We start from the raw sequence: 72,089 nt of genomic DNA, 5'->3' as shown, positions 1-72,089 counted from the left end.
CCTTCTGGAGTTTTCTAGAATCTGAAAGCGAGAATTGTTCTTAAGAAAATGTTTACTTTCATTAATAACTACATCTATATTTATATTTCGTGGACGGCTTCTTTTTGTATAAGTCAAGATAGTGGGGAAGGCTAACACGAACACATCAAATTCAGTCCCGTAATTTCAGAAATTTTGTCAACTAATCATATTAGTTCCTACTTTTTATAGCTTTGTGAAAATAGACCTTAACACCTAACAAGACTAGTCAAGTCATTTGCATAACTAGTACTAGTGTATTGATGGATTGATTATTATTTAGACTCTCTGTCATGGAGAAAAGAAAAAGGTGTTATGAGCCTAGTCAGCCTCCCATGGAGCTGTTGAACCACAACACTCTACGATGATGGCGCCCAACACCATTTTGCCCTCTAGCGTCATTCCCATGGTGGCGCTATCCAATCTTGATAGGTGGAATCCACTTCAAACTTACCAATTATATTCACACACATACACACACACGTTTATTTAATTTTAATTATGTTTTTCTTTTTTTTTAAATATTAGTTAAACAAAGTTAACCGACAACACACTAGTTAAGAGTTAAAACTCCATTATCGACGTGATAACTAACTCTTGCTAGTTATCCCACAACACACAACCTTAGTATTCGAGAGCTGATAAAATTCGGGAATATACAAACCTTCACATCAACTTTTCGAAAACTATCTCACAAACTACTCATGAACCTTCTCTTTTTTTTCTTTCATTCCCCTTTTATAAAATCTGCAAGCGTCTCTCGCTGACCATTCATGGTAACATATGATGTCTGCTCTTTCCGGAGCCTTCTTCCCTTCACGTGTGTGTCCAAGAGATCGACGGACTCGTTTCAAGATGTTCTAATTTGGTGGTTATTCATGGGAAAAACATGGCAATTGTTTTTCTTTCTTTCGTGACTTATAACTTTGATATTACAACATTTATTGTTTTAGAAATATAAATAAAAGCAATTAGGAATTATAATAAGCATATGGCACCACAAAGTGTCAACTCATCAATTTTAAACAGTAAAGTTCATCCTTATTATTTCTATCGCCATTTTTTCACAAGTTTAATGATGTTTTTAAGCAAAAAGTATATATGCTGACCAATATTGATACTTTAGGAAAAAGTACACTAATGAAACCGAGTAAATGTTATTGCATTCTTATACTCCACAGTCCACATGCTAGTTTTAAATATTACTTTAGTAAAATAAGACACCGTATATAAAATGGTACTACACATTTATGAGATATTTTACAATGTTGATGTTTTGATGGAACATCTCATTAACAAGTCATAAGGTTTACCGGTTACAATGTTTCATGTGGATAGTGATGTTTGATGTCAACAACACTTTATCTAAACTTTTTACCCAAGTGAAAATTTTGAAGTGTTTTAAGCATACGATGAGGGAGAATCTAATATCCTAAGCAAGTGAGAGCCATTGAAGTCATTAAGAAAACAATAGCATTCTGAAAACCAAATCAAACTCGTTAAAACAAGAATCAAAACCAAATCAAACTCGTTAAATCAAGAATCCACTATGTTACTAGATCAAAGCACTTAACTATCAATTAAAAACTCAAATTGTTTTAGCCAACGAGTAAGCATGATTAGTTTATTTCCTTTTGTTTGAGGTTCAATAATTTAGGAGCCCGCTAGGAATGTGAACCTTTGAGGTTCATATAAACAACTTGACTGTGTGTTTTGGGAAGCGCAATGGCTGGCGCCAAAGCCACCTAAGTCATTAACGTCCCTCGAAACCACAACACCCCAATCAACTATGCAGCGCCAACTTCTTTCACACCCCTCCCTTTCCTTCCCATATGCGGCATCCGGTTAACGTTCAAGATCACAAGATGCTTAAAAGTTAGGGCCCACCTCACTAATAACCAATCACATCTTTTTTTAATATCTAGTTAAACGTAGTTTACCCACACCACATTTATGCTAATAACGCAAGCCAAAAGGCAAAAAAGTGATTTTATCATGTCAAAAGTTGTTTAAAACATTATAAACCTTTATTTATAGGCTGTTGTAATACTCCAAACACTAAAATATATAACTTTTATTTATATTCAATTATTGAAATTTATTAAGCAATTCCTAACAAAATACACCATCCCTAAATACCCCTCACCTACTTAACAGTTAACTCACGCCGCCTTAACGTCCTACCGTTAAAACTCCGTGAACGATACATTATATCCACAGTCATCTCTTGACGGAGATTCCAACACTAACGGCGGCTGCCTAAGATTCTCAAAATACTCCGTTACGGTCAAACAACTAACTTTAGACGTTGACTCAACGTCCTCCCTTGACGGAATAAACGGAGGCCGTACAACTTCCGTTAACAGGTCCCACTGCAATCCAGTGAAAAACGGGTGCTGCTTGATCTCACACGCGCCACCACCATACCCTAGCCGGCGCGTGGGATCTCTATCCAGTAGCTTCGTGATTAAGTCCGTCAACGGCGTTGGTTTTCCGGTGAACTTCAACGGCATCGTGAGTATTCTGTTAAACGTATCTTTACGATTTTTCCCGCGAAACGGAGTTGTACCGTACAACATTTCGTATGATAGTATCCCTAACGCCCACCAGTCCACGGCGAACTCGTGTCCGTCGCCACGGACGACCTCCGGCGCCACGTACTCGTCCGTTCCTACGAACGAGTTCGACCGTTCGCCGGAGTAAAAACTCGCAGTCCGACGTATCATCGGAGACACGCGTGACGTGTTCAGTTTCTTCAGTTTAGCAAACGGTGTAAACTTCCGGTGATTATTATTATTATTATTATTAATCTCCGACTCCGATGACGTAATCAAAGACTTTGGAGTAAGGGCACGTGAGAGGTCAAAGTCGGTGAGAGTCACGTGACCGGAATTTTGGATTAAAATGTTTTCAGGTTTTAGATCACGGCACACGATCCCCATGGTATGAAGGTATTCTAATGCACACATGATTTCCGCCAAGTAAAACCGGATAACCGATGGAGAGAATACGCCGTCGTTTTGCTTGTGACGTAGGACGTTTAGGTCACCACCGGGGCAAAACGGGATAGCCCATGCCATTATTTCGTCGCTCTCAAACGACCCGATTACCTGTTAAAACACGACGTTGTTAGATAAACGTTAGAGGTAGTATTATGTAAATATGAGTTAAGTATATAATATTAGGATAAATATTTAGTAACGAGTATAGGTACGGTTCCCATACTAGTGCCCATAGTGTATAGGCACCATGCTGAAATGATAGATTTGGTACTAGGATTTTTGGTACCGTTGCATATTGATAGTGTTGTAAAAATCGTTAGTTGCTAGTCGGACGACAGGTTAAGGATTAGCGATTAATCGGATCAAACTTTAATGTATAATTTCAGTTTTATATATACACGCACACATTTTTATATGTATTTTTTCAGTTTTATACATACAAAAACACATTTTGGTCAGAAATTGACTAAAATTTTGCTGGAACCGCTGATTTTTGCTCAAATTTCGCTGAAAACCGTTGATATTAAACGGAATCTTGTTGGAAACCGTCAACTTTGGCCATAACCTCATCAGAAAAAGCCTATTAAGTCCGATTAATCGTAATTGTTGTCAGATTTGGCCATTGACCGATAAAATGGCTGATGAACCCAAAATTAATCAGTGAAGTGATTAATCGGCGCCTAGTCGGGATTTTTACAACACTTCATATTGGGTAATGGTACTCGTACCATATAGACATGACTATTATGGAACCAGTATCAGTATCGGTACCAGATTTTACAGAATGACACAATTGACCATTGTTTAAACTTTAACACACACTTAACACACACTTAAGAGTTTAAACTTTACCGAGGGAAGAAACGGGTGGGGTTTCTGGTTCAACCGTTCGAGGACGGAAACTTCCCACCGGGCGCGGCGGTCAGCGTCGGACTTTTCGTGAAGGGAGCGTTTTTGGACGACTTTGAGGGCGAATTTGGAGTGAGCAGATGGATCGGTTAGGTGATCATGAACAAGGAAGACTGTGCCCATGGCTCCATTGCCTAAGAGTTTAATTGGTCTGAGATTTTGGAAGTGTAAGTACTCTGGTGAGGATGCCATTAATGGAATGGAGGTTGAGAGAGTAGAGGTGTGGTGTGAGGATGAGGAAGTTGGTGTGCCACCCTATATAATTATACTTTGATATATATTACACAAATTTATGCTTACAAAACAATTAAAGTTATTATTTTCCTCATGTTATAAAATATTCCAAGGATATAGTTGTGAAAATTGTGATCACATTTACACGATGTGATTGATCGTGAGCTGATTCAAGAGTTAGCATACTTGTTTATGGATTAGTTTGATAGAGATAAGTAGAAACGTTTGTTTAAATTTTAAAAAGACATAACTTAGGCTACAGATGAAAAAAAAGATCTTGCATATTTGGACTTGTGGCAAATGGTTGTAGACTGTTTCGTCCGGTTGTCAAGCTCAAAATCAATCATTTATGCCTCCAGTTTCATCCAAGGCATACTACTCAAGATTCGCAATATTCAAACTTTTTCTTAATTGGTTAGACACGTTCTTTAGCTATCAAAAGCAATTTAGGTCCTTATTTAAGGGATATTGGTTTTTAATATTCCCAACTTTCACTTGTTGAATGATATCACTCCCAACTTTCGATTTGTTATCCACCACTCCCAACTTTCACTCTATTTGTTTTTGTCACTTCCTCGTTAACTAATGACTATTGTCGTTAATGGTCATGCTGATGTGGACGTTTTATGGGTGAGTTGGGATGCCTACATGGAAAATACAATTTAAAAAAAAAAATCCAATAATAAGAATAACATGAGTGGGTCCCACCCTTCCATTCTTCTTCCCTTATCTTCATCATCCACCTGCAACCACCACCAACCATCTCGCTATTCTTCTTCATTTCCCATTCTAGATTATCAAATAAAATGGTCAGAAGAGTTGTTTTTTAAAACATTTTATATCTAGGTTCTGTCGATGATTTCAAATCCCCAATCTCAAAATTCAAAACCCTACTCTCAAATCCATTCCAAAACCGTTCAATTCCACTATTAAACTAAATCTTTGTAATCTCTGTGTCACTCAAAGCTTAACAACCACCAAGGTGATCGAAAACCGCCCGCCATTGCAATCCACCACAACTGACAACATCCAACCCTTCAAATCGACCAAAATCGGTGAAGAAAACTACCAGGAGAAAACTCAACTCGAACACATCATCCTCCGTCCCGACATCTATACCGGCTTCGTTAGTTGTAGGTTTGTATAAGTGAATGAAAAAGGAGGGGAAGGTCGGAGGTGGGCGGTGGGGGTAGCATAAAAATAAGAAGATGGTGGGGTGGGACCCACTTAGGTTATTATTATTATTGTTATTAAAGGGTGGTTAGATTAAATTAAGATTTTTTAAATGGTAGTTTCCACGTAGGCATGCCAACTCATCCATAAAACGTCCACATAAGCATCTCCACTAACGACGCTGGTGGCCTGTTAACAAGGGAGTGACAAAAACAAATATGATGATAGTTGAGAGTGGTGGGTAACAAATCGAAAGTTGGGAGTGATATCATCCGACTAGTGAAAGTTGTAAGTATTAAAAACCAATATCCCCTTATTTAATATTTTAATTTCATTTCATTTGATGTTTGTAATTTTAAAATTTTGGCATACCTGCCAAAGTTAGAAAAATCCACGTATAAAGAATTCTTTTGTAATCTTTCTCTCATTCAAAAATCCAACAAAAAATTGTTCTTCTTGATAATTACTTTTTTTTCCCATTCAATCATAGCATTTTTTTAAATCAGGGATATTGTGCCACCATTTTTATTTGTTTAAAAAAACAATTAAAGTAAATATTTTACTCATGTTATAAAATATTCCAAATATAGTTGTGAATTGTGATAACATATACGTTATAGTATTTGATTGTGAGCTGATTCAAGAGTTAGCCTGTGAATGAATAAGTTTGATAGGGATAAGTAAATGTGTTTGTTCAAATTTAAAAAAAAAGACATATCTTGGGCTACATATAAAATTACGAGACCCATTACAAATCAACGAAAAGATCTTGCCTAGTCGGACATGTGGCAAATGGTTGTAGGCGTTTTGGCCCAGCTGTCAAGCTCAAAATCAATCATTTAGGCCTCCAGTTTCACCCAGACATGCTACTCACGATTCAAAACATTCAAACTTTTTAATAATTGATTAGACGCGTTCTTTAGCTATAAAAACAACTAAGATCCCCAATTAGCTTGTGATGGAGTGGTAAGGAAAAGATTTGGTGTTTCTTGTGACTCATGTTCGATTACTGCTCCATCATTTAGTTTCAACAGTATCAGCTGATGATGGGAGACTAGGTGAGTAGGTTGTGTTTACTAGTTGGATTCTTGAAATAAATAAGTTTATCTCACCGCAATGAGCCTTCGAGAGAGCGTTCACGGGCGTTGGCCTGCCCTGGTGAGGGTTTCCTTATATCGGAAGGGGAGTGTATCCCGATGTTGTAAATTTAGTCAGTAGCCATTTGAAGGATTCGTTAGCCGTTAAAAAAACTTATATAATATTTTAGTTTCAATTTTCATTTGATGTTTGTAATTTCAAAATTTTGACACGCTGTCAAAGTTAGAAAATCCATGTATATGCAATTCTTTTGTAATCTTTTTATCATTCAAAATTTCAACAAAAAATGTTATTTTTAAGATTTTTTTTCTTTACTTATCGCTTCCACTCGAATTCAATATTACCTTATGAACATTATGCACATGTGTGATGTGTGGCACTCAATGTATTTGTATTTCTATACCTGGTACCAAGCATATAATATGCATATACTTAGCAGGGGCATATCTACCCTTTGAGACGGGGGTCGGCCGACCCTTGTAAGAAATATTTTTAGTGATATATATGTATGTTAAAATCTTAACCGACCCCTGTAGAATTCGAGAACGACAAAAGACCATATGAAAATGTTTGCTCACCAACTTCATTTGTATTGGCTTATTGTTTATTGAGGCTAGCTCTCGTATTACCTGTCCCAACTGCAAACGATGAAAATACTTTTATGTGAAGTCTGATTTGAGTAATCAAATGGGTAATGAGAATTTAAACGATAGTTGTATTTGTATTGAAAAAGACATGCTATTATATGATGTTTTTGTTAAGTTTCAAAAGATGAAAACTCGTAAAGAACAAATTAGACATATGACATTTTATTTATGTATTTCTAATGAAGTTTCACGTTTTTTTGTTTGGTTATCTTTTTTCTATATTACTCAAGCCTGCCCGATTCTAGCCGATCGGAGGGGGTCCAGCCGGACAAAAAAAATTATATAACAATTAGTTGACACGACCGGCCGAACCCTATTAGAAAAAAATTATGTAGCTATGGTCAACTATATGCCAACTAAAAAGTTTTCTTGCCCCTGTGAAAATTTCACGGATCCTTCAGTGTACTTAAGTACCAAACGTAATATGATAGTCTCGTACAATAATAAGGTATACAAACAAAACGACTTAACGAGACATGATATTCACTTTCATTAGCATTGTGGATTTTCAATAATAGATAGCCGTGCATTTTCCATTATTATTACGGAGTATTATTTATTTGTTATCACCTAAAAATAAAACAAAAATAGAGTACACGTGTACAAGGTTAGAAACAGGCGTTGCGAGAGACAAATGATCACGAGGGTACCCTAATTGAAAAGATTGTCCTCAATTTTGAGGGCCTTTTGGAATGTTGCTAGATGCTAATTTATTTCTTTTTCAATAATTTAATCATATATTAAGTTGTTTAATATTCTGTATTTATTAATAACAAGATAACAAAAGTTATGTATTAATATCTGAAAATTAAATTTTAATAAATCAAACTATTATTTATTAGCTGATAACAATTCATTCTTAAAGTTAATGACAAATCTAACTGTCACTTTTGTTATCAAAAGCAATCCGTTAACATTATTAGCATAGATTTAATACTTGATAATCACTTGATTTATCTCACAATAGTGATTATGAAAGAAGTGGAGAAACATTCAAGCGAAACTGAGTATAAATGAAACGTAAATTGAGTAATCTGATAGCATAATCATCATAGAATTCGCCACTATCAGTCGGAGAAAGAAATCACTACCACCACCACCTCTGGCTTCATCTCCTTCGTCTTAAATGAAGAAAGAAATCGAAGGGAGAGAGACGCAAGGCAGAGAGCATTAGTGTTTCAAGGATTGTTCATTTCGCTTTCTTTAAATGTCTACTAAAGAAAGGTGGAGTGAATGAAAAGAAGAGTTCGGGAAACGTATGATGGATATAACACTTGCACCGTACGCTTAAAAATATGTAAAGCTTTTTAGTAATTTTTTCTTTCAAAGGATAATAAATTACACTAAATTTACATAATGTTCTCTTAAAAATTACAATAAGAAACCCTCGCCTTTAGTTAAATATACAATTTTTCACTTGTTTTTTTTAACCAATCAATATTGTAACAAGTGTTACACTTTTTCGCTTATAACTTTTATATATGATTATTATAAAACTCCGTATATACAGTTGTGGCGTGTTTTGTTTTTATCTACATAGGTATATATTATATAAAAAAAATAAGCAGCTATATATACAATATATTGATAATTTAATTCTCCAAATTAAATTTGAATCTTTGATAATTAGAATCTCCAAATACAGATAATTAGAGGAGAAAATGCGTATCTTGGAGCTTTGAATCTTTGATACACTTGAAGTAATTTGAAGTTTGAATCATACCATAGTAAAAGTATCTCATACTTATGAGAAGAAAAACATAAAGATAGGATAAAGCTTAAATGATACTTTATTAGATGCTGTATATAATTTGAGGCAAATATTATAACATAAATAGTGAACTTATAATTCTCAATAACATAGAAATTGTTCAAAGATCTCATAGTTAGGTTTACTTTGATTGATTATATTGGAGTGGGGAAATTTAGCTTTTAGAAAGTTGTTGATTGATTATTGAACACTAAACAATTCACATACTGATTCATTATTTTATCATATCTTGTGTCTATTGTTCCACTTTCTTGTAACATTGGTTAATTATATATTTCAAGTTCATTTTTAAATAATATATAAGCTAATTAAGTGCTAAACACATGTCAGATCCCGTTAACGATTATCTTAAATTCAAGACATATTCTTTGATACAATAAATTTGAAGAACTTAAACATAGTTATTTTTGATAATTTGAAAACTAACTAAAAAAAAGTTATACTTAGTTTAATTAGGACCTAAGAAAATAAAAAATACAAATTTTAAGTCAACTAAGTTTGACCTGAGTCAACCCAACATCTACTCACGCTATGCAAGACTACTTCTTCACCCTTGCCCGCAATGTCAAATATCTAGATACCTTGTTGATGACTTTGTCGGGCAAGGGAAACCACCAAAGCATGGGAAGCTCAGTTTTGAAGCTACTCGTCCAACCTTCGCACTCACTCAACATCTTTTGGCCTCATAAACGCTCTCTCTAGTAAATCCGATTTTCAAGAGTCATATGTTGCTGTCAGCCACCAACACGTAATAACTTCAAAGTCTAACTAAAGCTATGTCACTTTTATCTACCATAATGCTTAAGTATTTGTTTATTCTATATTACCCGAGCATGCTCAATAAAACAATAGGAAGCTCCACTTTTTTGAGTGTTCAACACAAGCTTTGACGTTTATACTTTCTCATAAAACTTTTATGTGACAACATTTGTTTTAACGCTAACTTTGACACTTCAAAGTCCAATCTAACACAACATATGTTTTCCAGAGTTTGGTATAGTAATGACAAAACCAAAAAGTTAAAACTATTTACATCCCATATTTTCCCCATATCCCAGTGAGACCTTCCCTACAAATTAGAGTGCCTTCATCATACATTCAATTTAGAGATTATGGCTGATAAATTGTAGGACGCCATTTACCGATAGCACGTACTCAAGCTAAGTTACGGCCACTTTTATCAAAACCAACTGATGTACCGATTCGACCGAGAGCTAATTATTTGATTTATCCGATTAAATTAGGAACCGGTTATTTATTTAAACTGCCTTAGTCCATTCAGCTTGATCTGTTATGTTGAAATTTAAATCAATGAACCTAACTGGTGGTTTGACAAAATTTCAGTTTTTTTCTTTTTCTTTTCTACTTTAGGCTTCTTTTCTAAGCATTTTATTAACATTAGAAATTCACATTCACATCTAAAAGTTAAGTAGTTTCGTATTTTGTTTTCTACGAATCATGCATACATACATAAATATTCAGCTTTACATTATTCATGGCATCATACACATGTTGCAACCGGTCCAACCAATGGACTTGTAAGGCCAAAAAAAAGTTATTGAACATTATATATATTAACTAGAATTTTACCCCGCACGTTGCGCCGGGGCATGTCGGTGAAATCTAGATGGTGGTAAAACTCAAACGTTGTTGGTCTCGGGCGTTGCGACAGTAAGTCGACGCGAATTCAGCCGGTTTCATTATGGTACCGGAACCAAAACAAAATTGGCAGTTGGTCGGTTTTCGTTATGGTGGTACTGGAACTAAAACAAAGCACAGTGGCTGTAAGCGAATTTGGTCGGTTTCCTACACGTTCGTTACGGTACCAGAACTAAAACAAAAACAAAATTGGTATCCGGTCGGTTTTCATTACGTTCGTTATGGTACGTAACTAAAACAAAAAAAACAGATGACGTTGTCAGTCCCAGACGCTGACGCAGTGAGTTTACGCGAATTCAGTTGGTTTCCGTCATGTAAAAAAAATTGACGTTCGATCGGTTTTCGTTATGCTACCAATACTAAAACCGAAAGTCGAAATGGTGCTGACAAGGCCCAATAAGGGCTTAGCGACACATCAAAAATAAAACTTAAAAAAGTGCAATATCTTACTATAGTGTACCAGTTTCGAACTTGAGTCCACACAACCAAAATAACAAACTCTAATCTAATTAGCTTTATTTGGCTACTCCATCAAAAGAGTTTCGTTACATGAGTTTCTTACCTTCGAAAATATATACAAGAAACTATCATTAAAATATCCAAAAAAATATAACGGCGTCAAAGGTCAAATCACAAGAAAGCAAAAAAGACAATAAAAAACAAAAATTCATCTTGTGACACCACTCTCTCCTTTACTTCTATTAGATAATCGATAATTAGTAAAATGCTTTCAAGTCATATAAATCACTATTTATTTTGATGTTGGTTTAGGGTTGCACCCTAAGCTTTGTCATTTGTACCATATCTCCTAATTTTGATTTTCTTTCACTAAACTAAAGCTTTTCATACACTTTATTAGCTTTTCATTTTCTTCCTTTTAAGTATTAATAACCTTTACTTTTCTTCCCTTATTAGTAACATACCATATACTTTTAAGTTTGTTTGATTATCATTATCAACCCATCGCAATACATGTGTGTGGTTTAATATTTTGCGTGTACTTCTTGTTCGGTTTAACAATCTCGTCACATCGCGTGGAGTTCTAAAAGCTAGTTTGTTTTTATTACTCTTTGAATTCGAATTTATCGTGATTTCTTGCTTCTTCGTCTACGTTTTTATATAAATGTTGTTCGAAATTGGCCAGCCTTGAAGTGTTAATAATTATTCACCAGGTAATCCCAAATGAAATAATGCTTTTCTTATTTTAAATATGATATTGCTATATTTTGACTTCAAGTGATATTGCTATATTTACACTTATAGATTACACTCATTTTTTCTCATTTCACCTTTGAATATAAGATAATAACAATTACTATATATTCCAAACTCTGGAGTCCAGACAGTGAAGCTGACATGTAAAAGACTTACACTTTGGGGCCATTTTTGGCAAATAATAAAAAACATTAAGGTAACACAAGATCTTTTAGACTAATTCCTTTTATGATACCTTTTGAGCCTATGTTTGACATAATACCCCCACGATGGACTTAAAATAAACCATCAAACTACTTTTCGTGTTTCATAAATGCGTTCTTGTCTGCCACCTTCTTGTGGGGACTATACCAATATCACATTATTACACATTATTTATATGCATTTATAAGCACTTTCAATTTATAGAAACGAGTAACTTTAGTATTTTACGTTGGATCTTGACGATGTAAGTGCAAATTACAACAAAAATAAGAAATAAATGAGTTAAACGGATTTACCCATGAACCTGTCATGTTCACCCTTCACATGCCTTGTTTAGCTAGACATGTTTGCGAGTTTGATCCATAACTAATTCGAACCATTTAAACCAAACCGAGACCAATCATGAACTTTGGTGTTATGCATATGCCATGTTAGAAATTCATAATGACAAATTCCTGTAAATATGTATAAATTGATAATAAAAGTGGTCCACGAATTGGAAGAAAAGTGAAGAGAATTGAATGAATTGTTAAAGGTAAAAGTTACTAACACTTTGATGATGCCATGTCGGCCATCATTTCACCACTTCATTTAACAACCAATCTTCTTCACCATTCCTGGTCGTATTTTATTTTCACATTTAATAGTGGGACATGCTAATCTAGTTGTTTCATACCTTATCATATAACTTTTATGTACCACGGACCTTCTGGATTAGTGGTAGTCTGGTTGCTTTTACTAGAAAAGATCGCCGGTTCGAGCTCCGGCATCTGTGTTAGGGGGTGATTTTACCTGGTTGTTAGGGTTTCCACCTATGGATCAGAGTTTTCTAGTCGGGCTTGAAGCTCAAACAATTAGAGACAGATTGAAATTTCGTCACAAATAGATTCAGAAAAAACACTCTTAAAAATCTCATCTTTTTATGTAAAACTTTACACACTCTCTCTTTTTCTCTCACACACATAATAGAAATACTTTGATAAAATAAAAATTATAAAATAAACACACCAAAGTAACAAGTTTAAAGAGGATAAAAGAAAAGTTTAAAACCATCAACAAAGCTTCCAGCAAAGGGAAAATTCTTAAAATGGCTCATATATAGAATGTGTTTCCAAGTTTATCTTCACTAATTCAAGTTTCCAACTTTGTCCATTTAGTATCTCGTCGCCGACGACATGATAGCGAACACCGACGATGCGTTACTGAAACAAATAGGATAACGACATGTGATGCGTGTAACATAGGGTCGACGATGCGTTATATTGCTAACGTAGGGTAGCAGCGATGCGTTATGTTGCTAACGTAGGGTAGCAGTGATGCATTATCACTAACGCATCGTGGAACGACCACATGTCGTTATCCTATTTGTTTCAGTAACGCATCGTCGGTGTTCACTATCATATCGTCGTCGACGAGATACCAAAGGGACAAAGTTAAAAACTTGAATTAGTGAGGATAAACTTGGAAACATATTCAATAAATGAGCCATTATGAGAATTTTCCCTCTAGCAAATGGCCCAACTTGGCTTGTTGGAAGTGTGCCAAACCTAGTCATTTTAAGAAGGATTGTATGGTGAGTGAGAAAAACAATGGAGCAGGCACTAGTGGGTCGGGATAAGTGTACAAGGAAGAATCAACACTCTGAATTTTCTTAGAAAACCACTTCATGTATTATTTGATTATAGATTTCGTGTATATATTTTTACCGTGATGTTGCAATTGGTGGTGTATATAAATATATAATATCAAAATACCGGGTTAGGGTCGAATACAATTAATGATAGAAAATAATAAAAAAGAATTGCATACCTTCGACTCTTCGAGGTGGACCAAGGCGTGAGATGTCATAGTGCACATTTTGTAAGTTTTTAGTTATATAAACCGGTGTCATGTCATCAAATAACTAGTTTCGGGCCACTTAATATATTGAGTGAGAGTTTTTAAAAGTTCATTATACAATTAGGATAATATGCTAAATTTATTTGAACACTTTTAACCCAAAAGAAAAAAGAAATACAAAAGTGCTTGTTATAATGAATTTTATATGATGGTGATTTGAAATATACGTGTGGCATCATTACATATATAAGTTTTATTTTCACAACTATATATGGGATCGATCACAGTTTTTGTAATTATTATTATTATTATTATTTGTGGGGTATTTGGTGCATCACACATTTTTCCTTTTATTTCATTTTCTTTTCTAGAATACAATATAAATGACTTAAATTAGTCTGTTGGGTATTATCAACTTGTTAAATTGCTAATTTGTTTTTATTATTTGGTAAATTAATAATATATAAAATTTTAAAAAAATAAGTTTATAGAAGATGCTTTTAAAGTTGTTTGTATGACACACAAAAGCTAAGAGATTGTACTTTATACCTTTGTAACATTGCACGCTTACACTATTGAAAGCTGCATAAAGACGAAAAGCATTATTGTTTTTCCATTTCCCTCGTAAGTTAATCTCATATTTACATATTTGGAGGTAATATACTTTGCTTTTACTACCCAATCCCTTTATTGATCATCATTGTTCGTTTTGTCCAACAAAATTAAGGTCACGGTTTTGATTTTGGTACTTAAGTGACGACCTCCTCAAAAGCTCACTTACCGTGGTACTACTCACATTTAAGCACGATTTATCGTAAAGCTATCTCATTGCTTATAGGCGACACAATTAAAATGTGTTTGGGATTTAACATCCGATCTCATAAAACTAAGATTGTTCATTTTGCCCACGAGAGATTATGATTTTTTTTGCCTGAGTGGAAACTTCTCAATAGGTCACGAATCATAGATTTGCTCTTAATCAAGCATGTCGAACTGTGAAGTTCGCATCTTAACCAATACATTCAACACACATTTGTGATATTTGAGACATGACATTCCATTTGGTCCGGTATATCTCTATGGACATAGCACAATGAAATGGTTTAGGATTTGTCCAAGGTGTCACGTCAATGTTAGAGGCTAAACATTTCTTATGAACACAAAATCTATCATGTATACATTTGAAATGGGATTCTATAAAATGTTAGAATCATTCTCTTAAGGACTCATCGATTGCGCTTCAACATGCTTGCTTCACCTCCACGACTAATGTTGGGATTTACCTATGTGTTATACTCACACTTGTTAAGGACTTATTATCCTGGATGACTTTGATTTTATTTAGAGTACTCAAATTGTCATACCAACCAATGTTGTTTAGTATTTCACCTGTCGAGAAGTTATGTTTGTTTTTTTGTTGCCTAGAGTGAATCCTTTTCAAAACTTTGCGCATCATGTTACCGCCTCTTAAATAAACGTTAATACATGTTGAGCATTCGTCTCGTTCATGACGCTAAAAAACAGACATGTTATTTGTAAAAACGGTATACGAGCTATTAACCATACATGATCTAATTGAGACAAAATTGATGATAATCGAGCTAAAACGTGTTCTCATTGGCGTATAACCGAATGATTACAATCATACATCAACACATACACACTCGGTTAAGCTCGAGCCGCCTAGATGTGCATCTCTAGGCAGCTTATCATCATAGAGAGAATTTGATAGCATAACGGTACAAAGTGCTGAAGAAATGGCCATAATTCTGATCCATACACATGAGTTTAGCCTATTTATAGGCCTTTATGCGCACGGATATTCCCATGCGCATGGGCTATGCATATGAACTCCATACCGGTGGCGAAGCTTGGACTAAGACACCCGGGGGGGCGGATTCATAATGTATACAAAATTTCACAAACGAAGATGGCCGGGCTCAAATTCTCGGCCAAAAAGGGCTAAGTTTACAATACGTATAAAAAATTTCGGCCAAAAACGGCTAAACTTTACACTACGTATAAGAAATTTCGGCCGAAAGCGGCTAAATTTTACACTACGTATAAGAAATTTTGGCCGAAAACGACTAAATTTTACACCACGTATAAAAAAATTTGGGCCGAAAACGGCTAAATTTACACTACGTATAAAATATTCCGGACGAAAACGGGTAAATTTACACTATTGCGTAAAAAAACAGGGGGGGTCCACCCCTGGCCCTAAGCAATCTTCGCCAGTGCTCCATACGCATACGCTCTATGTGTATGTGGGTACTAATCTAGGTGTATGAGGCATCATAAGCATACATCTCATGCGCATGGGCTTATACTTTGACATATATTTAGCCCTAGACGACTCTTAGTCTATTCTAACAACTATGGACACAATAAATGCGTTAACAACATTTATCGGTAGAGACTTTTCTTTAAAGTTAGCAACTCTCATATACATGGTAAAAAAACATGTAACATTCAATATATGAACAAATAGCATCCCTACGACAATGTTTTTCTTCTTATCAACTTTTTCATTTGATGTTTTGTTCTTATAAATTACACGACAATATACAAACTTTCAGAAGGAGTTACACACACACACACTTCTTGCGGTTTTCAAGATTGTTAATTACTTAAACTTGGTTTTATGTTGATCAGTCAATGTATAATGTATATACATGTAATTGCTATGAGTGGTTTATGAACGAGCAGTGGAAAATGATTGCAAGCATTTGTAATAAAAAATAGTATACGTGGTGTTATTATTGTGAGAATGATAAAAGCAATGGGTCCATTTTAATGGTGTGACAAAACTATAAAATTATCATTCATCTGTAACCTTGATTAACTCATTTTAATATTCAACTATATTTCGTTATTGTTTGATACGTTAAATATTTTGATAACTTATTATTAATAATTTTACACAATAAAGGCTAAATATCATTAGCACTGTATATAAATTAATGGGCTACCCATTACTTCACTCCTTATTAGACATATCACATAACTATTCAATAAAAACATACTTAATGAACAAAACATATCGTTAGTGAGCTTTAGCTCAACTGGTATGAGAAAGAAAGTAAAGATTTGTACCGAAGACCGCAAAGTCTTATTAGACATAGCTAATAAGCTAATGAGCTTGAAAACCAGGTAGTACCCAACCCGATTAACCGGTTAGTTGAAGGTTGACCACTAATCAGTTATTAAATTAACCGGTTAACCGATTTGTGCATGTTCTCACCGGTTAAAACCTAATTCTCAATGGTTCCAACTTCCAAGCTTGAATTTCAATAGCCTGCTAAATTCGGCCGAACATAAATAACTACACCCATTTCTATTAGGCCTGCGACTTCCTTTTTTATGTCATTGTAAAGGACTTCATTTGCTCGTTAACATCAAACTATGAATCTATATAGCAGCCCATTTAGGAAGTCCATAATTCTTTCGTTAAGTCAAAAGTTGTATCTCACTTAATGGCCCATTCACCAACCCCAACTACCGATTAAAATCGACCCGCATACACCTGAAACTAATTAACTGAACCTAAAATGGGTCTGTATTCGGTTATAAACTTATAATTAAAACCTTACAACGCATGGAATCCAATCCAAGAAACCCGAAACTTGATTAAATAACCCAAACGACTGTCCTAGAATGTTACAATTTTTTTTTTGTCACGTGGTCGAAGTGCATAATTATATTCCGTATAAGATACTGATTAAAACACATGCAAAAGTTGTTTATAATACAAAAAACAAAATAAATAACTTATTTTTAATACAACTCCATCTTCAATAAAAGTTAGTACTATTGATAAAAAGCAAAACAAAACTGTGTATTTACAACGTTATAATAATAAATATAGGCTCGTTTATGCCTAGGAACCAACACGAGCTAGATAAACGAAGCTCGAGCTCGAGCTCGTTTAGCTTAGCTTGATCAAGTTTTTCATGAGCCGATTTTAAATAGCTCGCAAACTGTTTGACTTGTTCGCATCGCTATACACCAACAAGGGTAAGTTTTTTAGTTTAGTTCCCTAACATTTAATCAATTTTTCTTTTACCTTTTTAATTGCCTTTTTGTTGTATGCCTTTGTTGACTAAAATGTGTTAAAACTCAACTTCTTTTATTTTATATATCTTTTTACTTATTAGATCGGTTCAATTTAAAATGAGATGTCACATTTCTTATGTTATAATATGTAGTTTAAAAGCCCAAAAAAGACCCGTCGACGTGTCTTTCAATTCCATCGATACACCAACATGGCCACATGCACATCGATACATCAACCCTGGTTTGTGTTTGGATTCCGAGATTTAAATTCCTACCGTAAAACTATAAGATTTTATATAAGGTTTGGTTTTCTTTTATATTATATACTAACAGTTTTTGAACTCGTATATTATACGGGATTTATTCAATAATAAAAATAAATAAGGTCCGTTATTTGGAAAAAATGAACAAAATTAAAGGTAAAAAGTAATAAAATATATAGTATAAACAATAAGACTTTAAAATCTCAAATTTACACATTCAAAAAAATCTCTTTATATACAACATTTTCTATAATTGTTTTGGCTCACTACCCATGCATATTGTCACACCCCGACTTAGGGCCTAGGCGTGTGACCGCAAGTTGGTACCTGTTTTGTAAATATATCAGAGTGTATGGGTAAATTTTAGCGGAAGACTTTAAGTTGAATATAATATTAATTTACATTGAAAATTTACTCGGGAATTTAATACCCGAGTATTGGGTTACAAAAGATATGTTTTTTTTATATTACAAGGATTTTATATAAAAAACGGAGCCATCTTGTACGCGCTTCTATCTTCATTAAGACTCCAATCCTTGTTAATGCTACTTATGCTTAATTACCTGCAATGGGTTGGAAAAATACGTCAGCTATATGCTGGTGAACACGTATGACTCAATAAAACATTTGAATGACAATATAATACAAATATAGTTTTCTCTACAAGCTCAGCAGAAGCATTTCTACTTCTGGTCTATGTACCACTGCCCTACACACACAATTGTTCCCGAGCCACGTAGCCCTTTTCCGGGAGACTAGTTATGACCATTAGCCCGCGGCCACGTAGCCTTAGAATGATTAGGCTGAACGGTTATGTTTGGATCCAGACACATGTGTATTCGGTCTGAGTTGACTTTATTTTCTATCTTGTATTATAAAGTTTTAGAGATTACTCGATCTCATGTAGACATTGATTGACTCGTTAAGACAAACACCCGTTCGTCTCATTGAGTATAAATATATTTTGACTGATCAAAAAGGTTTGAACGTATTCACCTGTACCGTCGGTGTTGTAAACCTTGACTGATTGATTGATTGACTGTGAATGATATTAACCTATACATAAATAGGTTCGTATGAATGTTCTGAATGATGTTAAGCTATGATTGTAAGCTTAACCTTGAAATCGTTTATCTTTGATTGTGAATGAAAACACTTAGTTTTATGTGACGTTTGATATAGCATGCTTTGCCCTAATAGGTTCTATCACGTTAGTAAGTTTATCCAGGTAAGTAAACGGGTCCCTCGGTTGATTGGGATTTATGCGAATTACTTTTCCTTATGCAAGAAACTTACTACTAATGATATCCCCCTTCCAGTTACTACATGCCCGTCAAAATATATCTTTTGTTTAACATTACTTTATCATGAAGTAACGCTTTATGAAAACATGATTGTTAATGAATGTTTGTAAAATACGATCAAGGTTAAAGGCCATAGCCTCGATTGTTAGTCAAAGCTATAATTCAAATAACTTAAACATAACTCATACCTTAATTCGGATGCTTAGATTGATAACACGATAAGGCAGGACTTGATCTACTCGCTTATGTGATTGCTAGCTTAATTCCAACTTCGTTTCTTGCATGTATTACGAGAAAATGGCACGTCGGCTCGTCACGGCTATTGGGCACGCCTCCCTAGGTTAACTATGTGAAAATGAAGGTGAGTTTGGGATGAATGGGGTTCATACTCGTCCTCCCCTTTTATATCCGTTTTTGAACCCTATCGCGATACGCGATAGGTCCCTTGTGGCCCGTCGCGTATCGCGACGCCGCCATTTTACACCGCCTTATACGGTGATGACACGTAGCCTGTCATATTGCGCCATGTGTCAACACGGTGTTCAACACGTGTCCGGTGACTCACCAAGCCCATCGCGCTACGCGATGGGTTGATTGTTATCCCGTCGCGTATCGCGATGGGAACAAATTTTCAGAATTTGCACTTTTGGTCCCTGTACTTCCTAAGTTATTACTTTTAAGCTTAAATTAAAGAGGGTAAAAGATGCGGTGTTACACATATAAGTATGATAAAAGAAATAAGAGGTTTTTTTTGTTTATATTAAAACTCATATGAACAAAAGGATCCAATTACAATATAGATGTGAGTAAGCGGGTAACAAGCTGCGCCGCCATCCACTTTTAGAGAATTATAATTAGAAAGAAAATTATAACCAATTTGCCAAAAATTAAAATTGTTTTGATACATAACCCATTGATAGGTAAGATACATTAGATGAGAAATTAAAGAATGAGAAAAGAAATTATAACTCATTTGCCAAAATTATTTTGAGTCATCAAACCCATGAATAACCAGGATGAATAAGATAGGAAATTAGAGAATTAGACGAAAGATTAGGTAGGATAGGTAGGATGAATGAGATGAAAGATTAGGTTAAAAATGATGTTAGATTGACACGTCATCTTAATTATTTTCCTTTATTAGTATACTTAGATTAGATAGTTGAATTAGATTTTGAGATGGTACAATTCATGTATAATTCATGGAAATACAATGTTTAATATATAATGATTATAATCGATATTAGGGATGAGATCGGTACCATACCGATACCGAAAATCCTGACCCCAAAAATCACAAATTCTTGGTTTGGTACCCGTGTTTAAGGTAAAATTTTGGAAATATCGGTACCGTACCGATACCAAAATTCAAAACTTTGGTACCGATTCGTTACTGACGGTATCAAGTAGGTATTGAATCTGCTCATACCCGGCCAATCGACATGCAATAACTTTATCAAACGTTGTTAGTACACAATCGTTGTACAATAACGATTACAACAATTTTAAAATAAACAATACCCTATTAGATAGGGGGTGTGGTGTGGTTTTAGGCTAAAACCAAACCGAAAACCAAAACTTTGGTTTTTGAATTTTTGAAACCGTTCGTTTTGGGTTTTCGTTTTGTTTTGGTTTTTACAATTTGAGCTTGAAAATTTTAGGATGAAAAAAAAGTTAGGTAAAAATAATAAATTTATGTATAAATAATTTTGTTAATTTTTAACATATAGACTATTATACATTCGATAAAAAAATATTTGAGTAACATATTTATTAATTTTTTTATAAATTACCTAAAAACTAAAAAATTCAGGAATTCGATTCGGTTTTTTCGGTTTTTATTACATTCGAAACCAAAACCGAACCGTTAGTTCGGTTTTTACAAATACATAAAATCAAACCGTCGGTTTTGTTTCGGTTCGAATTTTTTTGATTTTTTTGGTTTCGGGTCGGTTTCTTGCACGCCCCTACTATTAGACTACCATTGGTTTAATTAGATATTCAAAAACCAGACTGTGAGCAATGAAAGTTAAAGAATTTTTATAAGACACTATATAATCTATATATATCCTTTTTACCTATAAAGCTCTATTTAATTAGAATTATTATCGGTAAACTCGTATAAGAGATACGGAACAATATTATGATATATATAACAAAATTTGTTGATCATTAACGTATATTCGGTTGATATGAGTTATGATTGTTACGATACCTGTAAGGCCCCGTTCCCGGAAGCCCTACTTTATCGTCGGATTTACTCATAAACACAGTTCTACAAATCAGGGTTTATTAAAACTTTCGCGGAATGTTAACTTTAATCATTTGATACAAAACATTTGATCTTTTCGTTAAAACATAATATTCAACATCTTATTTAAATCATCGTTTATCTTCCATCTTCAGATGCCAGCCATTCAATCCATGCCATGTGCCATCCGTGCGCCATAACAATAAACATATTCACCTGCGTGCATTCTAAAAGTCAGCTACGCTGAGTGAGTTCTAGTTAATCATACATCATACAATACATACATTTATTTTCATATACGTATGCCTCCGAAGATACATACTATATTCTTAATCCGCTTATCTTTCTTTCATACATACTCACGTACTTTTATATTATATCATACTGTACATACTTCTACGTTTTAAAGAGCATCACGCCCTACTACCTCGAGTATTATTAGGGCTCGGTCCCTTTTCTGCCTCGAGTATTATTAGGGCTCGGTCCCTTTTCTGCTTTGAGTATTATTAGGGCTCAGTGCCTTGAGTATTATTAGGGCTCAGTCCCTTTCTGCCTTGGGTATTATTAGGGCTCAGTCCCTTTCTGCCTGGACCTAACTATCCCTTATACTTACTCATATTATACACATATCATCCATACATTATACTATACATATCTGTAATCAGAACTCAAAAGTACATGCAATATCCGAAGATCGTTCATGTACATATCATACATACATCATTCCTATAGAAATCATATCTTTAACTATCACCTGGCGGTACATGCAATATCCGAAGATCATACACGCACCGTCAAGCAGTCATCATACATGTATCATACTAAGCATACACTTACCACTTAAGGTAAGTGTATTTACTATCACATCGAATATGCACACAGCCCCGAAAACATAACAGGTTTAATTCCTTCTTGAGCTATGTACGGCTAACTGTATAATGATTACATGTATCAATTAACTATCACTACTCATCGTATTTCTAGTTTAATTATAACCCTCAACGGACGAGGGTCCGGGGGCAGCGCCCCTGGCAGCGGGGTCTAGGGGCGGCAGCCCCTAGCAGGGTCCAAGGGGCAGAGCCCCTGGCTGGGGTCGAGGCGTTTGGAAGAAAATACTTCCTAAGAAACTTGGATTGCAAGTCAGCCCATGTTGCGATCGAGGCGTTTGGAAGAGAGTCAAACCATGTAGCAGCACGACCAGAATGGGAGAATGGGAATAACTTAAGATGAATGACGTCAGAAGAGATATTATTAATATTAAAAGTTTCGCAGATCCGCACGAATCGGGACAGGTGTCCCGGAGCATCTTCGTCATCCAAGCCGTGGAACTGAGCAGAATTAGTGATAGAATTCATGACGTGAGATGGAATTTGCCAGTTTTGGTTATTAGTCGCAGCAGGTCTGACAATTGCGGATCGGGCTCCCATGATGCCATCGCTGGCTCTAACATGAACGGTCTGTCTCGGCGGTGGAACGGCGTCGCCCATATCTATTCTAGGAGTAGAGACGCTAACCTGGATGTCGGGTGAATCGCTCTCGCTGTCTGTAGTCTCCTTAAGTCGCTCTTGAAACTCTCTCTCAGGCTCTTTTGATGCAATGAATAAAGGTGGGCCTTGAGAACGGGTATTATGCATAAACTGAAATAAAGATTATTTTATTATTTTTTTTTATTTTTATTATTATTTATTTTTTAAGGAAAAACTAAACCTAAAGGCACAAATAGCAAGTAAAGGAACCTAAAGGAAAAATAATAACTAAATAAAAAAAAACAAATAAACAGATTAGATGATCAACTCGGTTTAAACAAAATAAATTTGCCAGTGTCCCCGGCAACGTCGCCAAAAACTTGATGTGTGAAAAACGTATATAATATTAAAAACCAAGTTTTACCGAATTCACCTAAAAAACACACACAATCGGCAAGTGTACCGGTCGCAATGTAGTTAGCAAGTAAGAACGGATATCGAACCTAGGACACTATGGGTAAACTCTAATTCTTAAACCTAAAAGATTACTAATCTAGACTTTCTTTTGATTTTTATATAATTTTTTATATTAATTAAACTAATAAAACTTAACTAATTAAAAATTAAACTAAAAATAAAACTTTATAAAAATTGGGTTTAAAACAGATATGAGAAACGACTACCTAGGTAATGGAATCCTACTAGTTAAACTTAATAGCTAACGAACTTGACTTGGTTGAAAAACAATATCTTAAAAATATGACACTAGAGACCACTAAAAATGCGCTAGATCGCCGCCCGGCCTCACCAACAACACCATAGAACTCTAATGACATGTGGATCTCAATTGTTAAAGGGTTGGATCACCTCCCAGTCTCACCTTACCTAATAATACTATGGTACCCCAAAACCCAAATCACCTCCCGGCCTCTTTGGATACAATATATATTAATATAAAGGGTGTATTTTTAATTAACTTGAACACAACTTGTATCACAATAATCTAAGAGACCTAGGATAACTCACTCCCATGCAATTATTACCCAAACTCGCAAAAGACAAAGATGACACAACATTAAATTGCCTCCCGGCCTCTCTAGTGAAAGAATAATAAAAATCTAGTAAACTTTTATGAATAATTCATACGGTTATTTCGACCATAAACCGCAAACAAGTTGAAAACACAAAGTAGACAACCTAATCAAGCGCCTAACAATCTCCAAAAAACTATTAAACACAAGTGGAATAAATATTAAAGCAATAAACTAGATCCAATTACTCAACCATATTATGACCAAATCAATTAAAAACCTTTCCTATAATATTAAATCAACCAACGCCAAATAATAGTTCGTCAAACCATCAAATCTAACATAGTACTCAACCAAAACTTAGGGAGTATAAAATATTTAGCTACTCATAATAAAGTATAAAACAAAAATAAATAAGATATTAAAGTTCATTGAAAAGAAATAAAAAATAATAATTTTACTAATTCGATTTGTGCTTCTGCCGTGGACTTTGAGTTGACCAACCAATCTCCTTGCTTCCTTGGTCTTCTTGCGAATTGTTCTCTGATTTATGCACAATAGCCACCAACCAATGCCTCCAATAATATGTAACAGGGGCAGCTCAAATAATTACGTGACCTCTGCTCCCAATCGCCACCAACAATCCCCTTATTATATATATTCTTCTGTGTCCTAATATAATAATATTTTTCCTTCTTGTTTTGCCGACACAAATTCATCGTTAATAACCTAAAGTGACCAGCCCAAAAGCACTTTGTTTTGTTTCTTCGAAGCCCATAAATTCCTAGGCTGCTCATGTCCTTCTTTTTCAATTAATTTCAGCCCACCACTTGCACTAAATCAAAATAACCTGTACATGAATCAACAAAACAATCAGATTTCATTTTCCTATTTTTTTCTTTTTATTCACATTACAAACCCGCAATTCGATTTAATTAGTAATACTTTAAGAACCAATTCAAATGATCTCAACAGTTACTTTATGTCATTCTTTTAAATAGGAGTATAAGAATAATATATAAAATGGATTCACTGCTTACTCATTGCCGAAAGATAACTTAGTAAAAGTACCCTCATATAACTCGTCGTCTCTTGAAAAATATAAAATTTAAATATAACAAATTAAGCCAATTATTTAATTAAAACACTCCAAAAGTTACTCAAAAGTGTAGGAAATAGTTATAATAAATAGATATAATTAAGCTCATATCAACGGTTCATCCCGAAACCTCCATAATCATCTTAGTTTTATCGTTAAATTCTTGGTTATGATTTAAACCAACCCGCGATCATTCCTTTGGTCATTTTTAATAAGATTCGGCCTGAAAACGCATAAAGGTTGGACCTTTAAGCTAAAACGTTCAATAATAGGTCTTGGGTTTATTTTAAACGAGTCATACGCAGCCGCGAGTTCGTTAAGTTCGCTTCTAACATCAAGTTTACAACTTTACGTTCTATTTACACCCGATCTAATATCGTTCTAAGTTTCAAGGTTAAACGTTTATAAAAACGTAAACTTTAGGATCAAAACATACCTTTTTCGGGTTTGTTGGCTTAGCTATGAGCTTTAGATCTTTTATTTATCTTGTGTAACGAGGATTCAACGTTTGTTTGGCTCGGATCTTACTCTCCTATCTCGGCCGTATTTAGGGTGGTGTGTGGTATGTGTGTTTTGAGTGTGTAGAGAATAAGATGGAAAGTGTGAGGATTTAGGGTTTTAGGATGGTTTAGGGGATATTTATATCCCGTAAAGCCCATGGACCTAAGGCCCATTCCCCTTAATCCATCTTAATTACCCAAGTCCATACTTCTTTCTATATTTAATATTAATTAAATATTAACGCTCGTTTTTTTTAAATCATGGACTTCCTTTATTTATTAATATAAAATTCGGGATGTTACAAGTTTTCCCTCCTTAAAGAGGTTTCGTCCCCGAAACCTAGCTCATCCCAGGCAAAAGGAGCTATTCTAATACTCACACACTTGTCGAATCGTCTTTGTTTTTTGGGTTAACCTTCTTTCTCCTGACCTTGTAGTCGTCGAGAGCTGTTCATATGATTTAACTATTCAAGGTAGCTTGTCTATGAGGCCCTCGACGTCTCACGTCTCGTCTCGTCCTTCCCAGGGACCCCGTTTCATACTAATTAACACTATTGTCTAAAATGACATCTTATCATGACACAACAATCATTCAAAACCAAAATCAATTCATAACGCGTCATAAACAAACATAAGTTTTAAACCTTAACACCAAACAAGTTCTTAGGCAATTATAATTAAAACAAAATAAAACTATTGCATAAGCAATTATTCCTTCATTGAGTGCTTCTTCCTGCAGTTTTTCCAGGTCTTTACCCTTTCGTACCTACCGCCTCTGACTCTTTGCAATCCCTAACAAAGTGACCCGTCTTACCGCACTTGTAACATGCGGGTCCTGCAGTACAAGCTGGAGCGTAATGTCCCACCTTTCCGCACTTGTAACAAGCGTTCGTACCAGCCTTGCATTCACCAGCATGACTCTTTCCACGCTTACGACAAACGTCTGAATCTTTTCTCCATCTACACTCACCACCGTGTATCTTGCCACAATTCTTACACAACTTCTTCTCCCACACTTTCTGTTCCTTGTCCTTCTGGTTCCATAACTGAGTACCGGGTCGCTTAGCATGATTGGCCCGCTCCTTATCCTTTCCCTCGTCCACCACCACAATATCATCCGTAGCCAAGTCATCATAAACTAGCTCAGCGAGCTAGTTTAAGACATCAAGCTTCATTATTTATTTTATATATATAAAATACTACAAATTTATTTTTTAATATATTTATTTTTAATATATATTGAAAGTGGTTGTGAGTGGAGGATAGAGAAAAGATAATGATAAAGATGTAAAAAATTATTATTTAATTGTATATGAAAGAGAAAATGTAGTATTTTTTAGTGTAATTTAAGACATCAAGCTTCATTATTTATTATATATATATAAAATACTACAAATTATTAATTTTTCCTACTTTGTATACATATACATACATAGGGTTTGAATTAAATAAAACTTAAATTTACGTGCTAATTTTGTGAATTAAGTAGTGTAATTAATATACAACATAATGTAATTACAGCGTAGTGTATTTACACTACGACGTAATTACATAATTACACTACGATGTAATTCTAAATTACACTACATAATTCACACAATTAGCACATTAATTTAATTTATACGTTAATTTTCCTCTATATGAACATGCAGTTTTTAATGCTTGCAGAGGTGATAATAATTTCCAAGTATACATATAAGCATTTAATACTGAAAACATGTATGTTCGAAACCGCATTGTCTCCGCTTACCAACGCGATTAAACTCCTACAAACGCCTCTCCCTTACCCAAAAATGTTGACACTTGTTGAATAAGGCCAATCGGTAAACTTCAACCCCCCTCACGCGTGAGGGGATTTAATTTGATGTGGTGTCCTACGTAGAAAGGGGTCATGTGTGTGACACCCTTGGAACATCGCCCCTCCCTTTTGTTGGTCACACATGACGTGAGGATGGTGATCGTGGTCACTCCCGTCACACACTCTCCCTTTCCTTTTTTGTATTAAATAAAAAAATAAAAAATTGAGAATGAGAAAATGGTGTATACTCGTATGTTAAAGGATGATATTAAATGATGGGGAAACAAACGTGACGAGTAAAGGGGACGGTGTTGTGGGGTGTATACCCCCTAGCCTAAGTTTCGTTCATGTCCCTTGACGTGGAGCATTGCGACACTTATAGGAGTATGTTTATTTTCTTTAACCAATATTCGATATTAACATCAAAATATAATGAACTTATTTCAGATTTCCACTTATATGTCATGCTAGTTATGAGGACGAGTTGTCAAAATGAAATAATATGAGAGTTCTCAACCCTTAAGGTAATAGGGACACCATTCGGGTTCCCCATTTGTTTCATCTCCAACATCTTTAAATGTGCCATTAGCAAATCGACAAAGAACACCTCCAAAAGAAATTGGTTTCATGAAGATGAATGAATGATTGTGTGTGATTAATTTCATCTCCAAAAGCACACCAATTTGGTTTTATGTACTTTGATAAAAATTGTGGTGTTCTCATTTTATTGGATGATTAGAATTTAATACTTTGGGTAATTATGTATCCTTTTCCTTAAACCACAACCTAAATTTCTTTTATAAACTACCAACAAAAACAACCCTATAGTAATTCTAATCCTAGTAGGAAGCAATAGCACACAAACACATACACTCACACAATTTTTTTTTGAACGGCCATTTGATCACTAATGACAGACTATCGCTCCACCTGATCATCTTCATTTCAACCTCAGGTGGAAACCCATCATTTGCGGGGAAATTATCTGGCCCAAGCTCCCTATATTTATCACGGGTGAGACTCGAACACACGTATATATTTTTTATGAGTGTGTATATATAATTAATAAATTATCATCACTTTGACTCGTTTCGAGGCGACACGAGCTCTTCCCCGCGTTCCCTTCCATGGTCCACCATCCTCCTCTTGGAAAACTATCAAACTTTCCCTCTAGATTTTCGTGTGATTTTCTACCAAAAATGCCCTTTATTGCCAAAAAAAACTTGATTAATCTACAAGCATGCCAAACTTTCTTTTCTTTACTCCAACCTATCTATAAAAGATTTAGTTTGGCAAACGAAGATTACATTTGTATCAAGTTGTTTATCTAACTTTTCACTAGGCGTGACTGATAGCACCATTAATGTTAATAGATCGTAAATTGTTATTTGGTGGACAAAATCAGTCGTAAGTAGTTTCTTCAATGGTTAGTTTTGCGACAGGTATACGTACATATGACGCATATTATCGATGATATCCTCAAAGTGACACTTCTAGCGTTTGAGACCATCTCTACTAATAGAAACCTCATAAATTTTTACTGAAATTTGCAACACAGTAAAATGTGTTGCAAGTTGTCACACATTTGCGACACATTTCTCACTAACAAAAAACATACCTAAATTTGATACAAAATAGCAAACTTCATGCAGTAATTTCTATTATTGGTTGGATAGTGCCTTTTGCTAAGTGTCGCCTGTGTGACATATTTGTAACGCACTACGTCACAACTGATTTATTCTATGAAATGCTAATTTTATGATGGAATCCCTAGGAGTCATCGTTAAATTGTTCGGTAGGATTTTAATATATATTTATGTTGTTTTCATAGTCATTCACAAATATAATCTACAATCTTATGAATATATACAGATATCTAATGCTTCAAAATCTTTTTTCATTATATAGAAACATAAATATTACATCAACATAGCAGGTAGGCGGGCAACAAGTTGCGCCGCCACCCCTTTCTGAATTGCAAACCCTAACCTGCTAAAGACATACCCCTGCCCCTTTGGAGTCGACACATTGCTATGCACAACCCGTTGGACCCTGATTAGGAAACAGATAGCTTCCGGTGCCAAGGAGCCAAAGGTATCAAAAGCCAAAGGGACAAAAACATGTTGGTTCTCTTTGCAGGCTTTAGCATGTTTCTCCACCTTCTTCGTTTCAGCCATTTTCATTGTTTGCTCAGCTACAAACCCATTATCCCTCAAACCAGCTAATGGAGATACCCCTGTGAGGTCAACACAAGCGTGTTTTCCCCCGGCCCAACCAAAGACGAGCAAATCTGCCGGTCGTAGAGTGGATCTCCCTTCCGTGGGGTCTGTAAGGAAGTTTACGGGGGCTTCCTTTTTAGCTGATATCCCAGCTCGCCTTAAGATGTCCCAAAGAACGTCCCGCACCCAATCATGTCGGTATTTGAACCCAGGCATCTCCTTGCAATGAACCGCATGCTCACCGAATTTATCTAGGCAAGCCTTACGGCAGATCGGACATGTTTCGTCTTCTGGGTACATTGGGACAATCAAACGGTACTTAAGAATGGCCCTATACTCGACCGCAGACATGCTTTGGCACAAGCCATCAATCGGGATAACGGTCAGAAAATCTTGGGCATGAGGACCTTGTAAGCATTCAATAACCGCCTTCTGTCGGGGGGACAATCCAAAAACTTCTTCCAGGCTCTGAACGATTTTGCCAAAAAGAGCATTCGCCAAAGTTTTTTGAGGCTTTGGTGGGGCGGTGTCCATATTAGAAAAACCGCCAATGTCAAAGTCTGGGAGAGTGCCATTTAGGCGTTCCAGGGCCTGCACGTAGTCTGAGTCCAGGTCGACAACTCCGCTATTCCTTAAAATGTGATTCTGTAGCTTCCAAGACTGAGCCCTCGACGCTACAAAAGCGTAAACCCTAACATCATGAGCCGAAAGAAGGCCTAAACCCCCTAAGCGCATCGGTAAAGATGCAAGTCGCCACTGAAGATCACCAAAGAACGGGCCTCCACATACAACTATGTCTTCGATGGCGTCTCGAAGCCCCTTATCAAAACAGGATACCGCATCATCCATCATATGGGGGTGGCATGTTCGTAACCCAAAAAACAACTTAGCAACCCCCATGCAAGACCTAAGCAGGAGGAGTTCGCTCTGAGGGATCCCTAAGGCAAGGTAAGAGTTTCATAAGATCAACCGCACGAGATGCTCTCCGCCTCGCCAACACCTTAATAAAGTAGGGATCTCGACTAACAGCCCCTCCAAGGAGCTTTACCCCTCTCTCTGGTCTACCAATCCCACTAGGGAAGAGCCCATCTTTGACTTTCACCCCATTACACGCTAGCCAAAAAACCTCGGTTTTCTTAATATTAAGTTGCAGCCCCAATGATGGCCCTTCCGAGCTGATAATGTCTAGAGCTTTAGCGACTTCGTTGGCACCACCAATAATAGTCCCATCATCCAAGTACCAAGCATGAAATGGGAGGTTACAGTCATTTTGTACCCGGAGAACAAGATAGTGTAATGCTAAGGCAAAGAGGAGGGGCCCAAGGGGGTCTCCCTGCTGAACCCCAGTAGTAGCCCCTATACAGTCATCACCAACGTACAACCTAGCCGGCTGGGCATAAAGGAACTGGACCCATAGATAGATAGACGGGCAATGATGATGAACCTCCCGGAGAAGGGCTGCGCGGTCGACCATATTGAAGGCGTTGGAGAAGTCCACAGTAAGCATAGCTAAAGAACTGTCCGCGTGAAAGGAGTTAAGAAACCGGTTCGCGCTGTGAAGCACCGCCTCTGCCCCATTAGGGGTTCCCACCCCAAACTAAAAGTCCCCTAAATACTGAGTCATTTCCTTCCCAACCATCTTCATAGCCACTTTAGAAACCAACCTACGCCAGATAGCCCCCACAGCAATGGGCCGAATTCCATTATCCGGCTTTAATAAAGGGGGGCTGAAGCAATAAACTCAGCGAGCACCTTGGGGCACAGACCCCCTAGCCATAAGTTGACGACTTCAGTGATGGCTGAGAGCAGACCCATGGAAGTCATTGATCCCTCACCATGGATATCTAATTAAAAAGTTTTTATAACTTCGATCATAAAGTTGTACAAATTATGTAAATATATATTAGAACAAAACTATCCAGATAATATATATGATAAACAAGGATTCCCCAACAATATGTAATAGGGTGTTTACATATATAATAGATAAACCGATCGATAATAGAAAGAACAACTAATAATTATATATTCGAATTTAAACTATACCGGAATATACTAATCAGAGATTAATATAAAATCAGTATAGTTAACGTGATGATCGATAAACCATGCATCCACCGAGTACGTTGTTCAAAAAGATAATCATGAAGATAGAGACCGGCGAATTAACATGCCTCACAAGCTGATCGTGACTTCCAACTTAAAGCTTAATTGGATCGAAGAAGAGTAAATCGTGTTGTGGATAGTTATGCATTTAATAAATCAGCAACCTGGTGGGAGGTAGGTACATAGTGAACAACAGGCTGCTGAGTGAGGACCTGCATGTCTTGCATGAAGTGTAGATCAATCAAGCGCCTTGTACTCTGCCTCGGTGCTAGATGTGGTGAAATCCTAGGTTGATGGCTAAATAGATTGCACCAGTGTTATCACTCCACAAGAAGAGAGGACGAACTAGTAGAATTTGGAGGTCATGTTATAGGGACATAATCCAACGTTCCTCCTTTAATTTGTATATGGGCAAGTGCCTTTGTAACCTGCCTCAGTGCTAGATCTAGCTAATAAGATTGTGTCCAAGAAAAATGTGTACCCGGTGGTAGAACGATGATCATTTTGGGGCGCAATTGTCCCAATCAGCATTGGCATAGACATACATAATAGGCAGTTAATTGTCCGATACAGAAGTTTTCACCCCTTTTCAATAGAAAATATTGTTTTTGTTTTTATTTATCACCTTTTTTATTGTTTGTGTTTAGATTATTATTATTATTATTGTTATTAACTTTTACTAATATTATTATTATTATTGTGTATGTGTGTGTATGCATGCATGTACATGTAAGTATGTGTAAGCAGGGCCGGCTCCGAAAAGCCGAAAAAATTTATGGGCCAAAGGCGACCTTTTTTTTTGCCTTAAGTAAAAGAAACATTTTGTTGGGTTTAAACAATTTAAATATAAATGGGCTTATTTGATTATGATTTAAGTTGTGTAAAAAAACTTTTGTATAAAAATAAGTTTAAAATTGTCTCAAATAAGACTAGAACCCACAACCTTTTGTTTAGATGTCATACCCCTTTACCATTAGACCAAGCTAGTGATTATGTAATTGTGTTGAAACATTGATTACACACATGTTTTTGATAAAAATACATATAGTTTTTTTTTTGAAAAAATTTTTTTTGGGCCTAGCGGGGTGTCGGGCCTGTAGCCGTCGACTACCCTGCCATGCCTCAAAGACGGCACTGTGTGTAAGTGTATGTATATTTGCTTATATAAGTATGTAAGTGTGCGGTAGTACTTCTAACAACTCTTTATTATGGGAAACTTTGTGGAAATTTATTGGAAAAAGTTTACAAGGATAGTTTCTCCTACATAATTATTTTGGAAATTTGTCGCTAAAGTCAATTTATGACAAATCTTGCTATTAGAAACAACCCATTGCCGGTTCAAATTTTGGCCTCTGATGATTAATTTGTAATGGATAGTATTGTCACAAAATCTGCCACAACATTAGGCGGATTTTGACCGTCACAAACATACTCGATAGGTGACTTTTACAGTTAAGTTATCTCACTGCGTGAACACGCCACGCCCCGCCACCTCACTCAGGCCAACTATGTTGTCATGATCGGGATCTACGCTGGCATCCGAGTTTGGCTTGGCGATCCCGGTAAAACCCAGTTGGCTCACCCCGTCCGAAGGCACGACATGTTTTAATGCTCTGGTAAAATCCGGTCGGAATCAGAATTCGAACCCGAAACATCCGGGTCATCCATCATGTTCCTGGCCATTGGGACAAGCCCCGCTGATTAGATATTTTTTGCACAATATTTCTAGCAGATTTTGTAACGGTTACAACCCATACATGATATTGTGCCAAATGATATTTTGACACATGATCTACTAGTCATCTAGTATGGTGTTTACTATCTTTTGGTATTTTTAGACATTTTTTCCCCAACATTTCTCTCTTTCTACAGAAAAGATTCTTTGTTGAAAGACATTCTATGCATTTACTAAATTAAAAAAATTAATATATATATATTGCCTTATACCTTAAATTAAACGTAGCAGATTTTAAGGAATAAAAGTATTAATATGATATTAAATTTGCCATATGATTCAATATTACTTTAACAGCATCATTGGTCTCCTGGTTGCATATAACATTTCTACATGAATTATATAGATTAATTCAAGCTTGGCTGATATTATGGAGCAGTTACATTCCGTCGAATGTTGCCACAAATCCTGAAACGTTGATTCCTACTACATATATACATACATAGGCCATCTTTTAAATCTTAATAATTAAAAATGGAATTATTAATTAATTACTTTTAGAAACTCTAATATTAATGGCCGGTGGTAAATCCCCACCACCTTTCCCAAACAAAACAAGAATCTTCATCCTGACTCACTGACACAGTTGATCACAGCAGTTAATATTTAGTCAGTTTCACACATGAACTGATTGTTTTTCATTCTTCTTTTTTTGGTAATTATTTATAATTAATAATCCCATTTATTCTTCATTTTTTGGTCAGTGTTTCTTGAGCCGATTCTTCACCTACATCTACACTATTAAAAACACACACACGAATGCACAAATGCATAATCTAATGTTACCAGTTTTAAAAGGTTGGAAAAGGTGGCGAGAGACGTGGGTCCTTGCCTCCTTGTTTTGGAGCACTTCAGTCAACCATCTTATTTTTTTATTAATGTTATGTATTTTTATATAAGTATTTCTGACAATATTCACATATCTCTACAATCAACTTTGACAGTAAACGTGTGATTAAATTCATTAACAATGTCATGAAGCAGTACATAAATCGCCTTTAAAATCTTTAATTATTCATCATTTTTAGTTTTATTACCTTTACAGATTCTCTGTGTTTCTTACTTTATGCATCAATAATGCCAAACTTATAAAACATAATAAGTTGTATATAGAACACAATTTGTTTGTGGGGAATTAATGTATTTATTATTGGACAAAGTTGTAATAAATTATTTATGCTTCTTGACTCTTGTGGATAAATCCATAAGAGTCAAGAAACATAAATTTTTATTACAACTTTGTCCAATAATAAATACGATTTTGACTTGTATGAATTTTAACCTGTAAGCCGTGTTTTAAAATGAAAACAAGAATATAATCCAGTTACATGCGCAAGGTACCAAAATCTCAAAAGGGGGTTCTCTGGGTAGAATCTTTGAATTAAGGAGAAAGCAATGCAAGATGTCTTGTCAGGTCGCAATGCCAATGGTATGTACCCTGCTAACTAAAGGATTATATAAATTACCGTTTTGTTGCGCATGTATGGCTTTTAAGAGGTTATAATGACTAGAAGTAGGAAACCAGTGAAAACAATATTCAAACCGAAGATCTCTGCTAGAGGGAAATTAAATGTTTGTCGTTTGCACCATCCTTTGAAGGTTTAGAATGTTTGTTTTGTAGCATCTGGATTTCGTAGTTTCCTTGATTGCTTTCTATATTGTTTATAGAGTTCACTTTTAGATTAAAATATTTCATGGTTAAATGAAATTAATAATCAGATAAGGTGGAATGTGTTTCTCCAAGAACAAGATATTTTTCTATGTGAAAATAAAGTATGAAATATGTTGTATTAATCTGACTAGACGATAATAGTTTTGAAACAGTTGAACAATTACAATTGTTGGGTGAAACTTTGCAACTTTTCATGAAAAATGAAACTGAAGCTGGTTATAACCGCCAGCGTTTAACATTTACATCAATGGGAACCATTAGTTGTTGATATTTATATATATCATCAATTTGTCATTGATACTTACTTCTTTGATTACTTCTCTTATCATCCATGCAAATCTAGCGCACAATGAATCATCATTACTATTGACTATCAGATAGGTATGTTGTCCCTTGGACCCTAGGGTGGGGGGTGTGGGTGGGTGTGTGTGTGTGTGTGGGGGGGTGGGGGCTCTTGTGCCCCGTCAGGGCATTTCTCTCCTACCCTGCCAATGGGGTGATACCCCTTTGGAACCCTTCATGATTTATGGGCGTCAATCCTAAGAACCCCGGAGGTTTCAAGGTGCTCAAAATCACAAATTGAGCATGTATTCAATCTTCTTTATACATATACAACATTAAATTATAAGCAAATTCTTTTTACTTACACGAACATCTATTGCATACCCCAAATAAATCATATCATTGCAGTACCTACCATGCTTATTCCTAATTAATATGAACTATGAGAGTATGAGGTGGTTCCAACCACACAGTGGGTCTTGAGATACCCTTCATTTTTCTAGATCAATCATTGACTTTTGGCTTCGAACAAGCCTTTAGGGTCCTCTGGCTAACCCGCCCACACGCAATTCTTCTGTTGTACCAACCGGTGCATCATCCCCAAGACCATGTGTAGTGGTAACTAAGCACATAGGGGTGTTGTGCGACACGTGAGGTCCCGGTCCCAGTAAATAATTAGAAGTATTTCAAAACGAAGTGCAGTGGTAAAAAGTCTCAAAACCCCTTCAAATAATTACGTTTTTCTTCCTTCTCTTTCACCAACCACTGTTGTGTACACAACGACCCATTTCAAAACTAACCTCACAACTTGGGGGGGGGGGGGGGGGCGTTTTTGCATACACAACGATACCACTACGAATGGTCTAAATACAAAACAAATGAATATAGAACAATAAACAAAATGATTAAGAGTGCTGCTAAACATACCCCCCTTACTCAATTTTTACTAAATATACCCCCCCTGAACTTATTACATAAATTATAATTAGCTCTTAACATCATTTATATACATATCAGTCCCTACAACATTACTTTCATTTGATAACCTTCACTAAATATATCAAATTAAAAACTATCAGTATTACTATTAATTTATTTTTTTAATATTAATATTATAAATATTTATAATATCTTTTTTAAATTTTAATAGTATATATATTTATAATATCCTTATTTTACCACTTTATCTTTTACAAAATAAACCAAAAACCCTAAACCCTAAACCTGAAACCGAACCTAAACCCTAAACCCGAAACCGAACCTAAACCCTAAACCCAAAACCGAACCCTAAACCCTAAACCCGAAACAGAACCCTAAACCCTAAACCCGAAACCGAACCCTAAACCCGAACCCTAAAACCGAAACCCAAAACCCTAAACTCGAAATCATAAAAAGAAAACGCAACTTTTAAAAAGAAATAATATTAAATCCTTACTTTTGTGCTAATTTGGTAATTATATGATTTCAAGGGTTAATATGAAAGTTAGTTTTTCCAAGGGGGGTATGACAAGCACCCAGGGGGGTACATTTAGCCTAACCCATGATTAATCATGTGTGGTGTGAATTTAGGTTTGTCCTTGATCAAAGTGATAATGTTTTAATGGGCTAGCTAGATTGTAATAATTTTAGGAACCTAGCTAGATGTCGAAGAAACAATCAAACATCGGCTACTTGATCCCGTATAGTGGAATTCGATATTCACATGTTTTAGGCAGTTTGTGTTGGGTAATGCAACTGTCAACAAGATATAGGCTATCTAGAGGATAGATAGCCTGCTTAGACTAGCCCACTGATCAAACAAAAATTTGGCTTGTACATTTTAAATCATTAAAAAAAACAGCTTATATACAATAGTATAAAACATTAACACAATTTTGTTCTTAACGATAAATACTATTTTTTTTAAGGGAATATATACATTATTTATAAAAGGGTTACTGTATTTTAATAATCTTAACTTTTACCTATTAGTCAGGATTAACCCTGGCCTAACTACTGAAATATTTACAGACAGCCACAACTTTCAACGTATTATCCATTAGCAATCCATACTATTTTCCATGTCATCGAAAAGCTAACGGGGTTACTTTACACTTAGTATAGGATTGCTGAAAGAAAATACGTTCAAAATTTAGTCTATCTATAAATATTTTCTAAGTTGAGATTAATTCAGTCAAAGGGAAAGTTGAAATTACTAAAGCTCCAATATCCCTTTAAAAATAAAGCAACTAACAAGAAGTTAGCTAGAACTTGAACAAAGTATAACGTTTACTATAAAATTTAGACTAAAATTACACAATGATTCAATATTTATTGTGAAGAAGGATAAGATGACATGTTTTAAATCTCTGAGGTGATTGTGACGGTTTGTCTTAGTCAAAACGGATAATATCATGATATAGTTACACTAGTCGGACTGGCGGTGCCAGGTCCCAAGAGAGGACGATAGACCTTATTGGCGTGGATACCTATAGTGATCCCACATCAGTTGTGTAGGAGAACTCACGCTTCCTAATAAGGGGCTTAATAAATTCACCAACATCACACGTGTCAAAAATCTATGAGGCCTAGTGGTTCCTCATGGTCAAAGCAGACAATACCATAATGTGATTACGAGGAGATGTTACAAATGGTATCAAAGCCAGGGCTGGACCGGTGATGCCAAGTCCCGTAAGGACATTGAACCCTTATGAGGGTGGAAATTTGTAGTGATACCAAATCGGCTATGAAGGGGAAGGAAGGCTTCTTTATAAGGGGCTTGAACCTTCATCCTCATGATTCATTTAAATATGTAAGGCGATGATGGTTTGTCCTGACTAAAGCTGACAATATTATGGTGTGGTTACATTGAACTATTACAATTTAACAAAAAAATTTAAAGAAAAACTTAAGCAACTATGATGAGATAGAACTATATAATGTTTATTCTTTTTGCTCGAGTGTGGTATTGAGAAGATTTTTAATGGGCGATGATTTGTTTTATGATAAATAAACAAAGAAATGTATCCAGTAAAAATTCAAGCGTAATATAACCATAATTTTCACCAAGGTGGCACTACTAAAGATGTAGTATAGGTTATGTTCCGGTGTAGTAACGCCACGTCGAATTTTCTTATAAATTTTCACTAGAAGATTCGTGATGGATCCTACCTTCACTGAGCAATTAATGATAGATTAATATGTAATTGCTAAGTCCGGCCTCTTATTCTTAATGTTCTTAATGGAACTTTTCAATCTTTATTCTTATAAAAATTAAATCATTTGTCCTTCTGCATGGTTTTTGAAAAGAACAAACGTTGAACATATGAATAATATTTATTCATGTTTTCTTATATATATACTGAATTTGCAATAAAAAGTAAAAACAAAAAAGACTGTGAAAACTCAAAAGAATTTACTTTGACTGATCAAACCAGTAAGTGGAAGACAGAAGGCAGCAATTTAATAAAATTATTAAATTATATTAAAGAGGCTAAGTAGGAACTAATTACTATAACCCAACAAAGTTATTATTTTTTGTAGTTTCTTAATTTACTTTTTTGACGAGTGCGTTTCCAATTATCTGGTCAACAGATTTCTACTTGGTTTTCTCAATCTCTCTCTCTCTCCTCTTTTAATTAATTTTTATTTAATTTTCGATCCATAAAACAAATCTTTTTTTTTTATCTTCATTTTAAAACTTTTGGTAGAACTAAATATCGTAGATTTTACTCAATTACTTCTGCTACTCAAATCTTAAATTTAGAACACCTGCAACACTGCACGGGGATCAACATCCTCCCTCCATATACTAATTTTAATTTTATTTTATATTAATTGATTAATAAAGAAAATCCTAGATTACTAGTATCTAATTTAATAATTATAATAATAATAATTCATAAACTTATATACATAAACATATAGTCCAATAAGATGATTTAGATAGTGTGGGAATGCTGGACTTTGGGGTGTCAATTTTTTGCAAGTACGAGGTGTTTAGTGAGTTCCAATACAACTCAAGTTGGATTAGAATAGAGTGTGAGAGAGGTGAGAAAAGATATCTAAAGAATTTCTTATAAATTTATTTATATGTGAAGTTGATCTTTTATCACAAAATATCTTCTATTTACTTTCAATGATACTATTTAAGTTTTTATAAAAGTTATGTTACGAGCTTTGAGTCTAATTTATAAACATACCTCACATAAGTTTGTTTTTTTGCTTATTATTACTAGGCAAGTTGGATTTTGCAATTCAAGTTCTTACTCGTTAGTCGATGATAATTCATACTAACAATCATTGATGGTAGTCATAATTTTTACTTCCATTGACAACATGTTAATCTAACACCGGAAGTAACTTCATTTGTACCTAAGAAGCAATTGACTTGATTTTTAAATTTTATTGAAACGACATGAATGAAAGTTAAGGATATAAGTACGTAGTTAGCTTCCAGTTAAAGCATGATTGCCCTTATCAACCATTTGCAATTAGATTTGTTATTAATATAGATTGTTATCGAACATTAGGTTTTCAGTTTGCATTCAATTTTAAAAATAGAACTTGACTTATTACTATTTTTATTATTATTAGGAATATTGGTTTTAAATAATCACAACTTGTACCTATTGGTAAATATCAATCCCAATTTTACATTTGACTGCTGACAGTCCAAATTATTGGTGTATTTGTTTTTAACGGGCCGCGACTAACGGATAACTAACTCCGTTAGTCTAATGCTTAGGTGGCACGTCTAGTTGTCAAAAAAAATCTACAGGGCAACATTACATGGCATCTGATGCTGAGTAGGCTGCCTTGTTGGACCCACTACCAAACACAAACTTATCATCATCTTCATCAAATCATTATCAACTTACAATAATCATCAAATCAACTCCCAAATCATACATTTGCACACTAATTTAGGGCCTACATCGTGTCTCGTTCAAGACCGACAACCATTTACCCTCTTTTAACCCTAACTCGTAACAGGTTTTTTTCAAACTAATTTGGATCTAATTGTCGCTTTCTTCGTGATCTTTGAATAGAATAGTGAGAAGCGACCAATTTTAGTCTAATTCCTGAGATTTAGTTGAAGGGATAGGAGAGGGTGGTGTTTCCGGCGACGGTTGTAAACGAGGAGCTGGCGATAAAGTGCCAACATGGCGGCAGTACAGAGATCTAGCGGGAGTTGCAGGTAAATAAGCCGAGCAAAAGTTGCAGGTGGTGGTTGCTGACAATTTTTGTTTGGATCTCCATCGTCAGTGGCTGACGAATAAGATAATGGTGGGGGTTGTGGGTTCCGGTGGTGGTTGTAAGGAATGGACATGGTTGTTGACGTGTGTTCCGGCGATGGTTGCAGGGGTGGTGGGCTGTTGGTGGGTTGCAAGAATGGGTCTGACGAAGATGATGCTAAGTTTGTATTTAGTAGGTAGCCTACTTGATATCAAATACCACGTAGATCTTTTTTGTCACGTATGCATGCCAACTCAGTAATGGACTAACTGAGATAGTAATCCATTAGTTGTGGCCCGTTAAAGACAAATACACTAATAGTTGAGACTGTCAGTAGATAAGTACAAAGTTGTGACTGATATTACCAATATGGCATAGTTAGAATGATTTTAAACCAATATTCCTTATTATTATTACTGTTATAATTGTTGTTATTGTTATATTATTATTATTATTATTATTATTATTACTAGTTTTAGTGTCCGTGTAACAAACGAGATTATCTAAATAATTAAGTTAAAAATAAAGCAATACATAATTTATATAGAAAAATGTATTGCATCTATGGTTGTATTATTATATATAAATTGATTTTATTTATATCACAAAATGATTATTCCAATAAAAAAATTAACTTAATAAAGCAAAATAATGCACGTGTAAAAACATACCAAAAACACTTCATATGTTAAAATTTTATTCTTAGTATCATAACTGTAAAATTGAAAGAAGTTTGGTTATGGACCAATTTCGGAGAATACTTCTCATTAATAATACTTTGAGGGCTTCTCGACTGTGCCAATTGACTAAAACAAATAAAAATATATGACAGGTTAATCCGTTCAATTTTGTGAATGTTTTGATTCATTTAAGCATAATTTTGCATGACATGCTTCACATACAACATTCTTATATTAGTTTTGAAGGAAAGAAATTGTTAGGATTAACCATAAACCGATACATATTTATAATTATTTTACTTTATTAGAATAGATGAATTATTATTATTATTACACAAGAAGAATTTGACAAGTTGAACTTCTTATACTATTATAAAGGCGCTCGTGCCTTGTTGCACTTATTATAAAAACATACTTTTTAAATTGCATTCTAGAATTAATAACGTAATTAAATATTAAAAAAAATATCCAAATCATATAAAACAATTTGTGTGTAAGATGCAGGAGTCTGACTACTTAAAATTAACATTGCAGAAGGGCTTCTATGAATCAAAAGAGAGATAGAATAGAAAGATAAAGGAGTATTTATTAAATACTTCCATCTTTCTATTAAATTCTTTCTTTTCCTCTTCTCTTCTCTTGTTTTTTAAAACCCTATATCTTTCTTCACCCTCAAATTCTCTCTAAGTATACTGCTTTAGGGTAATATTTATATCCTTCCATTGATCACTAGCTAATTATCACTTCCTTTTATGCTTTGTTAAAACTTTTGTTATTAGGTTTCTGCAGGTGTTCACATATTATTATCATCATTATTTGCTTTCAACTGCAAAGAAGAAGACATGAATTCAAACAACTGGCTTTCATTTCCTCTTTCTCCAACTCATTCATCTTTACCACCTCATCTTCACACAGCTCAGTCTCACAGTTTTTCACTAGGTCTTGTTCATGATAACATAGACAACACCCCTTTCCCTAACCAAGGTATATAATTAATTATCCTTGTATATATATATAATAATATTTCTAGATAATAATGTTATTGGTGCACAAGGTAGCAATGATCAAGTCCCTAAAGTGGCTGATTTTTTGGGTGTGAGCAAGTCAGACAACTCTTCAGATCTTGTGACGTATAACGATATGCAGGCTGCGGGTACCGACACAGATTATCTCTTCACAAACAACAGTTTGTTGCCACAAGTTCAAAACACTTTAACCGCCACACCTACAAGCTATGAACTACCAGAGAATTCAAGCACTTTGCAGTCTTTGACATTGTCTATGGGCAGTGGAAAACGTTCAACTTGTGAAACAAGCACCGGTGGTGATAACACTAGCAATGATAATACCAATAGTACTACAAGCATTGTTGAAGCTAACCCTAGAAGGACTTTGGATACTTTTGGTCAAAGAACTTCAATCTATCGTGGTGTTGCTAGGTTTGTTTTATAACATTTGTAGATATTATTATTATTATTATTATTAGTTACATATATTTTCAAAAACTTTTATAACAATAGTTTTTGCTATATGAATTATCGAAATGCAGGCATAGATGGACGGAAAGATATGAAGCTCATTTGTGGGACAATAGTTGTAGAAGAGAAGGGCAATCAAGAAAAGGACGTCAAGGTAAATACTTTTATTAGTTTTTGTTACGGTGCTGATACTCATTTGTTTAGTAGTGACTTTGGTCTATGTTTTTGGATTTTTTTAGCGATCATGCTATTCTTAATATCTTTTTATATCTTTTTTCACCTTGTTATATATTTTTTATAATTACTAACTTCTTTTGTTGTTTCTTCTTTCGCAATACCTTTGCTCGGCTTTTCCAACGATGCAGTTTATCTCGGTAAGTTGTGTTTCATATCGCCGCGTCTAGTTTTTTTCACCTTTATAATGATCTTCAGTCAAGAAAGCTAAGATCAGCTTACACCTTAAAGTTGAAACATTTTTTAACATTATTTTTTTGGTGTCTAGGTGGATATGACAAAGAAGAGAAAGCAGCTAGGGCTTATGATATGGCTGCACTAAAATACTGGGGAACTTCTACCACCACCAATTTTCCTGTATGTCTCTAGCCATTGTTACTTCTTATTATTAGTACATGCAGCTATATGTATGTGTTTATATCTTAAGTGAATCACAAATAACCGAGTTATTTCATGTACATGTTACAGATTACTAACTATGAAAAGGAAATCGACGACATGAAACACATGACCAGACAAGAACTTGTTGCATCCATTCGAAGGTTAGCAACTTAGCAACCTATTTAATGTGTATTATCTAATCATTTTTTAGTTTATAGTTAATCACAGATTGATTTTTTACAGGAAGAGTAGTGGATTTTCTCGCGGTGCATCGATGTATCGCGGTGTAACCAGGTACTAAAAACCCTAATCAATCTCTCTTTATATTATTATCTCGCTGTCTCTCTCATACGAGGTTTTAAATCACATGATCAGACATCATCAGCATGGAAGATGGCAAGCAAGAATAGGAAGAGTTGCAGGCAACAAAGATCTCTACTTGGGAACTTTCAGTATGTACCATGTTTATTGTTTCATCAATAATCAGATCTTGTGTTCATTCATCTATCTTAAATTCTTTTCAAAAACCTATGTGAATGCATGCACCTACATATATAGTCTCTTGCTTTTCTTAACTTCTTAAAAAACACACAATTAAATTTTGGGATTTGGCCCACATTACACGTTCATTGTTTTATTGCATTTATTTCTTTCATGTTTTAAAACAATGTGTAACATTTTAAAATCTTGTATTTATGTTTTTTTAAACATATATGTTTGTTTCAAGAGTATACATATTATAACTAAAGAAATCATGCAGGCACTGAAGAAGAAGCGGCCGAAGCATATGACATTGCGGCTATAAAATTTCGAGGACTAAGTGCGGTCACAAATTTTGATATGAATCGTTATGATGTTAAAAGCATACTTGAGAGTAACACTCTTCCCATTGGTGGAGGAGCCGCAAAACGCTTGAAAGAGGCGCAAGCGATCGAGTCTTCAAGGAAACGAGAAGAAATGATTGTGCATGGCTCGGGTTTTCCATTTGGAACCTCGCCTGCCGCTGGTGGTGTGTTACAAGCTTACCCTCTTTTACAACAACCATTTGAGACACAATCACCACAACCTTTGCTAACTTTACATAACCCTGAAATCTCTCATTATTCCAATCAAGACTCTCAGTTTCACCAAAATTACCTTCCATCCCATCATCATCACCCTTATAACATGCATGGTTCTCACCAACCATCAAATCAAACACCTCAATACTACAATAGTTATCTTCAAAACAACCCGGTTTTGTTTCATGGGTTGATGAACATGGGTGTAGGTGGATCTTCATCTTCTTTGATGGACGGCGCTACCAACAACAATGGTGGTAGCTCGAGTGGGAGCTATAGCGGTGGAGGGTATTTAGGTAATTTTATGGGACAGTCCGGGAGTACCGCGGATGAACTAGCCATGGTTAAGGTTGATTATGATAATTTGCCAACAGAGAACTATGCAGGATGGTCTGGTGATTCATCGGTACAAGAGTCGAATCCTAGCGTGTTTACAATGTGGAATGACTAACGTGTGAAAGATCCAAGGGCAAGCAAAAGCTGAATATTCTGATCAAATAACAGTTTTAGTTTTTCTTGTTTTGTAATGGTTTTAACTTTAATGAATGTTCAAGAGGGTGTACTGATCCAAATTTTGGTTTTGAGTTGCATCATTCATTAATTCTAGCATCATGGAAATTATAACCATAGATATTAATTATGTCAAATGAACATTCTTAATTTCAAATACGAACATTATTAAACAAATTTAATAAAGCATTAACTGTTTTGTTGTAAAAGTAACCTAATAGAATTGTTGTGGAATGAATTAAAAACAATCAAAAGAATCTTACTCTCATAGCAATAAAAAAACTCAAGTAGAATAATCTGACCTATATCTAACATCCAGTTCTGAAACCATTACGTATAATAAATAATTTCTATAATACTGCCGATCTGAATTTGAAGATAATCTTCTACGCGTCGAGAATAAACATATATGCTAACCTTAGCCAAATTGAATGCATTATGCATATTAGACAAATAAATTATCTTCAAGATCAGATTTGAGAGATAACACAAGGGTTTCCGTTACATGAACAAAACCCATAAGTTATTCTCTAACAGCCCCACATTTATCAACATATTGAATAATTATATAGTGATTCGCTTGTTTTTAAATACATCGCTTGATTTATGAACTAATAAAAAAAACACATCATCACCTAGTTCCTTAAAAATTTGTTTTAGTGGCCTCTTGTGCAAAAAGAATATTAATATGTCTACTTGAATTTCTGAATATGAATGATATCTATGAGATCAAGTTGATTGATAGAATCAAGTGGTAGTAATTTATCTATGGAGTCATGATGGTGTGATTTGATCCGATCTTGGATGCTAAAGGTGATGATTTATAGGGTGTTTGAAGTTCTTGTCTGGTGAACCTACTTGTACTGATTTAGACAAGTATTTCAAGTTGATCATTTATATATGTGTTGTATAATCAGACGGATTGGTGTTCAATGAAGTAAAATTCCCACAAGCTGTTGTAAGCGGCGGCGTATGCGCCCGGCCACTAATGTACCATAAGATGGTATGTATGGAAAAGCCTACGTTAGTGAGCTTACCATGCACGGGTTTGGAAAATCCTACACCCATCTGGCTTGTTTGTATTTGGCTCTATGCCAATTTTCGTGAAATAAGATCGAATCATGGCACATTGGGGCGCAAAAAAATTCTGAAAAGAATCACCTAATAAGAAACTTTGCAGCGTGAACAAGAGATGTCAAAATGGATATTTTAGCTAAAGGGGCACACTAAGAGAAGTGTATGTCATGACGAACAAGGATTTTCATGAGGAAAGAGTTGAAAGGGATTCCACTGTTGGCAAAAGCTATTGACTTGGTATAAATGGCAAACATTTGGGGTAAAGTAAGGTGAATGTGACTAACATTGGCAAAGGTCCTCGTTTGAATCCCAAGGAATCTAGTTAGCACTTAATAAACTAAGTTAAAAGAGCCATAAAGGGACATGAAGCTCCAATATTGTGTTTTGATTTAAAAAATAGAGAAAGTAGGAGAAAATAAAGTTAACGACGCATACGGATGAAGAATGCAACTACAACAACAATAATAAGATGGTCCAGGAAACTTGTAATAGAGAGCTAGTCTCAAGTACCGGAGGAGGCGAACAAATTATATGTAACAATGTAATTAATAGTTATTTTATAAGGAGAAATGTTGCGACGAGAATATATTACTTCTTAAGAACTTTCAAAATGCACCAATAACAAAAGTACACATGGCATGATGAAAAGGCAAATATCGTGTTAGTTAAAAAAGCAATGAGCACTTGTCATGTAGATAGTAGTCATGTCTAGGTGATCAACACAAATCGTTGCTCACTGCATTTCAAAATAACGTAGGCATAACACGTGTACGAATTAGAAAAGTATGGTACTATTTGATAAAGATATATGGTAGAGAATGAAAGCTACTAAGGGTCATGAACTACAAATTTTGACGTACCCTCGAATAGAAGTGATTCAATACACCTTAACAAACTGGGGGCAAAATAGCAAAAGCTGTAAACAACCAAATGATACGATCCCTCACGCCTATGAACCCATGAAACTTACTGTAAACAACCAAATAATACAATCCTGCACGCCAATGAGCCCATGAATTGAGCTAGCATCACGTACTACTTTACTCACTCCAACTCAAACTCACTTAAAGCCCATCAGATCCCTAGTCCTAGGTCCAGAACCTATCCTCATGTAAGCAATCGAATCAGGTGGAGAAGTTACGTATCTGACGAGGTTAACCGGTGTAACTAATTTTTGTAGATTTACAAGCAAAACAGTAGTTTCATTCATTCAGTCTCCTTTCCACATTTAACGACGAAGTTTCTCATCAAGTTAGTATCAAATATGTTGTTTCTGATACTATACTAGCAAAAGGGTGATTCACGGTATAGTTTCGCTTAATACATACATTTACGTAATGTATGTATTTACATTATTAAATTCAAGAGTTAAGTGTCATTTTAGTACATGTGGTATTACGCAACTTTAGTACCTACGCAACTTCAGTACCATTTTAAAATTTATTGCAAATAGCTACTTCATGTTTCTAAAACTTGTCATTTTAGTACTTTTTTTTTCTAACCCCATCTATTTTGTCCGTTAAGTCAGGGGTAATTTAGTAACTTTTTTATTTTCTTTATTTTTTTCTTTTTATATATGAAGACCACCACTATTACCACCATTGTTTTTTTTATATGAAGACCGGTCACCACTATTACCACCATTGAATACATATGCCTATCATAAACTACCCCCATCACCAAAGACCGCCACTATCACTTATAAAAACCACCCAAACAATATCGAAGACCAACACCCCCAACAACAAGTTTTCTGATGAGTCGTCAGAAAATCGAGAGGGGTTTTAGCAATTCAGATATGATGAGAGAGAGAGAGAGGGTTGGTCGGGAAATTGTGTGGTTGACGAATGGTGGCCAAGTGGTGTGAGATGCGGTGACAGTCTCGGTGGTCTACGATTGTTTCCTCTGGCTCCGGTCATTAGTATTAGTACCATCGTCACCCCTTCAGTTAGGGTTCAGTCGGGGCTGTAATACAATGGTCGCCGGAATTGTATAGTGGTGGTGGTTCAGCGACTATGTGGTGGTGGTTCAATGGTTGTGTGGTGGTGGTTAACTTGCTGGCAGTGAGGAAAAGATTATGTATATCTTATGGTTAGATCGAGGGTTTAGTTAAACAGATGAGATGGGCAAATCTCTATTCTTTTTAAACGTTGATTTCCCCTTTTATTTCAAGGAAAAGAAAAAAATAAGGAAAGAATAACGAAAATAACGAGTTACCAAATTGCCCCTTACTTAACGGATAATAATAAACTGGGTTAGTGTAGAGGTAGGGTATTGAACCCACCATTTAACAAGGATAATACCCAAACCAAAGCGCTGGGCGGAACAAAAGGCGAGAGTAATCGCTATCCGCCGGGTGGTTCATTCAAATAATACGTATCCCTTAACGCCTAGGGAATAGTACCGCAAAGGTCCCACAAGCATGGGACAAAAAGGTACAATCCACATGGGAATAAACACCCAACCAATAAGGATGGAACAACACACGAAGGATAGTACAAACGGTCTACGAAATGTCCTTGTCAAAAGGCCATGATGCTCACCAACTTCCACCAACCTCCACAATCACACGAATTGAAAATATTATTGGTGGAAAGAAATGACAACGTGGTTGGCCACCTTTTCTCTCTCTCCTCCGGCTATAAATACCAATGGATCTCCAAATGGTAAAACATACTCTCTCATACTCATCAAATATATATTCCATATTACCAAATACTGATTCTCACGCCGAAGGGTGGTTACGAGAGAATCCCCCCCCCCCCCCATTCCTCATAACGAGCTCACGGTGTTCTGTTTTGCAGGATATACTCATATGCGCCAAGGAAGGTTTTATAACCCATTGTGGGGAATACTTATCTTAATCCCTCGGACTAACGTGTTAGACCTTAAGGGGTGGATTAGTGTTTCTTCATTGGCGCCATCCGTGCATATAGCTAGAACAGTTACTAAACAATCACTCCGTTCTTGACTCAGATGAGTGGCAAGACCACACCAAAAGAGGTTGGCCAGAACTCAAGGGCCAACCCAGAAGGTAACATGGAACCTTTGAACATAACCGGTACTGGTGAAGGTGTCGTTATTACGTCCACCATTCACCCTACCGTCACAAACAAAGAGAAAAACAAAACACGTCCCAAGGCAACCATGCCACCAGACATCATGGCATGGTTGGAAGCAGAACAACAAAAACTAAAGGACCAACTCCAAGAAAAAATGGCGTCCGTTATGCAACCTAAAATGACAAGTTTTAAAAATATGAAGTGGTCATTTATAATATATTCAAAAACGGTACTAAAGTTGCGTAATTAAACAAACCACGTGTACTAAAATGGAATTTAACTCAAAATTCAATTCAAATACTAGAGAATTATACACTTAAATTTTCTTTGAAACAACAATACACGTAAACCGTAAAAATAAACCAAACATGACAACTTAAGTGATTGTGTACATTCACGTGTGTGGCTGGTGTCCGCAATCGTTTCTCATATTCCTCGATGAGCCACGTCAAATATGATCTAAATCCCACTCGATAAACCACACCACACCTCACCTCACCTCACCTCACGTTTTCGTCAAGCCAATAACGAACTCACCGGCCCCATTAATATTATTTCTCTCTCTAAAACCTCCCGATTAATATTATTTCATTTCATTCTCTGATACGACGCCGTTTCTCTTTCGCTATGGCTCAGAAAACAGAGAACAAAGAGGAGTCTACGGATCACCTCAAGGCTCCTGAAACCCTAGCCTTCTGTACACCATCGGATATGAAGACCGGTGTTATCGTTGACTCTACAAAACGGCCGGATCTGGACCGGAATTCGCGTTCTCCGCCGGTAAACCGGTGCTCAGGTTGCCGTAGAAAGGTCGGATTGACGGCATTCAGGTGCCGGTGCGGTGAGATGTTCTGTTCCGATCACCGGTACTCTGATCGGCATGACTGTTGCTACGATTACAAGGCCGCCGGACGACAGGCTATTACTCGTGAGAATCCGGTTGTTAGAGCTGCGAAGATCCTTAAGGTGTGAAGCGACGTCGGTTTAATAACGGTTTTTCAATCAATCAGTTATCGTGCTTACGTCACGAGTGTTCTGCTTACGGTTGAGTTATTGGGTGATCGGAGGTGTTTACCGACGGGGTGAATGGTGTTAAAGTTGATAAAACGGTTGAGGGTATTTCCGTCAATTACAGTTATTATGGTAGTGACAATTAAGTTTTTTTTATATGTATATATTTAAATTTTGTGTTGATTATTTCGGTTTTAATTCCAGTATGGCAAATACAAGAAAAATGAATAGAGTCATCGAATGACGTCATATTGGACATTGTGAACATAGTATTAGTATGTTAGCATGAAACACGTGGTTAAGTTGTTTGTCATGTCATGTGATCTCACATTTTTGGAGTCAAATTCTTTGTGTAAAAATTGTTGGCACCCAAAAACTATAACATCCAAGTGTGTAAAATAATAACTTAACACATAACATAAAGATTGGCCCAACCTTTTAAGCACAAATTCAATTTTCAAAGCCTCTAGTATTTTCAAGTCTAAATGGTAACCCTACAAAAACCGAAATCGAAACTGAACCAAATCATTGAGAAAAATGAAAAATTGTAACAGGAGAGATTTCAAAAATCCAAAGTCAAGTTTTTGATTTTTGGTTTGGTTTAAGCAGAAATCACTTAACGCATAGCCCTATTTAAAAGCAACAGGCAACGATGGCTAGGAAGAAGAAACAAAGCACTTTTATTTTTGGTAGAGATTAAAAAAAAACGGTTCCTAACCCGATCAGACGATTCCTACCCGGAACTGGACCTGACCCTACCCTACCCTACCCTACCCTACCCGCGGATATGGACCGGGTGTTGGGTTTCCCTCCGAAACTATACCCGGAACCGGACCCGTCCCGTATCCGGTGGAACCGGTTCCGCCAATACCCGGTCAAAACCCGACCCCACACTACCCGAAACCCAGAAAAAACCCGATGGAACCGGTCAAATACCCGACTATACTTGGAACCGGTTCCTACTCGGACCCGGTTTTGACTTTTTTTTAACAATACCCGCTTCTGGTTCCTACCTACCCGCTTTTGGGTTGGGCTGGTTGTGCTTTTTTCAGTATATGGGCTAAGCTGTTTCATTCCAAGTTTCCAACTAAGAGGCTGGGGTCCAATCATTGTTCTTCTAAAGCCTACTTTGATGTCAACTATGGGGCTGGGGCCCATTGTATGAAACTATGGATTAGATTTTTAAAACCAAAAAAAAATTATGAATTAATTAAATTGACTTATATAATGACCCGTATTTGCTAATGAGCTAATGATGCAGTGGTAAGAAAGAAATTTGGTGTTTCATGTGACTCAGATTCGAAACCTGCCTACAACATTTAGTTTCATAGGCACCAAGGTGGTGATAGTAGACTGAGCGAGTATGCGATTTTCACTAGTTAGATCCTTGAACTGAACGGGTTTTATCTCACCTCATTGTCGTGTCTTCGAACGAATGTTCAGGGGCGTTGGCCTTAGGTGAGAGAATTTCCAGGATCGAAAGACGAGTGTATCCTGATGTAGTGAATTTAGCCAGTAGCCCGTTTGAAGGATTCGTTGACCGTTAAAAAAAATAATGACCATTATTTGTTTTAGTTAGATGCATTTACTCATTGGTTCAACCTAACGTTAGTGTTTAACCTTTATGTTCACCTCACTTCATGCATAAAATTAGTGCATCATACGAAATAAACTTCTTTAAAAATGTATCAAATCGATCGTGTTCAATTCAATCAAGCTATCAGCTTTGTGTGCAAAGTAAATAAATTAGATTGACAAGTATGTATAACTAAGACATTTGTCTACCATAATCTGGCAAGCATGTCTGATCACATCACATGTACGATCATATCCTACTCTAATAATAATCTCAAGACCATTTCCTATTATGCTCTCAACACTAATATGTGACATGACCTTAGTATTTATGTCATTTTGATACAATAGTTTGTTACTAATGAAACAAAATAAATTATTGTCAAATGGAGTTACAATCAAAGTTAAGAACATCTCCATTTATTATTATTTCCTATTAAATATTGTGGGTATGGAATCATCGACTAAGGATTTGATAAGACATTTAGTAAATTGGGTTTACTTAGGTTTTGAAACACTTGCATGTAGCAAATAAAAAGGCTAAAATAATTTACAAATAGTGTTCTATGAACTCGAATCACAAAACGGGTATATATTAAACTGGTTGCCTTATAGTCAAAAAGATTATTAATAATTCAATATTTCTTTAAAGAGATTTTATCAAACATGTTAATTTTCATGTCTCGTCAAAATCGTCACTAAGATTTCAACTCACAATACAAATTGAAAAACAAAAGAAAAAAAAACAAAACTCTGTTAAAAGTGAAATTGTATTAATTTTATTGTTTGAAAAAAAAATAAATTAAATGATGTACACCACTTTAAATACTAATTTTGACCAAAAAGTTGATTAATTTATAATTAAACAGTTAAGGGCCATGTCACTTTAATATTAGACGCATGAAACATGCCTTGTATTTTGTTTTTTTTTAAATGAAAATAAATGCTATAATGTGATAGATACTAGATTAGGAAGTATAGAAAAGATAAAATCAAAAGTGTAAACTATATTGATTTGAGGAAGATGATCTCACATGTCTATAATTGGAATATTAACCACCGAAGTGGTCCAGGGCTACGCCCTTCTCATGCTTAATGAGCTTCAACTATGTAATATCTCTCCTTACCCCCTGAATGACTATTGATTATTATTTATAGAAATAGAAATTACATTTAATCCCTCCCTAAATTACAATAGACTATTAAGTAACAAAACTAGAATAAGATCTCTATCATAATGTAACATATATCGATCATAAGTCTTAGCATTTGTATTCACATTAACATGTGTTGGACTTGACCCATCCTTCTCGCTTATATTAGGAAAGGCACACCATACACTCCATGAGTCCATGCGTGTGGATCTCTTTGTCGAGTGACACCAAATATTTCAATAATACCATATTAACACGATTTAGGCTTACCAATACCTGTCATTTTATTTCGCTCCATCATGTATGACTTGACGGTCATAAGGTGCTATTTGCTTTTCACAACTCTTCTTTTGAGACAAAATGTAACAACAGTTAAGTAATAATCTATAATGATAATTTGATAATTCAACGTTACGAACCATTAGGTGGTAATAATCTGTAATGACAATTTTATCAATAACACTTAATTTTAACATTCTAATTTGTTCTAAAGAAAAATTGGATGCCTCTTCATAATAGATGTGGACAAAATAACCAGTTAATCGAATGACTTGAAAATCAGACCAAAACCGAACCGGTTTAAAACCGATTATGTAGAAACCGGTTTGAAACAGACTGAAACCGTAGGTTCGGAACCAGTTTGTATTTTTTTTACACCGTAACCGGTTCCAAACCTGTTAACTAAACCAAAACCGGTCAAAACCCGAACCAAAACTGATCGTAACCTGGTCGATAAATTGGTTTCAACCTGAACCGAAATCAACCATAAACCGGTTTTACTTTTATTGACCAACCCAAACCGATTTTAAGTTTTAAACCGGCTTTCGCACCTCTACTTTATAAAACATTTTATAACGTACCCATTTTGGTATGGTTAACGAAAATAAACTAAAACTATATATAATAAGGATTCTGAATAATCTTATCAAAGTTACTTTTAATAAAAGGAATCCAAGAAAATGATAAGGGTGGGTTTGTTTTGGCGTTTTGGACACATGACGTTAGTTTATAAAGTTGGAATAAATATGGAACAAATTGGGGGCAACCGGAGACCTGCTGTCAGCAGTTTCGCATATTATCACCACCAACACCAACTCCAAGAACCATATAACCATCATTCAATCCTTCCATTTAACATACTGTTTCCATTCTTTCTTTTAACAATTTGATTGAGAGGATGGATTCAGAAGTACTGGTTGCTCTTTCTCTCTCAATGGTTGGTGGATTAAGCACATCTTTAGGTCAGTCAGTCAGTCAATTACTAACTAATTCTTCAATTATACTTTGTTAATGACTCTATGTTTACTCTATGCTACTCAATTCTGCCTAATTGACTTTCATTCTACTCAATTCAGCTCAACCGCTGTTACTTATTCAGTTCAAAAATTAGGGTTTTAGTGTTTTAATTGTTTTGTATTAGTTGGAGTTGATTGTAACCTAGTCAATTGGTTCAATTAGGGCTAGGTTTAGTTAGTAATATATGAGGTTTCTTTAATGTGGTTGTTATATTTTTCTCATAAGGTTTACAATCTGGATAAATCTAGAATTTAAGAATTTTATTTTTTTCTTTAAAATTATTTATTACAATGATGAAAAAGTAGGGCATGTTTGCGATTGAGTTTGGAAAATGCTTTTGAAAAGCCAGGATTTGAGGCTTTTGGAAAACTGCTTTCTAACTCTTTCAAAAAGCTAAAATAAAAAAGACTTTTGTGATTGCCAAACACAATTTAACTTATTGGCTTTTTGAAAACACCAATAAGCCAATAAGCATTTTTCAAACTCAATCCCAAGCATGCTCGTAGTTTTACATCAAAACAGAAGGAAAATGGGCAACAAGCTGTGCCGCTGCCCCCTTTTGAATTGCAAAACCAAGTTTTTAAAAAGCTACATTGATAGATCTTGGAGTCATAACATTAGTATGCGTGACTTATTGGACTCGGCTAAGTGGCTCCATAGCTTCAGGCATGAGGAAACCAAAAGTGTCAAATGCAAGAGGTTTATGCAAATGTTGGTTGTCAAGACACGCCTCCGTGTGAGAATTAGCTTGTATGAATCTATGATCCTCAAAGTCAAATTGCACCTTTGTTTTACATGATTTTGATGCTCTAGAGTTCTGAAAACTTATCTGTATTTAGGGAAGAAATGCTTGTAATTATGTGTTCTCGGTTGTTAAGTTTCAATCAATTTAGGCGATAGTCGTTGACGAAGGAATCTAGTAAGTTGTTCTTTTTATGAACAACAATTTTATCATGTATAGCATTAGATCTTTAACCAGTTTTCATACAAATGCTTTTAGTTTACAAATGATCTTTGAGCAAATGATATAAATGCTCTCATTTGCTACTTCATAATTGTTGTTTTTATTTTACGAAAATTGGTGACTAAACTAAACCGTATAGCAAATGTTATTGCTGTGTTGAATTTGTTATAATTATGTTTTCTTCAATTCTAATATGTGATCTTACATGTTGAATAGGGGCACTTTTTGTAATTTTGACTAAAGCTCCTAACTTGAAGATGCTTGGACTTTTACAGGTTTGCACAAATTTGTATTTTTGAAAGTCCCGTTTATTTTATTTTCATTTTACATAGAAATCTCAATATTTTTAATGCAGGGTTTTGCTGCAGGTCTTATGCTAAGCATATCCTTCTTTGACTTAGCCCATAACGCGATAAATTCCATTGGCTTTCTGAAAGGCAATATATGGGTAAGTCGGTACTTTTTAAATTACAAATATACCATTTCAAGAATCTAACATTTTTCACAGTTCTTTGGAGGTGTCATTTTCTTTGCCATCATAGCTAATTTTATTCCGGAACCATCACTTGCTCCTACAATAGACGCAAAAAATAAAAAGGTCAATATTTTTTTCTTAATGAATATATATTGGCATGTTTGTTGCTTACATAACGGTAACTTTTATGCAAATTAACAGAAGAAAGGGGATGAAGGTGGAAAAGATATTATGAAAAAGCATCGCCGTCAAGTTTTATTTAGTGGCATTATTACAGCAGTTGGTAAGGCTTCTTCATATAATTTGAAATGCAAATGAAAATTGATATTATGAAATTATATATGTAGTTCATGCATTAAATATTTAATACTTTTAAAAATATGATTTCTGTGTTGCAGGCATAAGCTTACACAATTTTCCAGAAGGAATGGCTGTTTTCCTCGGATCACTCAAGGTAAATATGTAGTTTTTTAGGAGATATATAAACAACTATTTATACCAATTATAAGCAATTGAAACTATATTTTGCTTGATTCCTTCACTATTTTGAAACTAAATGTTTATATTGCTTCATATCTCTGTTGTAGGGTCTTCGTGTTGGTCTTAATTTGGCTTTAGCCATAGCCTTGCACAATATCCCCGAGGTAATAATATTGTGTGTATGTGTGTATTTATGCAGTTAATTAACTGTCTTGCTTTGACAGGGTGTTGCTGTTGCACTTCCAGTTTATTTTGCAACACAGAGGTGACACTACTTTAGATTTAAATTATATCTCATGAAAATTATCACCTAAAAATTTACCATAAATGAAATTGTTAAAAGACTTCTGGTAACAAAATTGTGTTTGTTTACTTCAGCAAATGGCAGGCGTTTAAATTGGCAACGGTTTCTGGCCTTGCTGAGCCTTTGGGTGTCATTATTGTAGGTATGAATTTTAACATAATGTAGGTATCGTATATTCTCGTATCACCGAATGGATAAATTGCTAATTATAATTGTAACTCTGATAATTATCATAATATATATGACATTTTGCAGCATACCTCTTTCCAAGTAGCCTAGATCCCGAGATTCTTGAGGGCTTACTAGGATCAGGTTCTAAGTTTTCCTTTTTTTTCTTTTTCATATCATTAATTAAAACACCAATTATATTTAATGTTTCTTCTAACTATAATTTTTTTTTTCTGTTAAAAACAGTTGGTGGAGTTATGGCATTTTTAACACTACATGAAATGCTGCCATTAGCATTTGATTATGCTGGACAAAAACAAGCTGTTAAAGCCGTCTTCTTTGGAATGGCCTTCATGTCTGCAAGGTAATGGTCAAAGTCCGTCATGATTTTATTATTCCTTTAAGGTCGAGATTGAAGTATCTAGATACCCTTTTTATGTAGTTTAACCCTAGATCTATCTTTTCTCAAAATCCAAACAAGAAAAATATCGAATTAGAATCCTTAGAATATCTTCTTTGACCACAAAAGTCAAATCTTTGACTACAAAATGTTTTCTTCTTTGCAGTTTGTACTTTCTGGAGATTAGCTTACCGTCAGATGTAGGCTTGTAGATGTGTACTCAACAGGTGTTAATTAAAATTGATATTTAAGTTTATTGAACTCCCTTGGCAAGATTAAAGGGTAAACAGTTAGAGAAAGGATTAACAAAATGTACATACACATATAATGCTATGATTATTTGCACTTTACATGAAATTTTACGCGTATTTGAAAACTATATCATGCCATTTGGATTCTGCTCGTATTTTATTGTAAAGTATGTGATATGAATGGTAGAACCGTAGAAGTCCTTTATGCATGTATCTATTGGTAAAAGAATTTTTGTTGGTTTTACCTTTAACCCTCTAAGACCATCCTCTATGGTGGGGGGCATCGAAGCCCCTCCATAGTGCCACGTCAGGGCCGGGGGCATCGAAGTCGCAACCAATAATGTCCTGCTATGGTTCAATGCTCCAAGGGCGTCCATTTATATATATATGTGTGTGTATGTGTGTGTGTGTGTGTGTGTGAGATGGAGGTCTGTTGGAGTGGGGGGCCACCTTCACACCACAAAGGCGCCGGCCGTTGGGACGACTCTTGGCTCCGCGCCCCACGACCAAGGGCGCCCCATGGGGGGTGGTCTAAAAGATAATCTGTTTTGCACATTCTTTTATGTATTTATTTGTTAGTAGGGTACTGGTTGGTACTATAGTTTACTTTTGATGGTAAAAATAAATAAATAAATAACAGATATGGTGGTTAGGAGTTCATCAATCATATATTCGTAATTTCAGTTAAAAGTGTGTTGCAATATATTAATGATATGATTCGTAATTTCAGTTAAAAGTGTGTTGCAATATATTAATGTTACTCTATATTAGAAATAAAATAAACATGAATCACGTTTAAAGTTGGTTTTAGGGTGTGTTTACCGTTTGGTTTTGACGGTTTTTAAGCCAAACCATTAGTAAAGGTTTTTCTTGTCATCGTAAGCCGAAGTGTTGAAAATTAAAGCCAAACAAACTATCATTAACGGTTTGGTTCTAGTTCGGTTTTACGGTTTTTTCTTCTTACTAGGTGTTATATAAATTAAAATGCTTTGAATGCAATCTAATTTGTCATTATAACACAAGTCAAATAGTTTATAAAGTGGACATACAAAAACTCACCTTGGATGCTTGAATTCTTATTACATGTAGACAAACTAGCCCAATTCTTACTAGATGTAGACGAACTAGCCCAGTGTATTAAACTTCTAAAAGTTTTGAAATAGGCTAGAATTACGTATAGCCTAATCTTTTATTCAAAGTTTTTGAAATAGCTTAATATATTCTTATGCCCCGGTCTGATTTTATACAATCGGTTTTGGGTATAAACGGCAAACAGAACCGTTCACTACGGTTTGAAATATATAAAACTGACCAATCAAAATCTTAAAGAAAACACTATATGCGAAACCAAATCGATGACCGGTTTGAACGTACGTTTTACATATTTAAACCAAATCATACACCCCTAAATGGTTTTATGTTTTTATTGTATGGTGATTGATTCAATAAGTTAAGGCATGATAAAAACGCATGACACTTGCATTCTCACATGGTGCTTGCATATTTAGACATAAAAAGTGTATGCCAATCAAAATGTTATCTAAAATGTACAGGAGCTGGATATGAGCTTGACATCTATAACTTAATTTAAGGGAGACTGGACTTAAATCATTTCAAGCTCTATGTTTAAAGGTTAAACTTGACTCGGGTTTAATTGGTTTTCATTTACATATGTATTTTTTTATATATATAACTTTGTGTATAACATAATATATGTACGCTAACTATATAGTTTACTTTTATCACAGTTATACTATAATAATATATTTTGAATTTTTATAAAAATACATATGAATAATAGACATGACTAGGCTTATAAGATTAATAAGCACATGTCCATTCTCGACTCTCGTTTATTAAATGAACCCAGTTTCAGGTTTCAGCTCCGGTCGATATTGTAATAAAATGATCTTAATAACTCAAAAGGAGTAACAACTAACATTTTATCATTTAAAAAGAAGTCCAATGTAAAATTAATTATATAACAACTTATTCGTTGTATGTTAATTGTTCCAACGAGCACATCCAACCATCATGACAACGTACGAATTGTAGTACTAGGTACATAAAAAGGATGGAGATAATTGTCAATCTTTTTCTTAAAGTTGGTCCAAGCTAAATTTATAAGCATTATGTCATTGACGTCTCATTGTCACCATAAATATAACTACATTATTCACACATGTTCCTTATAAGAAACAATCATTTCCAGTTCGTATAAATTTGTATTCATAAATGGTCCTTTAACACGACACCAGTGTTGATGAAGATTTACAATGACTATTGCTTATAATGTAATATATAAGATTATTATATTTAAAACTAATAGCCCTGCTTGCGGTGCGCACATATGATGTATATATGTGTGAACCCTCGGGTGGGCAAAAGTGAAATTGCACTAATTTTGACGTTATTTTACTAATCTCGTGAAAATAACGTTAAAAGTGACGGACGGTTAATCAGGCATCATGTAGTGGCGTTGATAGCTGAAAGATAAGGGTACATGCACCGATCAGCCGGTGTCCCGATGATTGAGTGCTATGTGCCTTATGTCCAAGGCTTGATGCAAAACTACTATCGAGCCGGGGGTCTCACCGGAAGCAGCCTCTCTATCCCTATGGGGTAGAGGTAAGACTGCCTACATCTTACCCTCCTCAGACCCTACCATAGCTTTGCTATTGATGGGATATACTGAGTACGATGATGATGATGATGATGATGATATTTAAAACTAAATAAATTTGTCCAGTTAATTATCATATCTCTTCACCAACAAAATCTGTCCTAACTTTTTGCAGTCAGTTTGAATGCTTATCCACCCCCAAACGTTTTAATTCAGAAGGTGTAATGATCTATAATAATGTTAATAAAAATGTGTAAGTACTCAAGAGCTAAGCTTAAGCCCAGCACCCCCCCCCCCCCCCCGGGCGGGGCTCCTCCTTTGTTGTTTGTTTTTTTTGGGTCAATAGTGTAAATTTATTTATTTTTGTTCGAAAACGCTTATAAATAGTTTAAATTTATCTGTTTGTTTGTAAAATTTCACACCTACCTCCTCGTTTATGAAAACTTTTATACGTATTGAGCGATCCCCCCGGCGTTTCCGTCCAAGTTTCACCACGGTAAGTACTTGATTGGCTTATATGTTTGAACCTAGCCCATTGTAAAGCTCATGCATATTAACATTTGTACTTCTTTTAACTCATTAAATGACATTGGTTATGGGAAACTAACACTCTTCAATTTCAGGTTTCTTCAACATAGTATCTACTATAGTTTAGTAATGAATCAAGACTATATATGTATGCACGACATATTTTAATATAATATGCATTTGATCTTGCAATGTGTGCTACCATCTTCTAAATTAAGCTTTGTCTTATGAAACATTATTTGACAGTGACCTCTCCCCATCCTTTTCTAGCATCTACCAACATTAAAATCTCAAGTACTAATGCAACCGATGCTCTTATAACTTGTACTCGGCATAATAAATTAAGACTAGCTAGCTTTAATAGTAGCTTGCAAATAATAAAGGGTCCTCCAAAAGTGTTTCTTACATCCCCCTTTTAATACCAACCAGTATGTCCGTTTTGCTTACAAGTAACTCACTGATTTGTTTTCCGTTACTCGATTGAAAACTTTTAGTTACAAGACGTCACCCGTCATGAATGGATTACTCTCTTAGTCTCATTCAGACATTCAAGCACGTTTAATTATGTACTTATACTCTCATGATCTCATCCACAACCAATGCGTCCAAAACACGTTGCTGATATTTGAGACATGACATTACTTATTCTCTTATTCTGACGGCCGGGGTAAATATTATTAATGTAATGAAAGGAAAGAATTTCCCGTCATAGACAAGAAACAGTGCAACCATCACGAGCTACATAGGAACTTTGTGAAATCAAAACAACTAAGAGGACCATCCTAGTGATGGGATTTTGGCCCCACTTTTAAGTACCCATATAAACGACAACGCTTTGAATTCCTTCATAATCTTCTAGATCGGAATTGTTTGTTGTTGAGAAGACATGACAATATTACTTGTGGCCCGGTATCTCTTATGTGGACAGAACGTAACAAAAAGAAAATGTGAGATATTTGCTTATAATGTGCCAGAAAATGTGTTCTTATTTAATACAATCTTTAGAAACAGTAGAGAACTTTTAAATTATTAGTTATACCCCCCCCCCCCCAACATGATTGTTCACTTAATGATCAATCTAAGAATTGGTGGTTTCTTCTTCTTCTTTTTCTTACTCAAAGCAAAATTCATCATTAATCCCGAAAGCTGCATGTCCATTCCCAAATGCGTTTATATGATCGTTCAAAGACCTTTCATGCTTGAAGTCCGAACCACAGCTACAATGCCAATGTTTCCCACAATTCTTCTCGTGTGTACGCCAATCACCTCTAACCGCAAAGGCCTTACGGCATTTCCTGCACATAAATGGCTTGATCCCATGTTTTCTCTTGTAATGTGTCTGTAGGGTTCTGAAATCTTTGAGTGGTTTAGCCCTTGGGTGATCGATGTTGTTACGACACATTGGTGCACAGCAGTAGCATGGTAGTTTTAGCATGGCTGTTGGCTGTATCCCCCTTAGAGATTCAGGACCTCTTCTATACTGAGATCCATGCCCCCACAAATGCATCTGCATTAGGCCAATTTTATATAATAAATCAAGTATGGGCTTATTCAATGCATTGATGGAATTTATTAATCTATATATACATATATAATAGCCAAAATATATACTTAAATTTTGGTTAACATTAGACATGCAACAAGTTTTCTAGATATACTTAATCATCCAAGTTGATTATGTTATGCAGAAGAAAACATAAACTTATTAACTTCAAGATTATGTTGATATAAATTTGACGGCATTTTATTTCAATAGGGCTAGAATTCACGCATTTCATAGTGATAAGATTACTTAAAAATATCCCTTTGATCAAATGTAGAAAACCACTTGAACATATGTTGAGAAAAAATGATTAATGAACTCCTGCTAGTGGCATCGGGCCTGAGTCTCACAAAGTGAATATTTGGTGAATTTTATGAGTAGAATTAAAGGGGTATGTGTTCGTCGTTACAAATAAACGATAAATGAGCTCCCATTTAATTTGTAGAAAAATGCAATTTATGACCAAATTAATTACCTATATATCTCACCATGACTTATAATGGGAGATTATGCAAGAAACATTACAAATAAATAACTAGGGAATGATCAGTACAACAGAAATGTTGCATGATTAATGTTCTTTAAGATTCGAATGTTTTAAACAAGTAAGGTATAATCTTGTGGTTTTGTGACCCTGTTATTAATTAGTAAGTCCTAGAAGAACTACCACATTGCCCTAAGCTTTTTAATTAATATTGCATGTTCAGTCTAGATCCCACTTGGATATTTTTAAGTTCTACAAATAAAGAGCTCTTAACTCACATTACAACCAAAATCTCCTCCCTAGTTTAGACATAGTTCTAAACAATCAAGCAAACGAAGACATAAGATACATGAACACCTTAAAAAGACAATAAAATATTTCAGATGAAGTTAATTTAACATGATACAGTTTTAACCAAACTCTTTGAAGTTCGTTTGTCACCCAAGCGAACGCTTTGCAAGGTTAGTGCCAGTGATCACTAGCCCAAGTGATTGACGTGAGACACGCAAAGACTTCAATTTAAATAGGGGAGGATTTTGTTGGGTTCCATGTTGGGCCAGGTTTTTTCACCTATGGTTGGTTTCCTCCGGAGGGTGGAATGGATATGATCGACTGGGTCAGTAAACCGCCGTTAATCCAAACCGTCGTTAATCCAAATACTCGTTCAAAAAAACCAAAGCTAATACTTAATTAACCACCTATTAATCCAATAAATTGCTCCAAATTCCAACTATACAAAATAAGTATTAGTATGCGAGTTTGTGGGTGGCAGGTTCTACTCAGTGATTGGTAAAAGCTTCCTTTTAATTCATTACGGTTCTTGGTTGGACATGAAGATAATAAATGCATTTCTGGTGAACCGCACATGATGATGGAATGGAACGATAAAAAGGTTTGCAGTTTGGCACAATTGCCTATGCATTATAGAAAGAAGAAAAACAAGGAACCAAACTTTAAGGAACAGAAGGCATTATAGTTGTCTTGTTAAATCAGACATAAACTAGGATGTCTTTTTCCCTTTGGAAGCTGCACAATTATCTTGGATGATCATGACAGTTGGACCAAATACTTGATTTGTTCAAAACCATAAATCATGGTGAAATAAAACCATATTTATTTAAAATTAGTCTAATGCTACACAAGTAATCAAGATTTGAAACTTGAAAGGTAAATAAATAAAGAAAACTGACCCTAGTTCTAAATGCATGGTTACAAAAGGCGCTAGGTGCTGCCAACTCAGTCAACTGGGGAGTTACGAGTACTCGGGATTACTCGTTGAGTAACTGGCGACTAGGTGCGATTTTTACAACCACATCTTTTGTTGGACGTAATTTCCGTTGGGCCGACTCATCGAGCCTATGATGAGTTGGTGTCTTGTTTATCAAGTTAAGCACGTGACTTGGTTTACATTGAATAAATTACTTGGTGAACAAGTCGAGCCAATGACTTAGACAACAAGATATTTATTTATTAATTATTATTTAAATATGTTTTTACTAATTAATTTGAGTATGATAAGGAGTTTGTATTCTAGTCTAATTAGGTTTTCGTATTTAAACTAGTATATATACCCGAGCTTGCGGGTTATATCATTAAGTGAGTTTAAGAGAGTTTAAGTATAGTAATTTTCGAGCTAATGAGAATTACAAGATCGAGCTTATGATCTAAAATATCGTTTGTGTTTATCGATCCTGGTCACCAAACTTCACTTTTAATAGACAGTGATGAAAGTTGGCAAGATAAAATAGAATAATCAATACCTGCATGTTATTGTATCTGTTGAAAGTTTTGAAGCAAATAGGGCAAGAGAATTGAGTTGGGCCAATCAGAATTTGAGATGGAGTAGGGATCCAGTACCTACCCTTGTTTGGTGTGGTTGTATGATCCATTTCAATATTATGTGAACTGTTGGAGTCTCTTGAAACTATACCAGCTTCAGAAAGATTGTGGCTTGGGAGGCCAAGATGTAGAGCAACAGTCACAGTTTCATGATCATCAGAGACCTTGCTAGTGGGATCAATTTCCTTGAACTCATGAGCACATGAATCATCATGGTTGAGTCTTCTTGTTGGGCTTAAACTCAGAAGAGGGAGAGCTTCTTTGAGAGGTGGAGATGGAGGTGATGGTTCATGATTGTGAGAGTGTGAAGAAGTTGATATGTATTGTTCATTCAGAATGAACCATGATCCATTGTAGTATGTGGAGTAAGGATTATCACTACTCATGATCTAATAGCTAAGAAACAAAGATCAACTGAATATATAGCTTGACTGGTTATATATAGGGAGAGAGGGAGTAAAGATGGCCAAAAAGGTGAAAAGGTAAAAGACAAAATTATTCTGATGTGTTTTCAAGTGTAACATATGAACATTATCGATAACTTTTTAGTGTATTCATCATCGATAACTTATTAGATTGCAATTTTGCATTCCGGCCTTGTTTAGAACTTTATGTGCGTATGATTCTTGCTTGATCCTTAACCCGTCTTTATCTTGGAGGCTGCGATTCGAAGATAATATGTTAGCATACTCAAAATCCCTCGTCTCAAACTGTTGTTCCATTTGTTTTTCGAAGCATGCACAATTTGGTCCACACTCAAGTCGGTCACTCATTGTTGGTGTACCTCAAATAAACTGCTTGTTTTTTAAGGCATCCTTAATATCCGAGTCCCTGTAACGTCCGGTCGAGCTTGAGATTCCAAGCGCAATGTGCTTTAGCCAAGACCATACAAGGTTTTCGTAAGACGGTATAGTTTGTCTTCACTATATATACAAAAGGGATAATCATCAAATTATCCATGTTGACCATAATATGTAATTAACAAACAACCTAGGCCTTTTGAACTGACGAAAATAGTTATTTGACTTACTGTTTTAACTACCAATTAATTCATCAATCACAGCACGCGTTGTGTCACCTCACTGTGCCACAACGCACTAGGTGTACCTTGTCGCGTCAAGGTGATATGTTGTGTCGAGGTCATCTCCCGCGCCAATGTGATATGTCATGTTAAAATCTGTTGTCAAATTACACGGCATATGTGCAAATATAGATTCATCGGTAGTTTTAAAAGGTCCATGACTAATTTTGTAATTATGTTGGTCAACGTGCTTAATGTGATGATTATCTCTAAAAGATTTTAGATATTTATGATTTTCTCATCACATATTCAGAGTTACACAATAATTGCTGACTGTTAGTGTACGTTAGACATAGGAAACAATGTTGTTTGTCCAGGCCTGAAGATGCAACAGTAACATAGCACTATAGCAGTAAGTCAATACACTACCTTTATAGGTTTTTGATGGTTGTACCCTTCTCTTTATTTCATTCAACTCAATCACCAAGTTTGGGAAATTAAACAAGATAATATGATCAATATTTTGTTTAAAAGAAATATACAACCGAATCGAAAAGGCCAAACATAGAGGTTACACGCACACCACGCCCATAACCATATCCGCTTCCGAGCTCATATATATCAGCTTGTTAAGACTAATGAGCTGAGCTCGGGCTATCTCGTTTTAACTTCGAGCCTACCATGGTTCAACTCGACTCCGGTTGTCTACAGCCCTAGTTTTGAGGATTCGGATCCAGAGGCTTTAGGGATTGCATATTGCATTTGCGGGGTATGAACTGTTTACATGAGATTAATGATTAATCCAACCTAAAATTTATTAAAAATATAATGCTTGTAAGCCTAAATTCCTATTTGTGGAATTTCACACGGTCAAACATCCTTTACACATAGTCATGCTATCAAAATAAGGTTATAGCTTTTACCCTCATATGATCAAAAAATAATTGGAATAAAATAAGTTTAATTTATGTGATTTAAAAAGTATTTTTTTTTTTTAAACAACACTTCGTTGGTGTACAATTTGTAGTATTCACAATTCACATTTTATTTCTGAATGTATCAGTCAGAACACATGACCGAAGCGTCAAAGAGCTTAGACCATACGTGATACGACGTTAGATTAGTTAACAATTTATATATGACTTGGTTCAGGCCCGGCCCAAGGGTGTGGCAGGGTAGTCGGCGGCCAAGGCCCGACACCCCGTTAGACCCAAATTATTATTATTTTTTTAAAATTATATGTATTTTTATGAAACAAAATATGTATAATCAATGTTTCAATACAAATACATAAACAATAATTTGGTCTAGTGGCAAAAAAGTATGACAAATAACCAAGAGGTTGTGGGTTCTAGCCTTATTTAAGACATTTTTAAGTTTATTTTTATACAAAATTTTTTAACACAACTCATCATAACCAAGTAAGCCCACTTAAAATTAAATTGTTTAAACTCAAAAAAATGTTCCTTTTACTTAAAGCCCAAAAAAAATTCGTCTTTAGCCAAAAGGAATTTCGTCTACTCGGAGCCGGCCCTGACTTATTGTTTGGTTGGACTCGTTCTAAATATCCTAGCTTGGATCTAAGTTGTAACATGTATTATTATATTTTAGTAGACGATGACCCATAGGCTCACTATGAGATTAGTTAAATGTGTGAAGTATGTTGGTCTACGTACATGTGACGTCGAGATATGTATATAAGCATGTGGGCCGTGAAAACCCCATAAAATATATGTGGGCCTCCAGGCTCCAAATGCTTGGCCCAGCACACGCTTACTTACTCTAGCAAAGATAGATCCACCAATTAACCTTCCGATGTGGTTTTATTTAGAGGTAGCTATGGGAGTGGTTTGGGTTGGATTTGGGTGATGGGTCAGGAAATGTATGGGTCATGATGGATTTTTAAAATAGATTATTAGGATGAATATGGGTCAAGATGGGTAAAACTAATGCATCTTGATCCAAATGAAAGTTGACATACAGAGGGTCTTAAAAACCCCTCAAAAAAATATTCAATAAAACTATTAAAAATATAATAATTCAAAACATAAATAAAAAACGCAAAATGTAAAATAACTAAAATGTTACTCCCATTATCCTCATTCATTAAAAAAAACGTTTCGTACCGGTTCAGGTTTGACTTTTTCGGGGTTTTTTCGGTTCGGTTTTGTTTTATTTTCATTTCGATCGGTTTCAGTATCTGCTCGATTTCAATGATTTCGGTTTCGATTTCTCGGTTTTTTCGGTTTCAGTGTTGTTTTGTTTTAATCAGTTTTTTCGGTTTCATTTCGTTTTTTTTTGTTTCGTTTCGATTCATTTGTTTTATTTTGGTCGGCTACGTTTCAGTTTTTTGTTTCCTTTTAGTAAGCTTTTTGATTGAATTTCGTTTTCTTTTTGTTTCGTTTTCCTTTTTATTTCGGTTCAGTTTCGTTTCAGTTTTTTTGTTTCGTTTGTTCGGTTCGGTGTTTTTGATTCGTTTTGATTCGGTTTTTAACTTGTATTTAGTTTTTTTAAGTTTCCTTCTGGTCAGTTTTTCAGTTTCAATTCGATTTTGTGTTTCGTTTCGGTCGTTTTTCTATTTCGGTTCAGTTTTGTTTCGATTTTTTTGTTTCGCTTTGGTCGGTTCAGTGGTTTTGTTTTGTTTTGGTCAGCTTTTCAATTGCATTTCGTTTTGGTCGTTTTTCTATTTTGGTTCAGTTTCGTTTTGGTTTTTTTGTTTTGTTTCGGTCGATCCGGTGTTTTTGTTTTGTTTTGATTTCAGCTTTTCAGTTGCATTTGGCTTTTTTTTTGTTTCGTTTTGGTCAGCTTTTCGGTTTCGTATCGGTTTTTTTGTTTCGTTATGGTCGTTTTTCTATTTCAATTCAGTTTCATTTCGGTTTTTTGTTTCGTTTTGTCAGTTCGGTGTTTTCGTTTTGTTTTGGTCCGCTTTTTAGTTGCATTTCACTTTTTTGTTTCGTTTTGGTCAGCTTTTCTGTTTCATATCGGTTTTTTTGTTTCGTTTTAGTCGTTTTTCTATTTCGATTCAGATTTGTTTCGGTTTGGTCGATTCGGTGTTTTTGTTTACTTTTGGTTAGCTTTTCGGTTGCATTTCGCTTTTTTTGTTTCGTTTTGGTCATTTTTTCGGTTTCATTCCCGTTTTTTTTTGTTTCGTTTTGGTCGTTTTTCTATTTCGTTTTAGTCGGTTCGGGGTTTTTGTTTCGTTTTGATCGTTTTTTGGGTTTCGGATGAGTTTTGTTTCGCACATGATAATTTGGGTATTTTGAATTAGATAAATTTTGGATCTTTGATATTTTGTTTTGACTCATTTTAACCTATAAATGAAACTCACTTGTATATTTTCAACCCATCCTGACCCCATTGAAGAATTTTTATGATCCATTCTAACCTATTTTACTTTTAAAGTTTATTCATCTTGACCCAAAACAATCCTTTTGGGTTGGGTTTGCCACCCTTAGTTTTATTTATTTAGACTGTATGACTATTTTCTATCCTTGTGTGTTCGGACGGCTTGCTACTTATGAGACATCATCGTTTTGTTTTTTTTATTTATAAATTTTGGCCTTAAGAAACATAAAATTTAATGCTAATCATAGTCAAATAAACAAATCATGACATAAATGTCATAAAACGATTCATTTAGAATGGGTTGACAAGAAGTTGGGTAACTTAATTGCCTTCTATGCAGTGTGAGTTTAGGTTTTGAATAATCAAACCAGGTCCTTGTCGATGAAATTTAGAATTGTTTTTTTTAAATCGAAATTGAATACATGAATTTCGAACCACTTCGATTATATTATAAATAAATCGAAGTGGTTCGAAATTCATGTATTCAATTTCGATTTAAAAAAAACAATTCCTTTAACTTGTATTTAGTTTTTTTAAGTTTCCTTAAAAAATCGAAATTGAATACATGAAATTTAGAATTGGTTTTTAACTTGTATTTAGTTTTTTTAAGTTTCCTTCTGGTCAGTTTTTCAGTTTCAATTCGATTTTGTGTTTCGTTTCGGTCGTTTTTCTATTTCGGTTCAGTTTTGTTTCGATTTTTTTGTTTCGCTTTGGTCGGTTCAGTGGTTTTGTTTTGTTTTGGTCAGCTTTTCAATTGCATTTCGTTTTGGTCGTTTTTCTATTTTGGTTCAGTTTCGTTTTGGTTTTTTTGTTTTGTTTCGGTCGATCCGGTGTTTTTGTTTTGTTTTGATTTCAGCTTTTCAGTTGCATTTGGCTTTTTTTTTGTTTCGTTTTGGTCAGCTTTTCGGTTTCGTATCGGTTTTTTTGTTTCGTTATGGTCGTTTTTCTATTTCAATTCAGTTTCGTTTCGGTTTTTTGTTTCGTTTTGTCAGTTCGGTGTTTTCGTTTTGTTTTGGTCCGCTTTTTAGTTGCATTTCACTTTTTTGTTTCGTTTTGGTCAGCTTTTCTGTTTCATATCGGTTTTTTTGTTTCGTTTTAGTCGTTTTTCTATTTCGATTCAGATTTGTTTCGGTTTGGTCGATTCGGTGTTTTTGTTTACTTTTGGTTAGCATTTCGGTTGCATTTCGCTTTTTTTATTTCGTTTTGGTCATTTTTTCGGTTTCATTCCCGTTTTTTTTTGTTTCGTTTTGGTCGTTTTTCTATTTCGTTTTAGTCGGTTCGGGGTTTTTGTTTCGTTTTGATCGTTTTTTGGGTTTCGGATGAGTTTTGTTTCGCACATGATAATTTGGGTATTTTGAATTAGATAAATTTTGAATCTTTGATATTTTGTTTTGACTCATTTTAACCTATAAATGAAACTCACTTGTATATTTTCAACCCATCCTGACCCCATTGAAGAATTTTTATGATCCATTCTAACCTATTTTACTTTTAAAGTTTATTCATCTTGACCCAAAACAATCCTTTTGGGTTGGGTTTGTCACCCTTAGTTTTATTTATTTAGACTGTATGACTATTTTCTATCCTTGTGTGTTCGGACGGCTTGCTACTTATGAGACATCATCGTTTTGTTTTTTTTATTTATAAATTTTGGCCTTAAGAAACATAAAATTTAATGCTAATCATAGTCAAATAAACAAATCATGACATAAATGTCATAAAACGATTCATTTAGAATGGGTTGACAAGAAGTTGGGTAACTTAATTGCCTTCTATGCAGTGTGAGTTTAGGTTTTGAATAATCAAACCAGGTCCTTGTCGATGAAATTTAGAATTGTTTTTTTTAAATCGAAATTGAATACATGAATTTCGAACTACTTCGATTATATTTATAATATAATCGAAGTGGTTCGAAATTCATGTATTCAATTTCGATTTAAAAAAAACAATTCCTTTAACTTGTATTTAGTTTTTTTAAGTTTCCTTAAAAAATCGAAATTGAATACATGAAATTTAGAATTGGTTTTTAACTTGTATTTAGTTTTTTTAAGTTTCCTTCTGGTCAGTTTTTCAGTTTCAATTCGATTTTGTGTTTCGTTTCGGTCGTTTTTCTATTTCGGTTCAGTTTTGTTTCGATTTTTTTGTTTCGCTTTGGTCGGTTCAGTGGTTTTGTTTTGTTTTGGTCAGCTTTTCAATTGCATTTCGTTTTGGTCGTTTTTCTATTTTGGTTCAGTTTCGTTTTGGTTTTTTTGTTTTGTTTCGGTCGATCCGGTGTTTTTGTTTTGTTTTGATTTCAGCTTTTCAGTTGCATTTGGCTTTTTTTTTGTTTCGTTTTGGTCAGCTTTTCGGTTTCGTATCGGTTTTTTTGTTTCGTTATGGTCGTTTTTCTATTTCAATTCAGTTTCGTTTCGGTTTTTTGTTTCGTTTTGTCAGTTCGGTGTTTTCGTTTTGTTTTGGTCCGCTTTTTAGTTGCATTTCACTTTTTTGTTTCGTTTTGGTCAGCTTTTCTGTTTCATATCGGTTTTTTTGTTTCGTTTTAGTCGTTTTTCTATTTCGATTCAGATTTGTTTCGGTTTGGTCGATTCGGTGTTTTTGTTTACTTTTGGTTAGCTTTTCGGTTGCATTTCGCTTTTTTTGTTTCGTTTTGGTCATTTTTTCGGTTTCATTCCCGTTTTTTTTTGTTTCGTTTTGGTCGTTTTTCTATTTCGTTTTAGTCGGTTCGGGGTTTTTGTTTCGTTTTGATCGTTTTTTGGGTTTCGGATGAGTTTTGTTTCGCACATGATAATTTGGGTATTTTGAATTAGATAAATTTTGGATCTTTGATATTTTGTTTTGACTCATTTTAACCTATAAATGAAACTCACTTGTATATTTTCAACCCATCCTGACCCCATTGAAGAATTTTTATGATCCATTCTAACCTATTTTACTTTTAAAGTTTATTCATCTTGACCCAAAACAATCCTTTTGGGTTGGGTTTGCCACCCTTAGTTTTATTTATTTAGACTGTATGACTATTTTCTATCCTTGTGTGTTCGGACGGCTTGCTACTTATGAGACATCATCGTTTTGTTTTTTTTATTTATAAATTTTGGCCTTAAGAAACATAAAATTTAATGCTAATCATAGTCAAATAAACAAATCATGACATAAATGTCATAAAACGATTCATTTAGAATGGGTTGACAAGAAGTTGGGTAACTTAATTGCCTTCTATGCAGTGTGAGTTTAGGTTTTGAATAATCAAACCAGGTCCTTGTCGATGAAATTTAGAATTGTTTTTTTTAAATCGAAATTGAATACATGAATTTCGAACCACTTCGATTATATTATAAATAAATCGAAGTGGTTCGAAATTCATGTATTCAATTTCGATT

General features: G+C 35.0%; 4 protein-coding genes and 1 pseudogene across 4 annotated transcripts; 3 read left to right on the top strand and 2 right to left on the bottom strand.

Moving 5' to 3' along the window:
* Positions 1 to 2,061: 2,061 nt before the first annotated feature.
* LOC143620147 (serine/threonine-protein kinase UCN-like) lies at positions 2,062 to 4,198 on the bottom strand. The gene is made up of 2 exons (XM_077091898.1): positions 3,873 to 4,198; positions 2,062 to 3,128 (listed from the first exon to the last, which is right to left on the bottom strand). The coding sequence occupies exons 1-2, from the start codon at positions 4,119 to 4,121 to the stop codon at positions 2,205 to 2,207; spliced, it is 1,173 nt and encodes a 390-aa protein (XP_076948013.1). The 5' UTR covers positions 4,122 to 4,198; the 3' UTR covers positions 2,062 to 2,204.
* A 38,351-nt stretch (positions 4,199 to 42,549) lies between these two features.
* On the top strand, positions 42,550 to 45,231 carry LOC143620146 (AP2-like ethylene-responsive transcription factor PLT1). The gene is made up of 6 exons (XM_077091897.1): positions 42,550 to 43,300; positions 43,429 to 43,517; positions 43,629 to 43,702; positions 43,785 to 43,835; positions 43,917 to 43,993; positions 44,302 to 45,231. The coding sequence occupies exons 2-6, from the start codon at positions 43,470 to 43,472 to the stop codon at positions 45,051 to 45,053; spliced, it is 1,002 nt and encodes a 333-aa protein (XP_076948012.1). The 5' UTR covers positions 42,550 to 43,300; positions 43,429 to 43,469; the 3' UTR covers positions 45,054 to 45,231.
* Positions 45,232 to 49,878: 4,647 nt separating this feature from the next.
* LOC143620228 (zinc finger A20 and AN1 domain-containing stress-associated protein 5 pseudogene) lies at positions 49,879 to 50,223 on the top strand (annotated as a pseudogene).
* A 3,884-nt stretch (positions 50,224 to 54,107) lies between these two features.
* On the top strand, positions 54,108 to 57,475 carry LOC143620145 (zinc transporter ZTP29-like). Its single transcript, XM_077091896.1, has 12 exons — positions 54,108 to 54,232; positions 55,468 to 55,526; positions 55,607 to 55,699; positions 55,760 to 55,849; positions 55,928 to 56,009; positions 56,125 to 56,180; positions 56,314 to 56,370; positions 56,431 to 56,471; positions 56,585 to 56,652; positions 56,766 to 56,822; positions 56,925 to 57,042; positions 57,245 to 57,475. Exons 1-12 carry the CDS (start codon positions 54,169 to 54,171, stop codon positions 57,288 to 57,290), a joined length of 831 nt encoding a protein of 276 aa, XP_076948011.1. The 5' UTR covers positions 54,108 to 54,168; the 3' UTR covers positions 57,291 to 57,475.
* A 3,722-nt stretch (positions 57,476 to 61,197) lies between these two features.
* On the bottom strand, positions 61,198 to 64,732 carry LOC143620143 (zinc finger protein WIP5-like). Its single transcript, XM_077091895.1, has 2 exons — positions 64,268 to 64,732; positions 61,198 to 61,987 (listed from the first exon to the last, which is right to left on the bottom strand). The coding sequence occupies exons 1-2, from the start codon at positions 64,730 to 64,732 to the stop codon at positions 61,592 to 61,594; spliced, it is 861 nt and encodes a 286-aa protein (XP_076948010.1). The 3' UTR covers positions 61,198 to 61,591.
* Positions 64,733 to 72,089: the final 7,357 nt, after the last annotated feature.

The sequence above is a fragment of the Bidens hawaiensis genome, unplaced genomic scaffold (assembly GCF_021521415.1).
Source record: "Bidens hawaiensis isolate Kalapana, Puna unplaced genomic scaffold, B.hawaiensis_p1.1 tig00002553_1, whole genome shotgun sequence".
In the NCBI taxonomy this organism is placed as follows: Eukaryota; Viridiplantae; Streptophyta; class Magnoliopsida; order Asterales; family Asteraceae; genus Bidens; species Bidens hawaiensis.
This window is presented reverse-complemented; position numbering and strand designations above follow the sequence as displayed.

Coding starts and splice junctions, on each gene's coding strand:
- LOC143620145 (XM_077091896.1), top strand. CDS start 54,169: ATGGATTCAGAAGTACTGGTTGCTCTTTCTCTCTCAATGGTTGGTGGA. Junction 56,472..56,584: donor GTTTATTTTGCAACACAGAG/GTGACACTACTT, acceptor TGTTTACTTCAG/CAAATGGCAGGCGTTTAAAT. Junction 56,653..56,765: donor TTTGGGTGTCATTATTGTAG/GTATGAATTTTA, acceptor GACATTTTGCAG/CATACCTCTTTCCAAGTAGC.
- LOC143620147 (XM_077091898.1), bottom strand. CDS start 4,121: ATGGCATCCTCACCAGAGTACTTACACTTCCAAAATCTCAGACCAATT. Junction 3,129..3,872: donor CCCACCCGTTTCTTCCCTCG/GTAAAGTTTAAA, acceptor GTGTTTTAACAG/GTAATCGGGTCGTTTGAGAG.
- LOC143620146 (XM_077091897.1), top strand. CDS start 43,470: ATGGCTGCACTAAAATACTGGGGAACTTCTACCACCACCAATTTTCCT. Junction 43,703..43,784: donor CTTGTTGCATCCATTCGAAG/GTTAGCAACTTA, acceptor GATTTTTTACAG/GAAGAGTAGTGGATTTTCTC. Junction 43,836..43,916: donor ATGTATCGCGGTGTAACCAG/GTACTAAAAACC, acceptor TCACATGATCAG/ACATCATCAGCATGGAAGAT.
- LOC143620143 (XM_077091895.1), bottom strand. CDS start 64,732: ATGAGTAGTGATAATCCTTACTCCACATACTACAATGGATCATGGTTC. Junction 61,988..64,267: donor ACAGATACAATAACATGCAG/GTATTGATTATT, acceptor GGCCTAATGCAG/ATGCATTTGTGGGGGCATGG.